The sequence below is a fragment of the Hyla sarda genome, chromosome 3 (genome assembly GCF_029499605.1).
Source record: "Hyla sarda isolate aHylSar1 chromosome 3, aHylSar1.hap1, whole genome shotgun sequence".
In the NCBI taxonomy this organism is placed as follows: Eukaryota; Metazoa; Chordata; class Amphibia; order Anura; family Hylidae; genus Hyla; species Hyla sarda.
The window spans coordinates 359,618,585-359,690,673 of record NC_079191.1 but is presented as its reverse complement, the minus strand read 5'-3'; the positions used below and the strand labels follow the sequence as shown (position 1 = coordinate 359,690,673).

At 43.0% G+C, this 72,089-nt stretch overlaps 1 long non-coding RNA gene across 1 annotated transcript; it reads left to right on the top strand.

Annotated features, from left to right (window-relative positions):
• The first annotated feature begins 51,201 nt into the window (after positions 1 to 51,201).
• LOC130360819 (uncharacterized) lies at positions 51,202 to 60,692 on the top strand. Its single transcript, XR_008890810.1, has 4 exons — positions 51,202 to 51,263; positions 52,987 to 53,057; positions 58,206 to 58,303; positions 60,633 to 60,692. It is a non-coding gene; the product is annotated as an uncharacterized LOC130360819 (long non-coding RNA).
• Positions 60,693 to 72,089: the final 11,397 nt, after the last annotated feature.

Here is a 72,089-nt window from a genome sequence, read left to right as displayed (position 1 = left end):
ACAAACAACATATTATGGCTTATCAAGAACTTAGTACCTGATATCTAGGTTAACAGTATGTAAGAAGTGTATAGGCAACCATTTTTTTCATTTGCCTGTAAGTTGCACGCAACTTTCTAAATAGAGACCAGTCTTGTGGCTGCTACTGTCATCAGCTATCAATTTGGTTTGGCTGCTCTCTTAGATTAGACATACAGAGACTAGCAGACATTCTTTTGTTCGCATGATTTATTTCTTTACGACAACAATCCTATATCCTATTTTCAAAGCATTTCGAACACTGAATGGGAAACACTATTTTAGCAACAAGACAGAGATGTTATTTTCTGTGTTTTGTTAAATATACCTGAAAGACAAAATACTCCACTATGCTAAACCTTAAAACAACAGGTAGAACAACAAAAGGTTGATGGATACAACAAGATCACATTGACTCAGGAGCATACTGGTACTGTATATGAATGTGCATTGTGGGTGTGAAACATTATGACAAGTGAATGACTTTCACAAATGGTTGTGATGACAGATATATTCACTTTCAAAATATAAAATGTAGCAATTGCTCTTTTGAGAGACACATTAATTGCATTTCTGCTTGTGACATTGCTCTTCACTGTCTGGAGCGCCATATGCTATTACTGTGTAATGAATCTGTTGATCAAAGGGATTTTATGAAATCACTCTTTGGTGTTTTGTGTACTGAATGCAAAATGTTACATTTATTTTACAGTTTCCTTTATGTAAAGTGTATTTTCTTTTCATTTTAGCTCCAAATACATTGGTAGATACATTTTATAATACTTTGTTTTTATAGTGATCAGTGATTATTAAAAAACAATAATATCTGTTTCCTAACAGAAAGGTTGGGATGTTTTACTGTACTGTTATACTGTGTAAATTGGTCAAGGTTTCAAACTTGACATAAAGAATATTGCATGTTCAGTTCTTCTTGTTGTCAAAAGGGACACAAGTGCTATTTGGGAACCCTGGAATCGTTTTTCATATGACCATTCCTCTTGATCCTTTTTCCTGCTCTGACCCTCCCCCTTTTTTGTCTCCCTTTCCTTAGTCTTTTGTTAGTGGTGTTCTCTGTTCTGTTTGTTATATGCTTGAGCCTCTTTTCTTATTCTGTCTCAATGACCTGAAGTGTCCCTACATATTAATGCTTTTTTTCGCTACTGGCTATGATGCTGTTTTTCCATGTCAATTTGGATTGGTGTATTTCTTCTTGTTGCCCCTTGTGGGCTTCAGTTTCTGCGGGCACTTTACCAATCCCGATAATGACTTATCTTTATTGCTATGTTACTTCATGTCATTATACCCTGTTATGAATCTCGGATGGACACTTTTTGTATTGTTTTGTTATTTGCCTATATTGTTTTACTACATTGTGAAAATTTCCTTAATAAAAATTACAGTTAAAAAAAAGTGACACAACTGCAATATAGTAAAATTTCAGTGCAGACATAGCCTTAGCTTTAAAAAAGAAATCTAAATAAATAAATGAATAAATAAACAAGTATATATATATATATATATATATATATATATATATATATACACACACATACCGTATATACTCGAGTATAAGCCGACCCGAGTATAAGCCGAGACCCCTAATTTCAACCCAAAATCCCAGGAAAAGTTATTGACTCGAGTATAAGCCTAGGGTGGGAAATACATCATCCCCCCTGTCATCATCCAGACCCGTCATTAACATCCACATCATCATCACCGCCTGTCATCATCCAGACCCTCATCATCATCACCTGTCATCATCCCCTTGTCATCATCCCACACATCCCCCCTTCATCATCCCCTTGTCATCATCCCCACCCCCCTTCATCATCCCCTTTTCATCATCCCCACCCCCCTTCATCATCCCCTTGTCATCATCCCCACCCCCCTTCATCATCCCCTTTTCATCATCCCCACCCCCCTTCATCATCCCCTTGTCATCATCCCCACCCCCCTTCATCATCCCCTTGTCATCATCCCCACCCCCCTTCATCATCCCCTTGTAATCATCCCACACCCCCCCCTTCATCATCCCCTTGTCATCATCCCCACCCCCCTTCATCATCCCACACACCCCCTTCATCATCCTCTTGTCATCATCCCACACCCCCCCCTTCATCATCCTCTTCTCATCATCCGCCCTCAGTGGCCTTCAACCTGCGGACCTCCAGAGGTTTCAAAACTACAACTCCCAGCAAGCCCGGGCAGCCATCGGCTGTCCGGGCTTGCTGGGAGTTGTAGTTTTTAAACCTCCGGAGGTCCGCAGGTTGAAGACCACTGCGGCCTTCGACATCATCCAGCCCCCTCTCACCCCCCTTTAGTTCTGTACAGTACTCACCTCCGCTCGGCGCTGGTCCGTTGCTGCAGGGCTGTCCGGAGAGGAGGTGGTCCGGTGGGATAGTGGTTCCGGGCTGCTATCTTCACCGGGGGCGCCTCTTCTCCGCGCTTCCGGCCCGGAATAGAGGCGTTGCCTTGACAATGACGCAGAAGTACGTTGGCAATGAACGTACCTCTGCGTCGTTGTCAAGGCAACGTGACTATTCTGGGGCCGGGCCCGAAGCGCTTAGAAGAGGCCTCCTCGTTGAAGATAGCAGCCCGGAACCACTATCCCACCGGACCACCTCCTCTCCAGACAGTCCTGCAGCACCAGACCAGCACCGAGCGGAGGTGAGTACTGTACAGAACTAAAGGAGGGTGAGAGGGGGCTGGATGATGTCGAAGGCCACAGTGGTCTTCAACCTGCGGACCTCCAGAGGTTTCAAAACTACAACTCCCAGCAAGCCCGGGCAGCCATCGGCTGTCCGGGCTTGCTGGGAGTTGTAGTTTTGAAACCTCTGGAGGTCCGCAGGTTGAAGACCACTGCGGGTGGAGAGTTCACTCGAGTATAAGCCGAGGGGGGTGTTTTCAGCATGAAAAATCGTGCTGAAAAACTCGGCTTATACTCGAGTATATACGGTATATGTATGTATATATATATTTGAGTTAAAGTTAAATGGGTTATCCCATTTAATATATATATATATATATATATATATATATATATATATATATATATATAAATATATACATATACGGGGTCAGTACTTTCCTCAGGGAGAGGACACCTCTTCAGGTGTAACGGAGATTCAGGTTAGGCCATTTAGCACTCCGCAGGCATTCTGGGTAGGGGAATATGCAAAGCAGCTCATTACACAACCTTTTCAGGTAGTGTTCCCTGGTATCAGCTTAGCTCCTGTTAAGGAATATAAAAAGCTGAACGGGATATATGCCAAGCCAGACTACTCCCCAAAAGGGAAGTTTCGACCCATCTGCAGACAGCTGTTTCGGGGTTTTTGCCCCTCGTCAGTACTATATATATAGCTCCCTTTGTAGCATCATCTGGTCCCCCTCAGCTCTCGCTTCTTCCTACTTCTAAGTTGGAGTGCTCACTGCAATTATGGCCTGCTCAGCCAATCACTGCAGTTAGTGATTGGCTAAGAGGGCCATCACTGCTGTGAGCACTCCATCTCAAAAATAGGAAGTAGCCAAAGCTGCAGGGGACTGAATGATGTCACAGAGGGAGCTCTAGAGGACAGAGGTAGGGGGAGTATGTGTTTTTTTTATTATCATGCCACTCCCAGCAAAATATAATTATTATTTTTTGTTTTAATATTCAAATAACTCCTTTAAGCAAACAAGTAAAACAAGTAAAACCTGCATGAAACAAGTGTTTTCGACCACAGCACGAATCTGCGGCTGACACGATCCCCTCCATGCAGTTCTATGGCAGAGCCGGAGATTGCCGAAAGCAGTGCTCTGGCTCTCCCCTAGAGCTGCATGGAGGGGGCATGTTGGCCATGCTTCGTGCAGTGGTCGACACGTCCCATTCATGCTGGAAACCGGGGCGCTGTTCGGGAGATCGCGGGGGGCCCCAGCGGTCGGACCCCCCATGATCTAACACTTATCCCCTATCCTTAGGATAGGGGATAAGTTGTTAAATTCTGGAGTTATCCTTTACGATGAGGTAAATGCAACCTCAATTGAACATCAACAAATTACACTATGACAGTATCTAAAAAAAAAAAATTATAAGGTAAGTAGCAGCCAGGTGCTCTGATCAAATGGTCTTGAATAACCAATCTTTAGCAAGTGTGATCATCTCTATAAAAGCCTATAAACACAAAAGATTTTTACTGGTCTGGAGCATTTAGACATGTGTTCAAACACTGCCCAAAAAAAAAGAAAGTATCAGCAATGATCTTAGAGAAGCAATCTGGTTAGAGTTATAAGCCATTTTCATGCATCTCTATGGGAGAGCCAGAGATAAATGAGCGCTGTATTTCTGGCTCTCCCATAGAGATGCATGTCAGCCACCACTTCATGCCATGGTCGACACAGCTTCATTCATGGAGAGAGCCCCCATGATCAGACACTGTGGATAGGGAATATCTTTTCCTAAACTGGATAACTCCTTTAAGAAAGTCTAATAAATAGTCAAAATAGGCAATCTTTACAGGAGCTGATGCACCAGCAAATTTACCCCAAGGTCAGACACGGTCTGAAAGATTGCAAAACAAGAACAGGACTCTACAGGCTCGGTTATCATAGAAAAATGTTCATGACAGTACAAATAGAAGACTGAATGAGTATGGCTTGTTTGAAAAGGTTGCCATGAGAAAAACCTCTTCTTTCTAAAAAGTTACGTTTGCAAAGTTTTATCTGAACAATCTACAAGACTTCGAAACAATGTCCTTTAGACGGATGAGACCAAAGTAGAAAAGTTTGGCCATAATATACTGTGTTTGGTGAAAACAATCCCAGCATGAACACCTAATACCAACTGTCCAGCACGATGGTGAAGAGGTGATACTTTGAGCTTGTTTTGCAGCCACAATACTTTTTGTTGTGTAAAAGGCCTATTAGGCTCATGACTGTCAGCTGATCTCACTATACACATTCGCCATGGCTGAACGTTCATGTTTCCTCTCTGGTGGGGTAATGCCTCTCTGGGGAGAGGAGGCCAAATTCACCTACATTCAATTTTTTTTCTTGTCTAAATGTACTGAGCAGTAATTTGACCATTTCAGTTGACACATTGTGTAACAGTGTACAAGAAGTACTTTATCACCCTTCTTAAACAATACATTATATCCCATATCCCACAAGTGGCTTGTCTTCTCTACTGAGTCCCACTGGGTCATGCTAGTCATCACATTTTTATTCATGCACTCCGGATCTGCAGTCATGTGACCACTGATGTGACCCATGAGGGAGAAGGGCTCAGTAAAGAAGACCCCAAGACTCCTTTCACACTGCACTTCATTGACCTATTTGGCAATTTCACAGGAAAGTGCTTGTGATACGTTACATATTCATATAGATTCATTCACTAGGTGGTGGCCAAAAATGGGCTTTGCCCTCTTTATCTGGTATACATCACAGTTGCCTTTTTATTGCTGAATGGAATCCCACATGGAGACTGTGTTATTTCATACAGAAAGGAGTTAAGTTAGAAGAATATACTGTATAACACATTTTTCATTTGTTTTTATAGGAACTATTTCTCATACTACACAAATAATGAGACACTACGTCTGTGTAGATACATGTCAGACAATCTTTATTATCAAACAACTATATTAGCATAGGTCCTTTTAAGGTGTCCATATATACCTTAGACTAATGTCATCTGAACTGGCCAACTTACTGTATATTAGTAAGTGCTTTGGTTTTCAAACATACTATGAATTTAGCAGTAAAGTGTTTTATCTGCCGAGAGAATTCCTTTAATGTCTTACAGTAATACTTGATATTGACAAGTTCTTAATAATAGTCAATATCAATAAAAGTTAAAGGTATTTCACTTTTTTTAATTTTTCTAACATGAACATAAATTCAGTATTTTTTTTTATTGTTACACAATAGAGACAAATCATTCTTCTAGAAAGTCAAGCCAAAATCATAAAATCCTGTTTGATCATTTTTAAATCCTGTCTCGAGTGCTATGTCTCCTGAGAGTTAATTGTCCGTAATATGAAAGCTTAACATACACCTTCATACTTACTTTGTACTTGGTCTGGGCTTATCTACTTTACAGCCACATAAGCCTTTGCTCTATAGGATGTACAGCATTCAAAGGCTGACAATATTTATCTTGTAGATAATTATCAGAATTATTTCATGTCTCTGGTATCCAGATAATTAATCAATAATAAGACATGAGATTAGATGGATCCGGGTGATAGCAAAATACCTTACTGATAAGTCAGAAATTGGGAAAAGTATAGGTGGTCCAGATCTGTGGTGGTTGCAAAAATGAGACACAAATGAGAAATGTAAGATAGAAAGATAGATACTGTAGATAGATAGACAGTGGCCTTATTTACAGGTTGCCCATGTGTATATACATAGTGGGAGATTTATCAAGCTGTCCGACAGTAAGACTTTCTTTGTTGCCCATAGCAACCAATCACAACTCAGTTTTCATTTACCAGAGCTTGTTAACCCCAGTTTGATTTAGTTTTTGGCCTTTGGCGAATATTCATTTTTGCGTTTTTGTCTTTTCCTCCTCTTTTAAGGGACAGAACCCTTCTATTTTTCCATCCACAGAGCCATATGAGTTTTTTTGTGCGACCAATTGTACTATGCAATTGCATTTACCATAAAATGTACAATAAAACAAATAAAAATAATATTTTTTTTTGGGGGGGGGGGGACTACTTTGGGCAGGGGTTTCTTTTACACAGAGCACTTTACATTAAAACTGATGTTATCTTTATTCTGTGGGTCAATGTGATTACAACGATAGCCATGTTTATATAGTTTTTGCATTATTGTACTATTTGAAAAAAAAAATCCGTCAGTAGTTCAGGCAATTCCACATGTGGTGATACCAAATACATTTCTTTTTAATTTTTTTATTTGAAAAATGGAAAACAGTGATGATTTACATTTTTATTTAGGTGGAGGCTTTTTTAATTTATGCTTTTTAAGTATCTCTAGATGACTCTTTAGATTTCTTATACTGCACAATGCTATGCAATTGCACAGTATAGGATTGCTCAGTTAGATTGTGCTCTGCAATTGCATATGATTGCTCAGTTAGATTGGTGCTCTGCTTCAGGCAGACTCTATAAGCAAAATGGTCTGTAGTCAGTAGGGATGACTTCTATAGGCCTCCAACTTCCATGGAAACCATTCAGCACCCTGCAGTCACATGCCAATTGGAGGCTGGCAAGCATCGCACTTGTCAAAAACCTCTTAAATGATGCAATCATGACATAAGAGGTTAATTACCGACATAAACATGACTGCTGATTTGGTCATTGACTCTGAACGTTGGCTGCTGCACTCACTTCATAGATTCACTGCACTGCATAAACATACATGTAAAGCATGGTGTCATGCCGTACATGTGCGTCCAATATCACCAAGGGGTTAAAATATTAAAGATAAGCTCTGATTGGTTGCTATGGGAAACAAAGAGTCTTACTGAAAGACAGATTCATAAATCTCCCCCATAGTGTTTCCTAATAGGAACAGGAAGTATATATTTGCTGATTATCAGATTCCTTAATATATGATATCATGAGTTTAACTTGTCTACTGTATTTATTATGTTGGGCAAGGATGTGCACAGCCCTGAGCTTTCCCACAGCCTATATCTCTGCCTACTTGATGATCTGCCGTGAGCAACCGGCCCTCAACTGGACTATGGTCTCTGTACTGAACAAAAACAAGGGGGTAGCATTGTCAGAACAATAAAATAAAACTCAGCACAGTCATCGGGGAACAGATTGGAACACAATAGATTAACCAAAACAAAAAACAGGAAAAAAAACACAGGCTGTAACAAAACTGATGAATAGAAAAATAGAAAATCAAGCTGGGTCAAAATTAAGATAGCAGCAAGGTACAGAATCAATTGCCAGAGAATAGTTAGGTCACTAGTAAAAGAAGTCAACACAGATAAACAAGAGATCACAAGCATAAAGTCAGAGACAAGGTAGAAACCAATAATGCAGGCAAGAAGCACATGCCAGACTGAATTTAAATAGCTCACAGCGGGAACAGCAAGGCTGATTACAATTGGCTTGTCATGCACTCCTTGTGTTAGATCTAAGCGTTGTCACAGCAGAAAGCGAAGCTGAAGCTGAGAACAGGAAGGGTCTGATCTGCTGCTAGACTCAGAAACAGACACACTCCTTACAGTATCACATTGTTTTACACTGCTACAAGTGTACAGACACAGAGAAGCTAAGATTTGTAAGTGTTAAAGTTCTCTGTAATGCCACCACTGGTGGAAAAAAGTAATGCATGTTGTTTGGGTCACATAACCTTCCTTCAGACTATTAGAAGCCAGTATAAGAGTGTAGGGGACAAATCTCCCAAGTCTAACCCTTTATCCTGGAAATAGAAATAATCTACATTTGTTAATGCCTTGCTTAGACTCTCTCAGCTTTGCTCCTAATGAGGAGGCCTCAAATTAGAGCTTTTTTTTACATAGACCAACAGGCTGCAGGATATGAGGACTGCAGCAGCATTTGCCTCTGCAGCTGCCCGTGCCCTAATCCTGCCAACTCTGGCTTGATTGATACGCTGAGTGTCAAGCTTTACATGAAGTTCCTGACAGTCTGGGAGCCAATTCAGTCTTACTGGGTGGGAGGAGGGTGCAAGCAGTGCCAATTAAAGTTTTTTTTTTTTATGGAAGTGCAGCATCTGAAAAAGCATACAAATACAGTGTCAGAACAGTGTGCATAACAGCTACTTGGTACTTTGGGCAATTTATAGGCCCAAAGAGAGGTTCCCTTTAACCGTAAATTGAACTGCAATAATGCAAACACGATTCTTAAAACGTAATATGATGAATGTTAGTGCCACATAGATCACCTGTGATCAACAGAATAGATAGCCACCACCATGTATCTTTTTTACAAAATTAACAATGTTCCTGGATACCTCTTACACCATGGATGTTACCAAGGACAACCAAAGTGAACTCAAGGACACTTTTTATTTTCTTCTGACAACCCTACCATATATATTGTAAAAGGCGCTTGTTAACATAAACCAAAAAAGCTTTACAATTAAAAAATAGGAAAATCAGGATATGCTCTTAGTTTCACAGGTGTGCACAGGTGCTCTGTTATACAATGTAGATCCCAGATCTCTTTGTGAGTTTCCGCCTCTTTCCTTTGTGAAAGACTGGAAAAGAAGTTAAGGTCTAGAGCAGGGGTCTCAAACTTGCGGCCTGTATAACAAAATTTTGCGGCCAGCACCAGGGATCTGGAATTTGTATCGCCAGACGCCTGGGACATGCAGTTCCGGGCACGTCGAGCAAGCAGGGCTAAATGCCGGAACACTTCACACACTTTGGCAAACACTGCTACATGGGACCTGGTGCACATATGACGGGGCAAACAGTCTTGCCCAGTCACCAAACTGCTACTTATATCTGCCTGCGGGTACTTCCTGGCGGAGGTGCGCGTGGTGAGTGACATAATCGCAAGCGCCGCGGAGGGACACCAACGTACCTAATGTGGGGAAACTATACTGCGCTACCTAATGTGGGGGAACTGCTGCGCTACCTAATGCGGAAAAACTACTGCGTTATCTAATGTGGGGAAACTGCGGCGCTATCTAATGTGGGGAAACTGCTGCGCTCTCTAATGTGGGGAAACTGTGCTGCGCTACCTAATGCGGCCAATCTGTGCTAAGGCTACTTAATGTGGGGAAACTGTGCTATGGCTACCTAATGTGGGGAAAGTATGCTACCTAATGTGGGGAAACCGCACCCTTCCTAATGTGGTGAAACTGCTGCCTACCTCATGCTCCCCCCCCCCCCAGTAGTAGCACCCCCATCATCCGTCAGCTCATGCAATTACCACAGGGGGGTAGGGGGAATGGGGGGGGGGGTTGCTGGTGGATGATGAGGGGTGCATGATGGGGGCATTATATGTGAGGGGCGCATGCGGCCTAGTCTCACCCAGCCGCTAGTTCCAGTGGCCCCCGGATAATTTGAGTTTGAGACCCCTGGTCTAGAGCATGGATTTAGAAACATCTGTGTGCACATTGTAATACAACCTGAAAGAGTCACCCTCTGAATTATAGCCCCCCTATAATTTCAATGGCCTTATTATTATGTTATACTGCCATTTTAGACTTTTGCATGCACTGAATACTGTCTGTCAGCTGTCTGGCATTGTAAAATGTTACTTTAATCCTACAAATAAGGATATAAATAACTACTCTTTTTCTTTAGCGTGAATGAAGCATTAAGTCATTGCTGGAAATGATATATCCAAAGCTGCAATTATAAATACTATAATGGAATAATAACAAAACAAATCACAATATCCAGAAAGGATGTTTATTTATTAATCATTGTATAGAAATGAATCAAAATATTCACTCAAAATTACAAATGAAGAGGGAATATAGTATGAAAGGAGCAGACGCTAAATCATAAAAACTACAAAGAAGATAAACCCGATTTATCACATGGTACAATTGAAATATATTTGTGTAAAAGCCATCATCCCTCATTAAAATGAATTACGCACATCTTTAATATAACATGGATATGTCTTCTATAAAGATGAACTTGTCAGATGTTGTCGTCCTCGTCGGCTGAGTGATGTCCAGAAATATTCCATTATTTATTATTTCTGTGTCAATAAACTGCATTATTAGAATTTTTTTCATCTGATTTCATTTGCAGATGTAAGCAACCTGTCAGACCTGCAAAATGAAATTCATTTTTTTCCCTTCTGCATTTCTGTTTCTAAGTGCATTAATAAATATGGCATTTAAGTAAGACGGTAAAATAAACATGTTGCATAAATGACAGAAAAGGCACAATGAGGATGAATCATGATAACCTGTGGAGATGGGTCTCACAGCATATTAATGTACGGCAGCATGTAGATATGACACTATCTTCATTAGACATCTGAAAATACAGAGATGGTTATGTGTGGAAATAGAATAATGTAGCAGCAGCCAGACAGGGAGTTATCTTCTGTTATTTTCTACCTGTGCATGCAATAGTTTTTCCCACGGAACTTCCACGTAGCCGGATGGGGGTGTTGACGGTATGGTATTTGGTTAAACAAACTAATGAACATGATGACTGCTATAACATATAGTGGTGGAGCTCCTAAAGAAAAAGACTTAGAATTGTCTTCTTTTTTTTTTTTTTTTTTGCAAATATTATTTAACCCCTGGAGGGCTCATCCAAATTTAACCTTTATAAATTGAAGGATTTTTCTATGTTTTTTTTCCCGGTGGTTATTACTCTTTTATATTTAGGCTGAACTAAACCATGGATTTTTTAAAACAATTTGTCATTCTATTTGGTGCCACCTTTTATAGTACATGTGCATGAAGTGTTTCATTTACATTTTTATAATGTTATAACATTCAAATTTTTCTATTCCTTCCTTTTTTTTTTTTTACAATAATTTAATAGCAAATGGGGATTTTATGAGTAACTTTATACACACACACATATACAGGGTGGTCCATTTATATGAATACACCTTAATATAATGGGAATGGTTGGTGATCGTAACTTCCTGTTTGTGGCACATTAGTATATGTGAGGGGGAAACTTTTCAAGATGGGTGGTGACCATGGCGGCCATTTTGAAGTCGGCCATTTTGAATCCAACTTTTGTTTTTTCAATAGGAAGAGGGTCATGTGACACATCAACTTTATTGGGAATTTCACAAGAAAAACAATGATGTGCTTGGTTTTAACGTAACTTTATTCTTTCATGAGTTATTTACAAGTTTCTGACCACTTATAAAATGTGTTCAATGTGCTGCCCATTGTGTTGGATTGTCAATGCAACCCTCTTCTGCTACTCTTCCCACACTGATAGCAACACCGCAGGAGAAATGCTAGCACAGGCTTCCAGTATCCATATACACTGCTATATACTACTATTTACACCGCAGGAGAAATGCTAGCACAGGCTTCCAGTATCCGTAGTTTCAGGTGCTGCAGAATGGGCAAAACAAAAACTGGAAAAGGACCCTCAGTTTACGCAGAAGATTTTGTTCAGTGATGAGGAAACTTTTATGTGAATGGCGAAGTTAACAAACGAAACCACCGCTATTGTTCTGACACTAACCCCATTGGAGAGATCCCTCCAAGACTGTTGGAACACAAAAATTGATGGTATGGTGTGGTATATGGGGTACAAAGATAGTCGGGCCATTCTTCATCAATGGAAACCTCAAGGCCACTGGATATGCGAAATTGCTACATGATGATGTGTTTCCCTCTTTATGCACTGAAGCTGGCACGTTCCCTGAGTATTTCCAGCAAGATGGTGCACCACCACATTATGGGTGTCAGGTCCGAGCATTCCTAGATGAACAGTTTCCTGGAAAGTGGATTGGTCGTCATGGGCAAGTTGAATGGCCCCCAAGGTCTCCCGATCTGATCCCCTTAGACTTTTATCTTCGGGGTCATCTGAAGGCAATTGTCTATGCTGTGAAGATAAGAGATGTGCAGCACCTGAAACTACGGATACTGGAAGCCTGTGCTAGCATTTCTCCTGTGGTGTTGCTATTAGTGTGTCAAGAGTGGGAGAAGAGGGTTGCATTGACAATCCAACACAATGGGCAGCACATTGAACACACTTTATAAGTGGTAAGAAACTTGTAAATAACTAAGGAAAGAATAAAGTTACGTTAAAACCAAGCACATCATTGTTTTTCTTGTGAAATTCCCAATAAGTTTGATGTGTCACATGACCCTCTTCCTATTGAAAAAACAAAAGTTGGATTCAAAATGTCCGACTTCAAAATGGCCGCCATGGTAACCACCCATCTTGAAAAGTTTCCCCCCTCACATATACTAATGTGCCACAAACAGGAAGTTACGATCACCAACCATTCCCATTTTATTAAGGTGTATCCATATAAATGGCCCACCCTGTATATCTGTACATAGCAACAACAACAAAAAAAGAAGGGAAAAAAAAGAAAAATAGCCTGCACAACTACCTAATAGATGGGTGCACGTTTTTGTGGCAAAAACAAAGAATGCAAAAAGAAGGTTGCAACAGCACTCCCTGTCAATAAATGCTGGGCATATAGCCTCTGGCAGGGTGACATGTAGGATACACTATCAATTTAAAAAGCCTCCTGTAAACAGGAAGGGATGTATGGCTAATGAGGGTGCCACTCCCCCTGGACTTTGGGGTTTCATTAACAGTATATTTTAATAGTTCGGACATTAGTTTGGACACACACATTTAACCTTTTATTATCTAAGTGGTTCATTAATAAGGGGGTTAACAGTATTTGACCTTTTTTATACACTTTACTAGTCTGGGAACTTTTATGAGGAATCCTTAGATTCCTCATACAGATCAGTTGAGCACATCTGCACTGATCCATGACATCTGCACTCTATTGTTACAAACTGTCATAGGCAAGCTCTATCAACCAGAGACGATCTGCAGACATGAAAGGCCAGGCAAGCCCTCTGGCTGCTGTGGTAATGCCTCTCCTGCCCACAATAGTAACATAGTTCATAAGGTTGAAAAAAGACCAGAGTCCATCAAGTTCAACCTATAACCCTAATGAGTCCCTACTGAGTTGATCCAGAGGAAGGCAAAAAACCCTAATACTTAAGGTAAAAATTCCTTCTCGACTCCAAATATGGCATCAGAATAAATCCCTGGATCAACCTTCTGTCCCTATAAATCTAGTATACATAACCAGCGATGTTATTACTCTCCAAAAATCCATCCAGCCCCTTTTGAATTCTTTTACAGAGTTCACCATGACCACCTCCTCATGCAGAGAGTTCCATAGTCTCACTGCTCTTACAGTAAAGAACCCCCATTTGTGCGGTGTAGAAACCTTCTTTCCTCTAAATGTAGAGGATGCCCCCTTGTTATAGATACAGTCCTGGGTATAAATAGATAATGGGAGAGATCTCTGTACTGTCCCCTGATATATGTATACATAGTTATTAGGTCTCCCCTAAGCCTTCTTTATTTCTAAACTAAATAACCCCAATTCTGAGAATCTTTCTGGGTACTGTAGTCCTCCCAGTTTAGTATCATCTGCAAAGATTGCTACTTTACTATTCAATCCCTCTACAAGGTCATTAATAAATATATTAAATAGGACAGGGCCCAAGACTGACCCCTGTGGTACCCCACTAGTAACAGTCACCCAATCAGAATAAGTACCATTAATAACCACCCTGTTTCCTATCACTGAGACAGTTACTTACCCACTTGCACACATTCTCCCCCAGCCCGATCCTTCTCATTTTATGCACCAACCTTTTATGTGGCACCGTATCAAATATTTTGGAAGCTCACCTCTGGAGTTCGCCTCCTCATAAAAGCTGATCAGGTTAGTTTGACAGGACTGATCCCTCATAAAGCCATGCTGATATGGGGTCATACATTTATTTTTATCAAGATACTCCAAAATAGCATCCCTTAGGAAACCCTCAAACAATTTACATACAACGGAGGTTAAACTGACAGTCCTATGATTCCCAGGGTCACCTTTTGACCCCTTTTTATATTGTCACGAGCAGGAGATTTAAACCACTGCACTACCAATTACGCTGTTAACATTGCTTTAGACACTACTGTCAACTTTGATATAAGAGGGTTAAGAGCGTTTGATCAATGGGGTTCGAGATATTGGAATCAGTCAGGTTATGTAGGTGGCTTTAGGGGAAGTGATTGGTCTGTTGCTTTTGAATGTCCTACCCAGGTAGGAGAAACACTGAGGGGGATGTTTATTTTATTTTAAAGTACTTTATAATGACCTTATTGGGGGATGCCATATGTGATAAAGTTACCATATGTACCATAGCACCATCCAATTTTCATTCTTTCACCATTAAGGTTCTTCTATTATTCCCTGAAGAAGCGAAAATAAGGTTTACAGAAACACGTTGGAACATATCTAAATAGCAACATCTGTATTCTTTTAGTTCAAAGGGATAGAAATTACACTTTTAGGTAATTCCAAAATTAAGGTTGTGAATTGTACTCACCCATCAAGGGTCAGCAACTTCACCAGGAAGTCTTTTTCAAGCTGAGAGTGACATTGTGGATCTTGAGCCCTGTGATCTCAGCAAGCTGTGTCACCCTGGTTGTTACGTTGACATATATGACATTGGCAGCTGAGTAGAGGAACAATAGGTGGTGCTTATCCCCACAGTGTGTGAGCCACCTTCAGGGGTATGTGGTGGCACAGTGATTAAAAACAATATGGGGTATGTTGGCACATTCTGTGCCTGGCACTGAAAAAGAAGACAATGTAGCTATGTTTTTTGATGCAATGCTTTTATGGTAGCACTAAGGCATGTAATAATGATAACAGCTGCATCCCTATTGTTTGGCAAACTCAGCCTGGGAAGGGGGTGCAGGCTGCCAAAAAGATTTCACTGTGCCACTAGATCTATTCAGCCAGCATGCTGGCTGATGCCACGCGCAGACAGAGAAGCAGGCAGAACCCATCTTGAATTCTTATTGGAGCTGAAGGAAGCCTGCCATTTGGTTTGTAAGGCTACCATTACTTGAGCTGTGGCTACAGACAGAGGGCTGGCATTTGATTTTCCAGACTTAAGCCCATGTTAGTGTGTGCCCTGAGGGCAAAAGGTGTGGTCACAGTGCAAGTAACGGAAGCCTGGCAAAACATACATCAGGTTTCCTTGGAGGAGGGAGGGGCTACTAGCTATGCCTTTGGAGGGAGGAGTCTCCTAAGTCCAACCATCCCTCTCCCCAGGGGGCTTGAACCAGTATAAGCTAGTTACTCAAGCCCTAGCCAGAGAAGTGTAAGCATCTAGTCAGATTGGTTCCTGCTAGGCCCATTAAGGAGAAGAGAGTTTAGGCCTAGTTCAGTTTCTCTTTCTAGCTAATCCTGCTTTGAAGCAAGTTAACCAAGTCCAGGCCCTGCCAAAGAATCTGCCAGCAGCAATAAAGTTAGCCAGTATCCGAAATCCAAAGCACCCACCCATCCAGCAAAACCCTTGATTGTTTACATTAGGAGAAGGTTTGTCACAGTGTGTCATCCCAGTAGTAAGAGGATTACATGAGGAGGGGGGTTGTTACAGTGTGTCACCCCAGTAGTAAGAAGATTACATGAGTAGGGGGCCCTAGCCAAATTGTTTCCTGCTAGGCCCAGTTAGGAGAAGAGAGTTTAAACCTAGTTCAGTTTCTCCTTCTAGCTAATTCTGCTGTGAAGCAAGTTAACCAAGTCCAGGCCCTGTCAAAGAATCTACATAATGTTCTAGTTGCTAAAGTCTTGCCTCTGGGTTGGTCACAATTATCACGGCACTGTATGACGTTTCAGGAGACTTTCCCATGCAATGTCTCCAGTCCACACTGAAAGATCATTCATCTCTACATGAGAATTTCTGCTCCAAATATCAGAGTCATTTAGCCAGAAGATGATAGCTGTGCAAGGACTTCTCTGCCAACACTGACTTCTTTGTGGGCTGAAGCTAGCCATAGTTATTGTTGCGTGGCTTACACATCACAACCGTCTTTGATTTATGTCCTGTGATTGGGAATTGCCAGGGGTATTGTTTGGGTCCTAAAACATCTGGGGCACGGGCGTTCTGTGTTGCATTTTGACCTTCAGACCCTCAGTCAGGCCGTGACTAGCAGCAGTACCATAAATAAAAACACAAATTGTATCTGTATTATGCTAACAGGAGCACAGCCCTATTCTATTTTATATAATCCAGTATTTTACAAGGCAAAAAAATACCACAAAAAAGATGGGGGGAAAAGTGCAGTAATTTACTGTCATATAATATCTGCAGGTCTTGCATGCAGCGCTGGATGCATATCCAGCAGTGCATGAACGACCTGCAGATATTGGGTGAATTTATCTGTGCCATAAAATTACAGCACATTTGAATCTACTGTGAGGCTTCCTCCACATGTTATCTTTTTTTCTTAAAACAAGGGGGGGGGGGGGGGTTATTTTGTACTTTTTCCTTTTGCCCAATTCCCATGATGTTTTGGGGCTCCGTCACCAATATATATTTGGAAACCATTAAAGGGGTATTCCGGTGGAAAACCTTTTTTTTTTTTTTTTAAATCAAGTGGTGCCAGAAAGTTAAACAGATTTTTAAATTACGTCTATTAAAAATTCCTAATCCTTCCCGTACTTATTAGCTGCTGAATACTACAGAGGAAATTTTTTTCTTTTTGGAACACCGAGCTCTCTGCTGACATCAAGAGCACAGTGCTCTCTGCTGACATCTTTGTCCATTTTATGAACTGTAGGAGTAGGAGAAAATCCCCATAGCAAACATATGCTGCTCTGGACAGTTCCTTAAATTAACAGAGATGTCAGAAGAGAGCACTGTGCTTGTGTCACCAGAGAGCTCTGTGTTTCAAAAAGAAAATAATTACCACTGTAGTATTCAGCAGCTAGTAAGTACTGGAAGGATAAAGATGTTTTAATAGAAGTCATTTACAAATCTGTTTAACTTTCTGGCACCAGTTGATTAAAAAAAAAAAAAGGACCAGAGCGTTTTTTGCACATCTGACCACTTTCACTTTAACCCCTTAAGGACACATGACGTACTGGAACGTCATGTGTCCACTCCCGATCTATAACGCGGGGCCACGGCGTGGCCCCGCGTCATAGCGGTTCGGGCCCGGCCTCTAACAACGGCCGGGACCCGTGGCTAATAGCGCGCGGCATTGATCGCTGTGCCGCGCGCTATTAACCCTTTAGACGCGGCGTTCAAAGTTGAACGCCGCGTCTAAAGTGAAACCGAAAGCATGCCGGCTAGCTCAGTGGGCTGTTCGGGATAGCCGCGGTGAAATCGCGGCATCCCGAACAGCTGACAGGACAGCGGGAGGGCCCCTACCTGCCTCCTCGCTGTCCGATCGCCGAATGACTGCTCAGTGCCTGAGATCCAGGCATGAGCAGTCATGCGGCAGAATCATCGATCACTGGTTTCTTATGAGAAACCAGTGATCAATGTAAAAGATCAGTGTGTGCAGTGTTATAGGTCCCTATGGGACCTATAACACTGCAAAAAAAAAGTGCAAAAAAAAAGTGAATAAACATCATTTAACCCCTTCCCTATTAAAAGTTTGAATCACCCCCCTTTTCCCATAAAAGAAAAAACACAGTGTAAATAAAAATAAAAATAAACATAAATGGTATCGCCGCGTGCGGAAATGTCCGAATTATAAAAATATATCGTTAATTAAACCGCACGGTCAATGGCGTGCGCGCAAAAAAATTCCAAAGTCCAAAATAGTGCATTTTTGGTCACTTTCTATATCATGAAAAAATGAATAAAAAGCGATCAATAAGTCCTATCAATGCAAAAATGATACCGTTAAAAACTTCAGATCACAGCGCAAAAAATGAGCCCTCATACCGCCCCATACACGGAAAAATAAAAAAGTTATAGGGGTCAGAAGATGACAATTTTAAACGTATAAATTTTTCTGCATGAAGTTATGATTTTTTCCAGAAGTGCGACAAATTCAAACCTGTACAAGTAGGGTATCATTTTAATCATATGGACCTACAGAATAAAGGTAAGGTGTCATTTTTACCGAAAAATGTACTACGTAGAAACGGAAGCCCCCAAAAGTTACAAAATGGCGTTTTTTTTTTTCAATTTTGTCTCACAATGATTTTTTTTCCCGTTTCACCGTAGATTTTTGGGCACAATGACTGACGTCATTACAAAGTAGAATTGGTGGTGCAAAAAATAAGCCATCATATGGATTTTTAGGTGCAAAATTGAAAGAGTTATGATTTTTTAAAGGCAAGGAGCAAAAAACGAAAATGCAAAAACGGAAAAACCCCCGGTCCTTAAGGGGTTAAGCATTAACCTCTTAAGGACATAGGACGTTCTCTAACGTCCCCACTACCTGGGCTTTAATGCCCAAGGACGTTAGAGAACGTCCTGTTGTATTTCCGGTCTCTGCCGCTCGCCGGGCAGAGATCGGAACTGGATGCCTGCTGAAATCCTTCAGCAGGCATCCAGGGCAAACGCCGAGGGGGGCCATGTAGGAAATCGCCCTTGCGATCTGCGGCGATACCGGGCTGATCGGGTCTCTTGGACCCGACCACCCGGTAATTTCGCATGATCCCGGCTGTCACAGACAGCCAGGACCATGCTAACGTATAGGAGTGAGGTGGCAAGCCTGCCACCTCCTCCGATCCCCTGCGATCCGTCGGTTAGTTAACCGACCAATCGCAGGAGGGGGGCGGTTACTTCCTCCCGTCCTGCCCGGCCCCTGGAAGTCCGGAGAGGACGGGAGGAAGACCGGAGGATGCGGCGGGGGACGGGGAGTGCTGGGGACCGGCCCCGGTACTTACCTCGTCCCTGAAGACCCGGATCCCGGCGAGGAAGATGGCGGCGGCGGCGACAGGTGAGTAGATCTTCAGCCGCGGTCGGGCCCTTTACAGCAATGCACGTCGCCGTAAAGCGACATGCATTGCTGTAATGGGACCGTGTATACTACAACTCCCAGCATGCCCAGACAGCCCTTGGCGTCTGGGCATGCTGGGAGTTGCAGTTTTGCAACATCTGGAGGTCCACAGTTTGGAGACCACTGCGCCCTTCCAGATGTTGCAAAACTACACATCCTCAGCATGCCCTTACTGTCCAGGCATGCTGGGAGTTGTAGTTCTGTAACATCTGGCCCTTCAGATGTTGCAGAACTACAACTCCCAGCATGCCTGGACAGTTTTGGCATACTGGGAGTTCTAGTTTTGCAACATGTGGAAGGGCACAGATTGGGAACCACTGTATTAGTGGTCTGCAAACTGTAGTCCTCCAGATGTTGCAAAACTACAACTCCCAGCATGCTGGGAGTTGTAGTTCGGCAACATCTGGCTCTAAAGATGTTGCCGAACTACTACTCCCAACATTCCTGAGAATGCTGGGAGTTGTGGTTTTGCAACAACTGGAGGCACACTGGTTGGGAAACATTGTCTGTTTCCTAACTCAGTGTTTCCCAACCGTGTGCCTCCAGCTGTTGCAAAACTATAACTACCAGCATGCACTGATAAACTGTGCATGCTGGGAGTTGTAGTTTTGTAACAGCTGGAGGTCCCCCCCCCTGTGAATGTACAGGGTACATTCACATGGGCAGGGGGCTTACAGTGAGTATCAGGCTGCAAGTTTGCGATGCAGCTAATTTTGCGCGGCAGCTCAAACTCGCAGCGGGAACTCGCTGTAATCCCCCGCCCGTGTGACTGTACCCTAAAAACACTACACTACACTACCACAAAATAAAATAAAAAGTAAAAAAACACTACATATACACATACCCCTACACAGCCCCCCTCCCCTCCCAATAAAAATGAAAAACGTCCGGTACGCCACTGTTTCCAAAATGGAGCCTCCAGCTGTTGCAAAACAACAACTCCCAGTATTGCTGGACAGCCGTTGACTGTCCAAGCATGCTGGGAGTTTTGCAACAGCTGGAGGCACCCTGTTTGGGAATCACTGGCGTAGAATACCCCTATGTCCACCCCTATGCAAGTCCCTAATTCAGGCCTCAAATGCGAATGGCGCTCTCACTTTGGAGCCCTGTCGTATTTCAAGGCAACAGTTTAGGGTCACATATGGGGTATCGCCGTACTCGGGAGAAATTGTGTTACAAATTTTGGGGGGGATTTTTCTCCTTTAACCCCTTATGAAAAGGTGAAGTTGGGGTCTACAACAGCGTGTTATTGTAAAAAAATAAATTTTTTACACTAACACGCTGGTGTTGCCCTTTACTTTTCATTTTGACAAGAGGTAAAAGGGAAAAACGCCCCCCAAAATTTGTAATGCAATTTCTCCCGAGTACGGAGATAACCCATAAGTGGGCGCAAACTTCTCTGGGGGCGCACAACAAGGCCCAGAAGGGAGAGTGTACCATGTACATTTGAGGTGATTTGCACAGGGGTGGCTGATTGTTACAGCGGTTTTGACAAACGCAAAAAAAAAAAAACACATGTGACCCCATTTCGGAAACTACACCCCTCACGGAATATAATGAGGGGTGAAGTGAGAATTTACACCCCACAGGTGTCTGACAGATCTTTGGAAGAGTGGGCTGTGCAAATTAAAAATTTTGTACAGCCCACTGTTCCAAAGTTCTGACAGACACCAGTGGGGGGTAAATGCTCACTGTACACCTTGTTACGTTCCTCAAGGGGTCTAGTTTCCAAAATGGTATGCCATGTGGGGGTTATATTGCTGTCCTGGCACCATAGGGGCTTCCTAAATGCGACATGCCCCCCGAGCAAAATTTGCTCTCCAAAAGCCAAATATGACTCCTTCTCTTCTGAGCATTGTAGTTCGCCCGTAGTGCACTTCAGGTCCACTTATGGGGTACCTTCATACTCAGAAGAGATGGGGTTACAAATTTTGGGGGGTATTTTCTGCTATTAACCCTTGCAAAAATGTGAAATTTGGGGGGAAACACACATTTTAGTGAAAAAAAATATATATTTTTTTACATATGCAAAAGTCGTGAAACCCCTGTGGGGTATTAAGGCTCACTTTATTCCTTGTTACGTTCCTCAAGGGGTCTAGTTTCCAAAATGGTATGCCACGTGAGGGTTTTTTGCTGTTGTGGCACCATAGGGGCTTCCTAAATGCGACATGCCCCCCGACCAAAATTTGCTCTCCAAAAGCCAAATATGACTCCTTCTCTTCTGAGCATTGTAGTTCACCCGTAGTGCACTTCAGGTCCACTTATGGGGTACCTCCATACTCAGAAGAGATGGGGTTACAAATTTTGGGGGGTATTTTCTGCTATTAACCCTTGCAAAAATGTGAAATTTGGGGGGAAACACACATAGTGAAAAAAAATATATATTTTTTTTTACATATGCAAAAGTCGTGAAACACCTGTGCGGTATTAAGGTTCACTTTACCCCTTGTTACGTTTCCCAAGGGGTCTAGTTTCCAAAATGGTATGCCATGTGGGAATTTTTTGCTGTTCTGGTACCATAGGGGCTTCCTAAATGCAACATGCCCCCCAAAAACCATTTCAGAAAAACGTACTCTCCAAAATTCCCTTGTCGCTCCTTCGCTTCTGAGCCCTCTACTGCGCCCGCCGAACACTTTACATAGACATATGAGGTTTGTGCTTACTCGAGAGAAATTGGGCTACAAATATAAGTATAAATTTTCTCTTTTTACCCCTTGTAAAAATTCAAAAATTGGGTCTACAAGAACATGCGAGTGTAAAAAATGAAGTTGGTGAATTTTCTCCTTCACTTTGCTGCTATTCCTGTGAAACACCTAAAGGGTTAAAACGCTGACTGAATGTCATTTTGAATACTTTGGGGGGTGCAGTTTTTATAATGGGGTCATTTGTGGGGTATTTCTAATATGAAGACCCTTCAAATCCACTTCAAACCTCAACTGGTCCCTGAAAAATAGTGAGTTTGAAAATTTTGTGAAAAATTGGAAAATTGCTGCTGAACTTTGAAGCCCTCTGGTGTCTTCCAAAAGTAAAAACTCATAAATTTTATGATGCAAACATAAAGTAGACATATTGTATTTGTGAATAAAATTTTTTTTTATTTGGAATATCCATTTTCCTTACAAGCAGAGAGCTTCAAAGTTCGAAAAATGCAAAATTTTCAATTTTTTCAGCAAATTTTGAAATTTTTCACTATGAAACGATGCAAGTATCGACAAAATTTTATCAATAACATAAAGTAGAATATGTCATGAAAAAACAATCTCGGAATCAGAATGATAGGTCAAAGCATTCCAGAGTTATTAATGTTTAAAGTGACAGTGGTCAGATGTTCAAAAAACGCTCCGGTCCTAAGGTGTAAAATGGCCTGGTCCTTAAGGGGTTAATAACTCTGGGATACTTTTACCTATCATTCTGATTCCGAGATTATTTTTTTGTGACATATTCTACTTTATGTTATTGGTAAAATTTTGTTGATACTTGCATCATTTCTTGGTGAAAAATTCCAAAATGTGATGAAAAAATTGAAAATTTTGCATTTTTCTAACTTTGAAGCTCTCTGCTTGTAAGGAAAATAAACATTCTAAATAAATAATATTTTGATTCACATATACAATATGTCTACTTTATGTTTGCATCATAAAGTTGACATGTTTTTACTTTTGGAAAACATCAGAGGGCTTAAAAGTTCAGCAGCAATTTTCCAATTTTTCACCATATTTTCAAAATCGGAATTTTTCATGGACCAGTTCAGGTTTGAAGTGGATTTGAAGGGTCTTCATATTAGAAATACCCCACAAATGACCCCATTATAAAAAAAGGTACCCATCAAATTATTCAAAATGACATTCAGAAAGTGTGTTAACCCTTTAGGTGTTTCACAGGAATAGCAGCAAAGTGAAGGAGAAAATTCAAAATCTTAATTTTTTTACACTCGCATGTTCTTGTAGACTCAGTTTTTGAATTTTTACAAGAGATAAAAGAGGTTTAAGCCTAGTGACGCCCCTGGGAATTGCAACCCGCAACTGTATGTGATTTTGATGCTGTGCAAAGCTTCTTTATTCGGGGTGCATAAAATTTCACCAGCGGGGCCATGTCAGGTTAGACAAGTAGCATGGTAATAGCCATTTTGCGCCTACCAAACGGCTCTTCATAACCTGGTGAAATTTTATGCACCCCGAATAAAGAAGCTTTGCACAGCATCAAAATCGTGAGTGGCTTCTGTTACTCTATCACATAGGATTGAAACTGCATTTCCATTACAGAGAAAGAGCACTACCGTTTATGTGCACACACCTGTGTTCCATTGCCCTGACAGTCTGGACTGTGATGTTATATGAAGTCTATACTATTCTGTTAGTGCCGATCACTTTTTCTACTTGGTTTTCACAACCCACAACTGTGGTTACATTTTTTCCATGTATATTCACTACTGTCAGCCAAGCTGTGTAGACCTTCCTCAGTAGAAAAAATTCTGATTAGACGGCATTTGTTTCCAATAGCAACGCTAAAAAGCAACAGCATCTTCAGAGACTTTCCCTGCTGTGTTATTACTTATAAAGCAACTATAAGGGAACTGTGACAACATTTTAACCTGTTAAGGACCCAGGGCGTACCTGTACGTCCTGAGTCCGCTCCCGTTCTATAACGCGGGGCCACGGCAATAGCGGGTCAGGACCTGTGGCTAATAGCGCACGGCATTGATATTGCTATTAACCCTTTAGACGCGGCGTTCAAAGTTGAACGCCGCATCTAAAGTGAAACTAAATCACTGCCGGTTAGCTCAGGGGGCTGTTCGGGATCTTATGAGAAACCACTGATCAATGTAAAAGATCAGTGTGTGCAGTGTTATATGTCGCTATGGGAGCTATAACATTGCAAAAAAAAAGTGGAAAAAAAAGTGAAGAAAGATCATTTAACACCTCCCCTAATAAAAGTTTGAATCACCCCCCTTTTCCCATTTAAAAAAAAACCAGTGTAAATAAAAATAAACATATGTGGTATTGCCGCGTGAGGAAATGTCCGACTTATAATATAAATAAAAAATCTATCATTAATTAAACCGCACGGTCAATGGCGTACGTGCAAAAAAATTCCAAAATAGTGCATTTTTGGTCACTTTTTATATAATGAAAAAATGAATAAAAGGCGATCAATAAGTCCTATCAATGCAATGGTACTTCTATAAAATTCAGATCACTGAGCGCAAAAATTAGCCCTTATACACGTAAAAATAAAAAAGTTATAGGGGTCAGAAGATGACAATTTTAAACGTATAAATTTTCCTGCATGTAGTTATAATTTTTTCCAGATGTATGACAAAATCACCTATATATGTAGGGTATCATTTTAATCATATGACCTACAGAATAAAGATAAGGTGTAATTTTTTTTCCGAAAAATGTACTGTGTAGAAACGGAAGCCCCCAAAATTAAAAAAATGCAGGTTTTTTTTTCAATTTTCTCTCACAATGAATTTTTTTTCCGTTTCGCAGCAGATTTTTGGGTAAAATGACTGATGTGATTACAAAGTAGAATTGGTGGCGCAAAAAATAAGCCATCATATGGATTTTTAGGTGCAAAATTGAAAGAGTTATGATTTTTTAAAGGTAAGGAGGAAACAACGAAAATGCTAAAATGGAAAAACCCCGGGTCCATAAGTGGTTAAGCATCTATCTGAATGACTGTGCTGTAAATGAGTATATATTGTTTGTGCACAATGATCTTTCAGTAAAGTTAACTCCCCCATTTGACCCCTATTTGTTGAAAAGGTCCACAGGAGAACACACGGCGTTAGCTAGCCACAAAGCCATCCTTGACCATACTAAAGACTTTTCCCGAGGGACTGCTACCCTCAGCTGCCCTTGACTGCTCTGCCCCTCCATCTTGTGGGCACCATACATATGACTGTAAGGTAGTCATCTCTACTGGGCCCATTGTTAAGCAAGCTTCAATGTTAAGAAACAAAAGTGTCAGAAGTGTAAAAGGACTCAGGCTGGCTTAAAAGGAAAAAAGATACTGCCCTTTCCCCTACCAGTAAACATCAGGTAGATAAGATCCAGAAAAACAGGACTTTACCAGGCGCTTCTCCTCAAAGGAATGACAGTCCAGATCACACTTGATGGATTCATGAACAGTCAAATAAAATTGTTCCTGAATCCATCAAGTATGATCTGGACTGTCATTCCTTTGAGGAAAAGCACCTGGTAAAGTCCTGTTTTTCTGGATCTTATCCACCTGATGTTTATCGATTACTGAAGTGACCGAGAGCCACTTAAGAAGGATGCCGCGGCCAGCTGACCTCCACTTCCACCGTGATTCTACATGCTGTTCATGGTGTTGTGCCCGCAGCACAACAATCTCTGGTAAGCAGACTACATACCCATTGGGGGCACTTGCTTACCTAAAACCTCTACACTAGGAGCGCAACTTTGTTTTCTTTTTTCTATTTACAATTTTTCCTCTACCAGTGGTTTTGAAAGTGCCTGGTCCCAACTGATTGACATTTTGTTTCCTGGATCCATTTTGACGTACAGGTAATGTACCCTCAAACAATCACTGGTCCCATTGGGGTCCGATCTGAACAATTGGTTAGTTAAGTGGCCATTTCCTATGTGTTGAGACACTGGGGCAGCAAGAGTAATCTGGATGGCAAGTATGCTTGATTAAGCCCTTTTAAAATTATTTCTAGTGCAAGACATTTTATTTCACTGTTCCCTTTATCTTTGTCATTAATTTGTGCTACAGTAGTTATTCTCTGCAATTGACCTAGACAAGCTAGCCTTAGCTCATGTGCACCATTGAGTCTTGGGTGCCCAAAAAGCCAACTCACCACACGTTGTCCCAAAAAGACAACTGGCGAGTTGGCTTTTCGGGCACCCAAGACTCAATGGTGCACATGAGCTAAGGCTAGCTTGTCTAGGTGAATTCCAGAGAAGAACTACTGTAGCACAAATGACTGACAATGTTAAAGGGAACGGTAAAATAAAATGTCCCGCACAAGAAATAATTTTAAAAGGGCTTTAAGGGGTACCCCGGTGGAAAAAAATTTAACTGGTGCCAAAAAGTTAAACAGATTTGTAAATTACTTCTATTACACTTCTGACACTTTTGTTTCATAACATTGTTATGCTGTCCCAAAATACTGTACTTCTTACAGTTTACATTATCAAAGTATTGGACAGTTTTAGTAAATCTGTCATATTAATTGCATATAATTTACAATAAAGATGGAGCAATGTATCATCAGCAGAACTCCATGTAATTGGTCAACTGGTGAGTTAAGTATTTAGCTGTGGTGAAAGTGAATGTCGTCTGGCTAGATGCTTGTTTCTTCTTGTTGAAAGTAGACAAGGGCTTGTTTGCTTTGGCTAACTGATGGAGTGTTGATAAATTAGAATGTAAAACACTGTACATCAATCTCATTGCTATAGCAATGCCAAGATGAGTAAGGTCAATAGTGCTTGCATCAGTACAAGAAGCCAAATATAGTCCAAATAAAGAAGCAAACATCCAAGGATAACAAATCTACAGTATTTTGTGCATAATATGTGCCTTCTGCAGTAAATAGTTACAGTATAAAAAGTTAGTCAGAACACATGAAAATGGTTTAGACCAACAATAATGACTGTAGATCAATGTTAAAGGCCAGGTAAGCCAAAAGCTAATTCTTTAGCCAAGCATTTCTGTGTTCTGAATGGAGAGATGGAAACTACCAGACTCCTCCTCAGGCAGCTTCTCATTTAGAAAACAAAACAATTGGGCAGGTACAATTCAACATGAAAGATAAAACATGTTGATTCTGTGTGAAAGCTCCTCTGTGAAACTCAGGGTTTATGTTAATGACCACATTGCACAAAGTAGTGTTCAACAAATCTGCAGTAAAAACATTCTCATCGCTTCCCAAATTGCGATTAGTGGACATGATCTCCACAGAGACGTGGTCAATGCCACATTTATTAAAGAAACTAAAGTTAAATGTTGCAAGTTTTGTCAAAGAGTTCAAAAGCTGGCATCATGAAGAGATGTGCAAATGACTTCAACAATCTCATTTATTCTCATAATTAAGTGTGAATGGTATGCTATACCTCATAATACACATCTCCATGGCTGAAGAACCTCTGTTTAAAGAGTGAGGCCACTGGTGTGTGTATTTTGAGGTTGTGCAGCAGCTGATGGATGTATTTTCAGGATCTGCAGCAGCTGAATTGTGTATTACGATGTGCTAAGGTGTGTGTTAAAAGGTGTGTTAAAAATTTGTGTAGAAGCTGAGTTGTGTTTGAAGACGTACTGCCGTAGGTAAGGTATGTGCTATGAAGTTTAATAGTGTGTATTATGAATAAGATTCTGCAGCAACTAAGGTGTCCGTTATGAGTTTTGGCTACCTACCTACTTACATACTTACCAAACTACCTACCTAACAACAAAATTGCCTACCTATCAAGCCACCTACCTTCCTACATACCTACTAAACTACCTATCTATCAACCAAACGATTTACCAATTAGAATACCTACCTGACAAACTTCCTACCTATCTACTAAATGTAATACCTACCTACCAAATGTCCAACCTACCTACCTACCAAATTTACTACCTGACAAACTTTCTACCTACCTACCAAATGTACTACCTGCCAGACTTACTACCTACCTACCAATATTCCTACAAGGGAGTCCTACCTACCTACCTGGCACAATCTTCCTAAAGACAGATTCTGTCTACCTATTTAGAAAAATCCTCCTACATGGGAGTTCTGCCTACCTGGGAAAAACTTCCTACAAGGGGGTCTGACCTGACTACTGTGGACAAACTTTTTACAAGGGGGTCCTATCTGCCTACCTGGGACAAACTTCCTACAGTACAGAGGGTCTTACCTACCTTGGACAAGTTTCCTACAAGGGGCCCTACCTACAAGGGGCAATCTACCTACAGGACAGTCCTATATACCAGGGGGGGGGGAGTCATACGAACATGGGGAAAACTATATATGGGAGGGGCAAACTACCTACAGGAGACACATTCAAACAGGGGAAATCTCTCTACTGTTGATGGCAGCTTACTAAGTGAAACAACATGTTGTACTACCTAATCTACCCAATAGGAGTGGGGGGACCTAACTACTCCTCCCCAAATTATCTACACTTCCCCACCAACCCACTTATTTCCCCACTTTACTATGTGTGGAACCAAATGGTAGAATTATTACTGTTTATTAATACCGTTTGGGACCTCTAGGTGGGGAAAAAGGGAGAGGGATGCCAGAAAGTGGCAGTGTGGTGAAGGTGGGATGAGGGCAGATGGAATTACCGTAGGGGCAGATGGCATTAACCCATTGTGATGAAGAGAAGAGTATCCAGCTCCCAAAGAAAAAAATTGGAAAATTAAAAGTCCAAAATGAATTGATCCATGTTAAAAGCGTTTAAAGAAAAAACACCCAGTGAGGATAAAACCCTGCGCCTATGCATTTCGGATCAATGGATCAAATATTAGCTGACCTTATATACTTTCTATGTAATAACACTTGGCTTAGGGAAAACCCCAGTCTCCACCTGGAAGCTGGCGTCTGTCATCACTTCCTGGGAGGGGTTCCAAACACCCAAGAAAAGATTAACCCATTCTTGCAGGAAATATAGATTGCATTGAGATTTGTTGTAGAGTTCTGCATAGGAACTATAAACTTCAAACAAAATTTGAGAGCAAAATCAGAAAGCTTAAATTTTCCAATTTTTCATGAAATTTATAAAATTGGAATTTTTCAAGGACCAGTTCAGATTTAAAGTGGATTTGAGGGGCCTTCATATTAGAAATACCCCATAAATAACCCCATTATAAAAACTGCACCCCTCAAAGTATTAAAAATGACTTTCAGGAAGTTTGTTAGCCGTTTAGGTGTTTCACAGGAATAGCAGAAATGTGAAGGAGAAAATTCTAAATATTAATTTTTTACTCACATGTTCTTGTAGACACAGTTTTTGATTTTTTACAGGGAGTAAAAGGAGAAAAGCTCCAATGGGATTTTGGAGAGTGAATTTTGCTGAAATGGTTTTTGGGGGGCATGTCACATTTAGGAAGCCCCTACGGGCCCATAACAGAAAAAAAAACACATGGCATACTATCTTGGAAACTATAGGTATAAGAAAAAGACCGGCACGAGGCACCTTGTGCATAACCCCAGTAATCCAAGGTAGAGATGAGCGAACTTACAGTAAATTCGATTCGTCACAAACTTCTCAGCGGTTGCTGACTTTTCCTGCATAAATTAGTTCAGCTTTCAGGTGCTCCGGTGGGCTGGAAAAGGTGGATACAGTCCTAGGAAAGAGTCTCCTAGGACTGTATCCACCTTTTCCAGCCCACAGGAGCACCTGAAAGCTGAACTAATTTATGCAGGAAAAGTCATCCAAGGGTATTGGAATTAGATGGGCAAGATAAGATGCCTGTAGGTAATGGGTGCTCACTTGGAGCATGTCAAAAACTTGTGTATCAACCCTGAATGTGGGTTTGCAAATATGTGGAAACAGCTGCTGAGCCTAGGGTGCAGGAGAGGACAAGCCCAACCTGGAAGAGACGAGTAGAAGTGGATGCAGAAAATACCCTTTAGTTCGATGGCGCTGCCAATTTCTGGAGTGGAAGAGAGGAGTCAGAGCAGGTAGTTCTTGTAAAACAAAACTGGACCGATTTATAAAATTACAGCAAACATACAGGATAACGCGTTGCAGAGGTCACCGTCCCCTTCTTCCGATCATGAATAACAACATGGCATAAGTGCATGGTATAAATATAGTCAAAAAAGCTACCAAAAGAATCCAAGGAGGGGTCAGTGTGTCACATAACCAAAGGACATTGCAGAAAAACTATTGCATAAACATCAATAGGAACAGTATATGGTAATATAATTTACATATTGCATAAAATGTACAGAAATTCAAAATACAATCAAGGAAAAATTGAAACGAAAGTGGCTAATGGTATAGTATATCTCGGTTACAGTTGTAATATGTTTACAGAAGTGGCCTTTATCGTATCACCTCCGGGTTAGAAGAGGATCCACGAGTAAGGCTGTTGCTTAGGACTAGAGATGAGCGAACTTACAGTAAATTCGATTTGTCACGAACTTGTCGGCTCAGCAGTTGATGATTTTTTCCTGCATAAATTAGTTCAGCTTTCAGGTGCTCCCGTGGGCTGGAAAAGGTGGAGACAGTCCTAGGAGACTCTTTCCTAGGACTGTATCCACCGTTTCCAGCCCACCAGAGCACCTGAAGGCTGAACTCATTTACGCAGGATAAGTCATCAACTGCCGAGCCGAAAAGTTTGTGACGAATTGAATTTACTGTAAGTTCGCTCATCTCTACTTAGGACGCATTGCTAAGGCTGTGGTAAAACATGCCCATGTGATGCCCCATGTGACTGTGTGATGGGGTCACGTGTGAAAACAAACCTGAGGCCAATCAGAGACGTCAGGGGGAGTGTCAAAATGGGAGAGTCCGTGGTGCGCACAGACTTCACTGTGTCAGCACTTTGCGGAGGGGGAAGTGGAAGGAAACTGTGCTGTGCAATAAAGAAGGAGCTATAATGGATAATAAAGAAGGGTATGAGGAGAATGGATGTGTATGTGCAGGGAAGGGAGGATGCAAAGGATGAGTGCAGGGCTAGGACCGGGGGACAAGGGAAAGATATGAGGGATGATGGAGAGAGAATAAGGAGAGAGAAGCAGAGTGCAGGACTGGTAAAAGGAGACAAGGTGTGGGGAAAATATAGTAGAGGATAAGGGGAGATGGGGATAGGGTTGGAAAGATAAGGAGGATGTAGAGGAATAAAAGTATATGGGCTAGGAGAGGTATAGGCGGGACTAAGAGTGAGAGAAGGCTAAAAGTGAGAACGGAAGCGAGGGGAGAGGAAGGAAAGAAAGGGAGTGGTCAGGAGAGATAAGAGGATGATTGGTAACAGATGAGCATGTGAGGGGTATGTGTGTATAAGGAATGGTCAAATAGCAAAATATAAGGCAGGACAATGGGTATAAATATTGAGTATAAATAACAATGTGCCAGTGTTACTAACTCATGAAGGTAACAAACATCTGGTGAATAAAATAGTCAATGCATTCCTCAAGGTTACTGAAAGGTAGTATCGGGTATGGCGTAGTTCCCTATGTGAAAAAACTCAGTGGAACATAGTGTGCATACATGAAATTATGTGCAATGCAATAACGCCAAACACATGCAATCGTGTCAAACAGTCTTAGTGGCTAGAATTTCTTTAACTTAGTGGACATCAGAGGAGCCTGAAATGGGTGTGGGAGCAGTATTCCTATGAGAGTAATGGTTGACTACCAGAGGCTTGAGAAGTGACACATGAAAAGAGTTAGTAATGCATAGAGAAGAAGGTAAACTGAGTTTATATGAGACTGGATTGATTTTCTGTAAAACCTCGAACGGACCCAGGAAACGAGGACCCAACTTTTAACTGGGAATCTTGAAGTGAATGTACCTGGAAAATAACCCAACCTTATCACCGGGAGAGAAAGATGGAGGAGATCTTCTCTACTTATCTGCCTGGGTTTTTATGCGGGAAAAGGCTAGAGATAAAGAGTGCCAAATGGAAGAGAAGTCACAGACAAGTTCATCAACAGCTGGTAGTCCGAAGGGAACTGAAACTGGAAGAGGAGAACGGAGATGATGTCCATAAACAATAAAAAATGGAGAAGACCTCATGGACTCAGGATCCTTATGATTATAGGAGAAAATGCCCCCCAAAATTTGTAACCCCATTTCGTCTGAGTATGGAAATACCCCATGTGTGGATGTAAAGTGTTCTCTGGGCGCAATACAATGCTCAAAAGAGAAGGAGCCACAAAAAAATAAATAAAAAAAAAACACATGGCATGCTATTTTGGAAACTACACGCCTTAAGGAACTTACCAAGCAGTACAATAAGTCTTAACACCCCACAGGTGTTTGATAATGTTCATTAAAGTGGTATGTGAAAAGGAAAAATTTTATTTTTTTATACTAATATGCTGGGGTTACCCCAAACCCCAAAACAGGAGAAAATGTCCCCCACAATTTGTAAATACATTTCTTTGCAGTAAGGACATACCTCATATTTGGATGTAAACTGCTCTGCGGATGCACACCAGGTCTCAGAAGAGCAGGAGCGCCAATTTTTTCATTTATTTGCTCAAGGGGTAATATGAGAAAATGCCCCCCAAATTTTGCAACCCCATTGCTTCTGAGTATGGAAATACCCAATATGTGGACGTAAAATACTGTGCAGGCACATAACAGGGCTCAAGAGTCACAGAGCTATGTTTGCATTTGAGGCCTATGGCATATTAGTAGATGACGGTTACATACATTCAGAGGAAAATAGAAGAAAGGAACACCCACATGTGACCCTATTACAGACAGGACACCCCCTGGGGAAAGTGTATAGGGGGGACTGGACATTTGGAACAGACGGGTGTTCCCGAAATTTATGTTCCAGGAATGGATGAAGTGTACTATGGGGAAAAAGAAAATTGCAATTTGACTACAAATGTGCCAATTATGTTCCCAGAATATAGCCAAAAGTAAAAAAAATATTCCCGCCCCAAACCCTATGCTCTGAACCATCATTCTGGAAAATTGACGTGTGTGCCCGTCCCTAACCTGTTGCCTCAAATGCTCACCCTGCTTAGGTGCAGAGAGAGCGCTGCACATTTGAGGCAACACAAAAAAAACCCTGATGATAGTGACACATTTTTGGAAAAAATACCCTCAGAGGTCCTATCAGGTTTTTTTTTATTTGGGGGGGGGGGGGGGGGGCAATTTAGTGGTTTATGTGGTTAAACTTTGGAATGTACCCTGGACTTGGTACCTGGGGGTCAAGTTATGGGAAATTAAAAGGAAAAAGGAAAATGTAGTACTTCATGGAAGTGTGGTACTCCCTGAAGCAATCCTTAACACAGAGGCCCGGATGATCGGGCCAAGTGTCACACTGAGTGGTGGTGTCCTTCCATATTGCCCTCTTTAGACACACTGCATTGTCCCTGGGATCGTCCCTTCTTTCCAGTATGGGGGACCTCACCTGGAAAATGCTTGCCTGGGACGATCCTGGCACCTATATTTCCAGTTCCTTGGGAACTCCGGCCTGCTCTTTCCTGGTCCCCAAAGATCAGGGCCCTTAGAACTTCTTTTTGGAACTGGAGGAATGTCCTTGTGTTGCCAGCGTACTGGGACAGTACAAAAGAGTTGTACATGGCAACCTGTACCATGTAGACCGCAATTTATTTGTAACATGCCCGGGTTTTCTGCATGGCATTGTATGGCTTGAGGACTTCATCAGAGAAATCAACTTCCCCCCATATACCGATTGTAGTCCAGAAAAAATCGGGCTTGAGGACCGTTGTTTCTGGTACGTCGCACAGGGACAGGTGAGCTGCCGTTACCATGAATTGTGGTCAGCATAAGGACATCCCTCTTATCCTTATACCTGACCAGCAACAGGTTTTCATGGGTAAGGGCACGGGACTCACCTTTGGGCATAGGTGTCTGGATAAAATTTAGAGGGAGGCCTCTCTGGTTCTTCCGCACGCTCCCACAAGCGGACGTGGATCTGGCCGCGAGGGATGTGAACAGAGGCATACGGGTATAAAAGTTGTCCACGTACACGTGGTAACCCTTATCCAACAGTGGGTGCACAAGGTCCCACATGAGTTTCCCACTAACACCCAGAATGGGGGGACATTCTGGGGGTTCAATACTGGAATGCCGTCCCTCGTATACTTTCAACCCTGTACACTGAGGTACTCTTACAAAGTTTGTAGAGTTTCACACCATACCTTGCCCACTTTGTGGAAATGTACTGGTGGAAGATGAGTCTCCCTTTAAAACTGTTAAGAGACTCATCTACAGAGAGCTCCCTTAGAGGTATGTAGGCCTCCCAATTATCAGCGTAATGCAGGCATTTCCATATGGCCTCAAACCATCCCCGTGCCATGGCCATACTGTAGCATGGGGTCCGGTAGAGGACGTCCCCTCTCCAGTATTGCCTGACACTGGGTTTTCTGACTAGGCCCATATGCAGCACAAGGCTTCAAAACGTCCTTATTTAGGCTGCATCGACGGCATGCCATCCATTGGGCCTAGCCAAGAACAAATCTGGGTGGTGGGCAATGAACTGTTGGGCGTACAAGTTCGTCTGCTCCCCCATTAGATTCACAAAGTCATCACTGAAATAATACCTAAAAAAGTCTATTTCAGTGTATCCATTGTGTCCAAAAAAGCCATTTTGTTACTTTTGGGGGCTTCCGTTTCAACACAGTAAATTTTTCGGTAAAAATGACACCTTTCCTTTATTCTGTAGGTCCATACGATTAAAATGATATCCTACTTATATAGGTTTGATTTTGTCGTACTTCTGGAAAAAATCATAACTACATGCAGGAAAATGTATACGTTTAAAATTGTCATATTCTGACCCCTATAACTTTTTCATTTTTCCGCGTATGGGGTGGTATGAGGGCTAATCTTTTGCTCCGTATTGATCAGACTTTTTGATCGCTTTTTATTCATTTTTTCGGGGATCCCGCTGCTGGGGACCCCCGCCATCTCTCCTGCAACATCCCCGTTTTTCAGCTGCACAGAGCGAGGATCCCTCTGTGGCTGGTGACGGGCAGTGCGGGGGATGGAGTATCGTGACATCATGGCTCCACCCCCTCATGATGTCACGTCCCCTCAATGCAAGTCTATGGGAGGGGGCGGGGTGCAATGTCACAAGGGGGTGGAGCCATGATGTCGCAATACTCCATCCCCCGCACCACCCATCATCAGCCACAGAGCGATCCTCGCTCTGTACAACTGAAAACCGGAGGTTCTGCAGGAGGGATGACAGGGGTCGCCAGCGGCGGGATCCCCGCAATCTAACATCTTATTTCCTATCCTTTTGACAGGGGATAAGATGTTTAGCGCCGGAGATTTTTAAATAGAAATAATTTACAAATCTGTTTAACTTTCTGGCACCAGTTGATTTAAAAAAAAAAATTTCCACCGGAGTACCCCTTTAATGAAAATCCCTATTATTTCTTGCGCAGCAGTGCTGCCATTGTGTCATGTGCCGAAATATCAGAGGTTTACTGTGTTACTCTCTCTCTCTTCTATTGACTCTTCTATTGGGTCGTAACAGCTCATGTTGCATGCATTCTATTTTCAGCTCTTTACACAGGAAATCCAGCTTGTATTTTTGTATATAAGAGACAACATTATTTATTTTGTTAATTTCCCTTTCCAGTTACCACATATGGTTTTCATAAACCTTGCATTCTCGTGCCACCTACTGCTCACAAGCTGGATTTTCTAAACCCATAATCTACATCTGTAGTGAATGTCTCCAGAATGTGATATCCAACCTATTTGTGTTTGCACTTATCTATAAAAGTGAGGACTATGAAGCAAGAAAAAAAACGAATACTAATCTAATGAAATCTAACTACATTTTTGACTAATTAATAGATCTGTCCAGAAAGGTCCAGCCATTGTTAAGAAACAGAGAATGGTTTTCAGAACATCGATGTTATCTGACAGGCAAGGAGGGGGCGCTGTATGCCATTGAGTAAGCATGTGTACTGTGTGGCAATTGCATTCAATATAAATGACCAATGAAGGTGCCAACTTTCAAGGGGACTGAGGAGTAACCTTGTCTTATGCACAATGTTTTTTGTATCTTTGAAAATGACATGGCTGGATATTTTCTGGATAAACCTCGTATAATTTACTTTGGTAAACAAGTTTCTCTACCTTTCAGGACAAGTACAAGGTGTGGCAGATGGTATACATAACCAATGGTGTAACAATTAAATTTGCAGAGTTTGCAATTGCAACAGGACCATTAGATTAGGGAACCACAGTTCCAAATTTGCCACGATTGTCTCTAATTTTCATAAATTGTGGCAAATAATTTCCCCAGACAAATAGTACCATATATACAGAAAGAAGAGTATATAGGGAATATTCAATTATAAAAATGTGTATTATGACAAGCAGTACTCCATGTCAGGCCAAGCACTGACAATCTGTGCCTATGCTAAAGAAATGCATCTCTACATTAATCTATCTACATAACCAAAGTTTTTAAGAATTTGTAAGCTATGAGTGGGCGGTGTAAAAAACATGATCATCTAGAATGTTTTTTCGCATACTGTTGTAGTCACCATAGACACAAATAACTTGATATGCAATTAAACTCTTTATTTAGTGGGAAAACATACAATAGAGTGTTATATGATAGAAAGGAACGTGTGGAACTTACCAATGTCTTTTTTGTAAAATCTTCTTTATTCAACAAGCAGTACACATATTAGAATGCAGGGGAGCTAGAACGCCGGCGACATCCAGGAGGTAACAGCCGCTTGGTAAGTCACGCATACTTCATCAGACCGTTCGTCCTGTCTACGTTAGGGCTTAAAGGGGTACTCCGGTGCTTAAACATCTTATCCCCTATCCAAAGGATAGGGGATAAGATGCCTGTTCGCAGGAGTCCCGCCGCTGGGGACCCCCGTGATCTTGCACGCGGCACCCCGTTTGTAATCAGTCCCCGGAGCATGTTCACTCCGGGACTGACTACCGGCGACTACAGGGCGGGCGGCGTGTGATGTCACGCCCCCGCCCCATGTGATGTCACGCTCCGCCCCTCAATGCAAGCCTACGGGAGGGGGTGTGATAGCTGTCACGCCCCCTCCCGTAGGCTTGCATTGAGGGGCGGTGCGTGACATCACACGGGGCGGGGGCGTGATGTCACACGCCGCCCGTCCTGTAGTCGCCAGTAATCAGTCCCGGAGCGAACACGCTCCGGGGACTGATTACAAACGGGGTGCCGCGTGCAAGATCCCGGGGGCCCCCAGCGGCGGGACTCCCGCGATCAGTCATCTTATCCTTTGGAAAGGGGATAAGATGTCTAAGCACCGGAGAACCCCTTTAACAGTATACCTGTGAAGGCCACATTATCAGGTGGGAGTTTACTAAAATAGTTTTTAAAAGCTAGTTAAAACATAAGACATATCGCACAGTAACTGAAATTCTATATATTATGATGTTAGGGAATAAGCTTACAAAATTATACTTAAGTTGATCCTGTCCTTCCGGCATTAGTGCGCATGATCCAGGTCTTTGCTGGTATTCCTTCAATGCCAAAAATGTTCAGGGAATGAGGATCGCCTTCATGTTCTTCCAGCATATGCTGGATCACATGGGGGGAGCCTTTACCTGTGTTTAAGGAATAATTGTGTTCTTGAAGTGTATGTGAACTGGGAGCATAGTATCATCTATATAGAAGCACCTGCAACTACAGGATAACCCGAAAACTACCAAATGAGTACGGCAGCATATGAAATCTTTTACTGCCGCTTGTACACCTCCTATTTTTATATTTTTTCGGCTACGAAATATCAACATGAATTACAATTGCCGCACTTATGATTACCTTTGTGAGTCGGACCAATAAGTCAGTCCTGTTTTTCTCTTTAGATGTGAACTTACTACAAGTGTATCACTCAAGTTTTTTACTTTTTATTTATTTCAGCTATAGACAGGTTCTTCTGGATAAGGTAGTAATTTCTAGGGATAGTCTGCCTAATAGCATTAGCCATAGGGCAAAATTTAAATGTTGGTTTTCCTTAGCATTGGTTTCTTCTTTTTTTTTTACAGTTTATTTTTTCTGTTTGTTTGCTTGTTTGTTTTTTAACAGAAAGTTCCTATCTTATTTCTTGGTTCAAGCTTTTTGTAGGATATTGGCTGGATGTCCTCTATCTAACAGCCTATTAAAAAGTTCCCTAGCCTGTAGGTTGAAACTATCCGGTGTACTGTTAACTCTACATAGGCGTAAGAATTGCCCGTAGGGTACTGCTGCCGTAACAAGATAGGGGTGATAACTATCGAAATGAAGCAATGAGTTGCCTGCAGTCGGCTTTCTATAACCCATCGTACTTAACTAATTACCTTTTCATTTTATAAGTACATCTAGAAATTCAAGTTCTGACGTGCTAGTTTTGGATGTAAAGCGCAAATTCCTATAGTTGTTTTGGACGCGCTAGTTTTGGATGTAAAGTGCCAATGCATATACAATATAATGTGATGTCATCATATGTGGTGGCATATAATTTCGCTGGAAAATTCAGACATTGGTGGGCTGATACTGGAGGCAAGGAAACTGATGGTATTGCTCTATAAATTATATAGCTATAACAGGATTTTATCTTTCTACAAGAAAAGTCTATGCACTGTTGTCTTTTGTGTTCATTTCTGGTTTACCTGTAAGGAAGTGATTCATCCTGGTGGTCAAGTGCATATAGCCCCCTAGATTACAGTACGTATATAGACTATAGCACCCTCACTTTCTTTGTGATTGTATCTTCATTCTAGGGGTGTCCCATCAATGTTTAACATAATAAAGAATATATAAAAACTAAAGTAAGCAGTTCAATGTAAAAGTTACATAAAAGCACATGACAATGGCAATGAGTAGTAATAATATGTACTTCATACTCACCTTCTACAGCCTACAGTTTCCCCCTTGCTATCAATGTTCAGAATGTTAACACGTGGGAATTTCCTCAATTCTTGATGCAATGCTTGCTGAACAAACTTGCGGAATTCCCTTGGAAATGTGGTGGAATTTCAGTGTTCTCAAAAATTGATTTAATGGAATTTTGCCGCAAAATATAAGACTGGTCCTATATTTTTGCAGAATGTGGAAAGAGGAATTTCCACAGTGGAATGCCCCCTTCAGAACTTCAGCTGTCTGAATAGGACTGCGGAATCCCATTTAAATAAAAGGGGCAGTAAATTTTGGCGGAATTTCCAGAGAAATTATTTTGCAGAATTCCGCACAATAAGTCTACCGTGTGAACATAGCCTGATGGTTCCCATACACTATTGTTTAGCCAACATCTCTCTCTCACAGATGCTCGTCTTGATCGAGTGTTCATGTATGCTAAATGAAGGGGTGGGGGGTTAAGCTCCTAGAAAATGTTCTGGTTGTTGGCTGATCTCCCAAAGAATTTTAATGTGCCCAATCTTTTTCTCTCAGACTTCATCTGTTGGGGAAAAGTTAGGAGGCCCTCATGCACATTAGCCAGGTTGCCATCCCCAGAAATTGCTGGGTTAGGCCAACTTCTCTCTAAAATGTATGAAGGCCTTACAAAGTCCCCTACAAATATGTCTACAGTAGAATAATACTAGACATGGTGGAGGGGTGTAAAAGAAGAAGATTCTGCATCATCTTTCTCAGCATCTATGTTGGCTGTGGTACAAAAAGGATATGGTACAATAAGGAGAGGACAATCATGTTATAGTGTGATTGCCTCAATCTGAACCAAAGACCCATAAATCGGGTGCATCAGGGTGGAGAGAGCTGATCTCAGAGTCTCAGGGAACACAGTATGCAGTGTGCGGCTGAGAGTGCACAGGTGTTATACAAGGGCAAGCTGGGAGCTGTGGTTCAGAGTGTTAGGAACCAGACTGGAATGCGGGTAGTGGACCCTCTGTGTTAGTGAGGCGATGACGTGGGCCGTACCAGGGGACCGGTTCTAAGAAGTTACTGGTTTTCACCAGAGCCCGCCGCAAGGCGGGATGGACTTGCTGCGGCGGTAACTCCCAGGTCGTATCCCCTGATAGCGACTCAACCTCACTAACAGCTGAGATAGGCATAGTACACAAGGACAAGGCGAAGGCAAGGTCGGACGTAGCAAGAGGTCAAGGCAGGCGGCAAAGGTTCGTAGTCAGGGGCAACAGCAAAGGGTCTGGATACACAGGCTAGGGATACACAAAACGCTTTCTCAGGGCACTAGGGCAACAAGATCTGGCAAGGACAGGAAGGGGAAGTGGGTTTTTATGTGTTTTGTACTGATTGGGCCAGGCACCAATTAGTGGTGCACTGGCCCTTTAAATTTCATAGAGCCGACGCGCGTGCGCCCTAGAGAGCGGGGCCGCGCGCGCGCGCCGGGAGGGAAGTGAAGGAGGATGTGGTTGGTAAGAGACCTGGGACGCGATCCGTGAGCGGGCAAGTCCCGTCCCGCGGATCGCGTCCCCTCCAGTGAGAGTGGAGCAGCGCTCGCGGTCAGAGGCGCTTACCGGAGCGCTGCAAGCAGAGAGACGCCGCGAGAGCTCCGGAGATGCAGCGGGACCCTGAGCGTTACACAGAGGACCCACTTCACAGATGTCAGGGTCGCGCTCAGAAATGTCCGTGTGATAGCCAGTAATCGCTCTGGACTGCAAATGATGATAGTGGTCTCATACGTCTCTTAGGGGGGGGGTCGCCGGACGCGTTTCAGCACCCACTAGGTGCTTTCTTCAGCGGCTTAAATATATTTAAGCCGCTGAAGAAAGCACCTAGTGGGTGCTGAAACGCGTCCGGCGACCCCCCCTAAGAGACGTATGAGACCACTATCATCATTTGCAGTCCAGAGCGATTACTGGCTATCACACGGACATTTCTGAGCGCGCGGTCAGAGACAGAGAGCGCGCGCTCTCTACACGAGGACGCCACCTGGATTACCTGCCTTGCAAGCGCAGCAGCCCCTGTATCTATCACCCACCATCTGCTAACATCGCACGAATAGGAGTCGGCAGAGACTCCAGCGGTGCGCTCTCAGGCCAGAGAGCGGGGACAGACGGCTGCCTGACATCGCTGAGGACAAGCAAGGAACGGTAAAGTTACCTCCCGAGAATCGCATCAGGACCGGTGAGCTAAACCTTTCCCAAACACTATGCGCATAGTTTGAATTTACCGCTGTGGAATACCGCATTCTAGGATTGCTCTATATAATATACAGAGCGACATCTGAGTCTGGAGCCACAGACACCTGAATATTATTCAACTGCCACTTTACTGTCTTGAAGGGACATTCATAAGTGTGATAGACTGTGTTATATATATTTTTTCAGGACTGCACTGGCACTTTGATGGACATTGTCTATATACAAATATTATCCAGAGTGCCGATTTGAAATAGCTGCTACCCTTTTCAGTGGTCCCATACATCTATAGATGTATATATATAATTTTATTTTATGAATATACATATGAATTTCATGATTTTATATTTTTTATGAATCTTCTGATTTCGTGGATTTACAAGGGCCCTGTGATCCCGGACTATCAGTTGATAGTAATTAATTAATTAATTAATTAATATTTCATATATTTTAACCAACAAGTGTGTTCCTTATCCAAAGACCTTGAGCCTCAAAAATTCTTTTTGTCTAGTCCTCCCTTTTCAGACACCTTGGGTACAGGTGTTAGTTTGAGTTGCCCGGGTCATTCTAGTGAAACTTTCCGCAGGAGCCTCTCCGTCCTTTTTTCTAGATTTGTAAATTACTACTATAAAAAAAATCTTTATCCTTCCAGTACTTTTTAGCAGCTGTATGCTACAGAGGTAATTCTTTGCTTTTGGAATTTCTTTTTTGTCTTGTCCACAGTGCTCTCAGCTGACACCTCTGTCCATATCAGGAACTGTCCAGAGCAGGAGAAAATCCTCATAGCAAACCTATACTACTCTAGACAGTTCCTGACACGGACAGAGGGGGTCATCAGAGAGCACTGTGGACAAGACTTAAAAGAAATTCAAAAAGCAAAAAATTTCATCTGTAGCATACAGCTGCTAATAAGTACTGGAAGGATAAAGATCTTTTAATAGAAGTAATTTACAAATAAAAAAAAATCTGTAGACAAAGGAAATCCATAGCATTTCCGAAACACATCGATGATCAGCTTTGTGGACCAGGGAGCATCCATAGTGACATCACTATTGATCGCCCATGACCCCGAGCGACTTTCAGAGTGGATGCAGTCTGGTCGAGGCGCTATCGTCCGGAGCGCTCTCCCACTGCCGTCCATACCCAGAGGATCACAGAACTACCCAGGAAAAAAAACACCGGAGCAGCTCACCAATGCCGAGGGAGTAGAAGGTACCCCCTATTCACAGGAACATGTCCGCGCGTACCCAGCTTATGCCACTTACACGTAACATACCACGTATTACTGTTACTTGCAGCGCTGGAGTACCCCAGATATGGCCCACTGTACTGACAGTCTAACACCTCACAGCGTATATCCACACAACGATCCAATACTGTGTATTCCTAATCGTCAGGTACTACTAGTGTCTTAACAGAACCATACATCTTGAATGCTTGAGTAATTCAGTACCTTCTTTTACTTAATATCCACTATTTGATTCTTTTCCCAGTTTTCCACTCACCGCGGCAACAGCCTGTCCAAGCATTCATTCATAACTCACATCAAATTTATCAGGTAGGTTCTCTGCATTCCGTGGTTTTTATATCAGGTTCATTCTATTTCCACTTATTTATTGCTATCTTGTCCACTCAGCGCGTACTCCCATTGTATTTTTAATTTACAAATCTGTTTAACTATCTGACACCAGTTAATAAAAAAAAAAAAAAGGTTTTCCACCGGAGCACCCCTTTAAGTGGTCCTTCGTTTCTCGTTTCACACCGGAGTACATTACCCGGTTTATGTTCTCTTGGGGTGCTCTTAATGTTATGCCGGTGTTGGTCAAGCCGAGACACTAAAAGAAAGACAAAACAAGCAACAATACAGAGGTAGAATGCAATCGGTAACTTTATTTTCTTCCTCAACAAAACATTATACTTGGAGATACCTTTATAGTAGTATTATACACATGGTGCCTTTCCAGGCTATGTTCACAATGTCCGCACGGAAAATCTCAGATCGGACGTTCCCCTGACAACAGATTGCAGGCATAACAAGTGCGTAGTCTGCAGAAAAAATAGACGTCAATTCCTTTTGAGGACCCCAGAATTTGAATTTCCGCGCCAGATGTTTCTGGTGCGGAAATTCTGCTACGTGAACAGCGCAGCAGATTCCCATTGAAATCAATGGGACTCCGCTGCTGCAGAATCCCCGGGCGGAATTCCATCGTGTGAACATAGCCATTCTGTTTCTGAAATCCTGCTGTTAACCTGTTTTTTAATGCTTGCCATTCATTGCTATTTAGCGATTAGGGTGTATTTAGATTTACTTATAAGAAATTTGCTAACTTCTTTTTTTTTTTTTTTTGCTGTCAAGATGCTAAGACGATACCGCAAATAAAACGCAACATGTGAATATAGCCTCAAGAAAAATATAGATTATATTTGAATTGGTTGTAAATGGGTTGGCTTCTTATACAGTGAAATCAAGGGAAGGCAAGGGAATAATTCAGTGGAGCATTTCTGTTATTATTATTTTTTGTGTCATTAGTAGAGATGGGCGAACTTACAGTAAATTCGATTTGTCACGAACTTCTCGGCTCGGCAGTTGATGAGTTATCCTGCATAAATTAGTTCAGCTTTCCGGTGCTCCGGTGGGCTGGAAAAGGGCGATACAGTCCTAGGAAAGAGTCTCCTAGGACTGTATCCACCTTTTCCAGCCCACGGGAGCACCTGAAAGCTGAACTAATTTATGCAGGAAATGTCAGCAACCGCCGAGCTGAGAAATTTGTGACGAATCGAATTTACTGTAAGTTCGCTCATCTCTAGTCATTAGTTTACAGTTTTTTCATACAACAGCATCAATGCATCTACAATCTTCCTGATATGGAGCCTTGCCTTGTGTATAAAGTAGTGTTTTCCAAACAGCGTGCCTCCAGCTGTGGCAAAACTACAATTCCCAGCATGCCCGAACAGCCTTTGGCTGTCCGGGCATGCTGGGAGTTGTAGTTTTGCCACAGCTGGAGGTTCACTATTTGGATAATACTTGCATAAAGCCTTAGTAAAAAATAAAATCGAAATAAAAAAGTTGAAGGTACTTTTAATTGCTCAGTAAGGTGCTGCTGTACTGCAGTTAGAACAGTAGGTGGCGCAAATGTATAACTTTTTTTTTTTTAAAGACGTTAATGGGGATCTGCTAGTTGTTATTCAGAAGATGAAGTCCAGTTCTGATCATGGTCAATTGACACAGGTAAGGGGCTCACTACACGAGGGAACATAAGGCATGTTCACATGAAGCCTTTTTATACATTTTTAATATTTATTTTTTGGGTTTTTTTTTGTTTTTTTTGCCCATACCCGTGTGCCAACTAGGCATGTTGAAGATTGGTTTTCAGCATTTGCATGTAAACAAAATAATTACATTTACTGACCATATGCAGGGATTCATATGCAAACACACAGTATGTTATGTATACTTTTCATTATATAATGATTAAAGGGAACCTGTCATCAGTGTCACCTGCACTAACCTGTGGGTACAGGTTGGTGGTACGGGTGACGCTGATGATCTGTGGTCCCATTCGCCTGTTATCTTCCTTATTCGTGCACCAAGCCTGTCGCCAATCTCAACAGTATTCTGTATTAGATTCACACTTTTATTGCAATCATGGATGTATAATGTATACTGCCAAGTTAGTCCGATCTATTCATCTCAGTAAAATCGCAGACTTATGCTCACACTTCAGAAACTCCAATTGCTGAATTCAGCGAGCGGAGATTCCGTCTGGCGGCCCCGCCACCGAAAATACTTCGGTGGTAGGACCGTACGGCACTGCGCCGTCACCATTGATGGCTATGCAGTGCTCGCGGACTTCCACTCAAAGAATGTACATGTTCTTTCTTTGCGCGGAACAATTTCTGTGGCGGAATAGTCCGCCGCTGAAATTCCTCCGTGTTAATGGGTCTCGCGAAAGACTCATTCACACTGATGGTACTGTCCACTGTGCAGAATTCTACTCACGGAATTCCACTTGCAGAGTTCCACGGGAATTCCGCAGTGTGAACATACCCAATTCATAACATTTCCATTTTACATCAAGCATATCAGTATCACTGTAATGATATGGAACACACCAAACATTTAAAATTGTATCAATCTTGAGTTTCTGTTGTCTATAATGCCATTCACATGATCCATTTCTATGTCCAGGTCCAACGCATTTCCTGTTATCTTGCATTCATCAGGGACTGTGTTGTCTTGGTTGCCAACAGGGACATCGCAGTTAAATCGTTATGTATGGCTACTGATGGCAGGAACAAACTGTAACCATTCCCTATACACTTTGAAGAGTGGATATCATTCTATCTTTTCATTATCATTTTTAACAAGAGTAGTAGTAGTTAAAGGAGTAGTGCGGCAAAAAATTACTTATCCGCTATCCAAAGGAAAGGGGATAAGTTATAGATCGCAGGGGGTCTAACTGCTAGGAACCCCCTGCAATCTCCTGAATGGGGCCTCGGCAGTCTGCCGGAAGTGGCCATTCCAACCCCCGCAGAAAGCCAAGGCCGACACACCCCCTGCATGTATCTCTATGGGATACATGGAGGGGGCATGTCGGCTGCCGCTTCGTGCGGGGTTGGCACACCCCCTTCCAGCAGAGTGCCAAGCCCTTTTCAGGAGATCGCGGTGGTCCTTTTGATAGGGCATAAGTTATTTTTCAATACAGAACTCCTTTATGGACTGAAGGGGACATATGGGGTAGAGAGGCATGCAAGGCATCTAATATTTCAGCAAAACAATTTTTCACAATGTTCATCCCTAATATTAACTCGGCAGACCCCTTATCTATCACATTAGTTACGATCACTCTCTGCCCGGTAAGTACATACTTTCCCAGCTGAATAGTTGGCTCCAAGTATCCATGTTTGGACACTGGTTGCCCATTACCCGCAACTACTCGGGAGTTAACATCATCAGGCTCATCCCAATGCTGATAGAAAACACTTTTAGGTATAGTAGACACTTGTGACCCTGTATCTATCAACACCTCCAATGGTACACCTTCTACAACAATTTTTACATAGGGGCAGGAGGTAACATAAAGTGAGAGTCTTGACTTAGGTCATTCGGGGATTTGACCTGATGACTGTTTTCCTGAGGGCTGGTCTTCGACCTCAGGGGAAATCCGTTTAAATCCGAGAACTGCATTTTCAAATGTCCTGACTTGTTACAATAAGTTCAAAAGGGCCTTTGAGTCCCTGAGGGTAGGCTTGGATGTAGGCTTGCGCCAGTTGGGATTGCGGGGGATAGGAGCAGGTGAAAGTTTTCTAGGCAAGGGCGGTTCATGGTCAGAGGGAGCAGGCCGGGTGGCCAGCTCTTTTACAGCCTTGGTCAGTTGTTCAATGTCCTGCCTAACAGTCTGTGAGTCTGAGGCTGCAGCGAATGGCAAAGTAGATGACACTGGGGCGGGGACAGGTGACAATGGTGGTATAGGTCTGCCTACCGCCCCTAGTGGCGGGATGCACAAACTTCCTCTAACTCAGTCCAGGACTCAATTACATGGATAGCCAGTCTCTTGAAAGCGGGGAATGACATGTTGGGCTTTTGGACCCCTAACATTCTCAGCTGGGCTTTGTCCCACTTATTAAGGGCCCCATCAATAACTCTGTCCATTAACACCTTGTTGCCCTGCTCGGGAGTTATACCATCTAATTTTGGGACTGTCTCTAAGGCATTCTGCAAGGCTACGGCATATTCTCTCAAGGTCTCACCTGGCTTTTGTCGCCTTTCATACAGCCGGAGATGTACCTCTGACGGAGAATGTGACTCAAATAACTGGTACAGTCATTCAAAGATCTGCTCTACAGTGGCCTTCTCGGAGGCTGGCCAGGTGCAGACTTCCTCTAATGCTGATCCCTGGAGTTGTCCTGTGAGCAATTGCACCTGTTGGTTAGGAAGGAAAGAGTAAAAGACAAACAAACTCTGGATCCTCTCTTGGAAATCCCTCAAGGTGGAGGGGTCTCCATTGTAGGTAGGGAGGACAGGGTTCCCCATGAATACCGGTGCAGATGCTGGAACACCAAGACTGTTGATGCTGACTGCAGGCAGAGCTGGCAAGATCCTGGCTGCTTGGGCAGGTGATGACCTCATTGCTGAAGATGAAGGGGCGCTGTCGCCTGGTTGATCTGGAGAGCTAGGTTCTGACATCCTGTTGAATTTTGAGTGTGCTGTCACTTGGGGAAATAAGGTGTGTTTTCCTTTAAGATGCTTACTGTAGCGCGGCGGCAGCTTTGACTTGACTGATGGGGGTACTGTAATGGATGCTCCTCTATTTTGCAGGCACCCAGTTGTAATTCATCTTGCGACCAAACTTGCGGGCACTGAAGGATTAATACTGATAGCTACTGGCACCGGAGACTTGTTACTGACAATTGTTGGTGTTTGCATAGACTACGCTGTAGCGGGTGCTTGATAGGTAACAACAGAGATGAGCATAGGAGCTGGAGCTTCCAATATGGCTGTACCCAGGGAACTTCCTGTTTTTGTCTGGTCGGCAAAATCTTCCCATGTGCAACACATGGTGGCTCTTTGGTTCCTCCTCGCAGCACTGAAGAAGCAACACCTCTTGGGACTGATGGGGCAGAGCTGTGACTGCTTGCACGCGCGGGAGACCCCCGGACCAAATTAACTCTTTCAGGTTCCACCTCTATACAGTTAACACAGTTCACAGTAGCGGATAACAGTCTTTTCTTCACCTCCCTCTCTATTTCACAAGCGCCTCGGGTAAAAAACTTTTCACTGGTAAAGTCCCGTACACTTTCTGACGCAAATTTCATTTTCATCGGCATGTGATTTTCACTGACAATACTGGACACAGTTCAGACTGGTGAAAGACTTGTTGCATAAGGCGCACACTCGTATCCTGTTCGTAGGACGCCAAAAGTTGTGGTATGGGGTGTGAGATGCTGGGCAGAGGGAATTACCCTAGGGGCAAATGGCATTAACCCCTTGTATTCGTGACACCAGGGCGTAGTTTTTCCTCAATGCCACCTGAAGGTATACCACTGGATCCTGGGCTAGGCACGGGGGCAATAATGACTCAGACGCCAAGTTGCAGACAACTGTAGCTTTACTGAGGGATAGATGGTACAGTCTATACAGTGTAGCCAGGCCCACGGAGGTGTCCAGGGACTTCAGAGACCTTAAAGGGGTACTCTGCTGCTCAGCGTTTGGAACAAACTGTTCCGAATGCTGGAGCCAGCGCCGGGAGCTTGTGACATCATAGCCCCGTTTCTCATGATGTCACACCCCCTCAATGAAAATCTATTGGAGGGGGTGTGACAGCTGTCACGCCCCCTCCCATAGAATTGCATTTAGGGGGTGGGGCATTAAGTCATGAGGGGTGGGGCTATGACATCACAAGCTCCCGGCATCGGCTCCAGCGTTCAGAGCAGTTTGTTCCAAATGCTGAGCAGCGGAGTTTCCCCTTTAAGGGCTTGCTGGGACTTGCAGTGGTTTTGGACAATTTAGTGAAGGCCACGTTGACTTGACTTGAGGTAGACTATGCTGTGACTTTAGCTTACTTGCAGATTTGTAGACTTGTGGCTGCAGACTTGACTTGAGGCCGCCTATGACTCCAGACACACTCCTAGACTCGACTGTACTGGACCTCAGCTTAGCAGAAAGAGAGCAGAGGCTCCACCCAGGGCTTTTATGGGGGAGACTTTGGTGGGATCCCATTGATCACCCTTAAGTCACCTGGTCACTGATACCTCCTGGGTAACAATCACATGATAACTCACATGACAACTGAAGATCACATGGGAACATTTCTTAAAGATATAACACTTCTTTACACACTTTATAGCATAATAAATGGCAAAACATATGTACATGAGGGGACAGGTGTAAGAGGGCCCAGGGAACACTGCAGGGAGGCTGCCTAACAGGGCAGCAAGGGTATGGGATAACAACTCCTGTACTGGGCAGCCACAGTGTAAAAAAATATTTAAAAAAAAGTGAATACATGTGATATAACCCCTACCCTAATAAAAGTTTGCATCAAAAATATGTAAACAAAAATAAACATAAACACATGTGGTATCTATATGTTAATTAAACTGCATGGTCAATGGCGTATATGTAAAATAGGGGTCAGAAGATGACAATTTTAAACATACTAACTTAGGTGCATGTAGTTACACATTTTTTTTAAGCGATAAAATAAAACCTACATAAATTGGCAATCCTTGTAACCGTATGAACCTACAGAATCAAGATAAGGTGTCATTTTTACAAAAAGTTCACTGTGTTGAAATGGAAGCTGCTAAAAATTACAAAATGGCAGTTTTTTTTTTTTTTTTGGCCCACAAATAATTTTTTTTTGTTTCAACATAGATTTTATGGTAAAATTACTGATGTCATTAGAAAGTAAAATTAGTAGCGCATAAAACAAGCCCTCATATAGGTCTGTTGGTGGAAAACTGAAAGTGTTATGATTTTTAGAAGGCGAGGAGGAAAAAACGAAAGTGCAAAGACGTAAAAACCTTGAGTCCTTAGGGTGTTAAGTTTACCGTATTTTTCGCCGTATAAGATACACTTTTTCTTCCCCAAAACTGGGGGGGGAAAGTAGGTGCGTCTTATACGGCGAATACATACCTATCGGGTCGGTCCCTGCGGCCATCAACGGCCGGGACCCACGGCTAATACAGGGCATCACCGATTGTGGTGATGCCCTGTATTAACCCTTCAGACGCGGCGATCAAAGCTTACCGCCGCGTCTGAAGCGAAAGTGACAGTAACCCGGCTGCTCAGTCGGGCTGTTCGGGACCGCTGCGGTGAAATCTCGGCGTCCCGAACAGCTTACAGGACACCGGGAGGGACCTTACCTGCCTCCTCGGTGTCTGCTCCGTGCCGGGATCCCCTGCATGGCAGCGCTCTCCTTCGACGTCACCACGTCGTCGCGCACGCCGTCCCGTCATCCAATAGGAGCGGCGTGCGTAGTGACGTGATGAAGGCGACATGATGACGGCGACTGAGAGCGTGGATCCTGGGGAAGAAGACGTCCGGAGCGTCGGGGAAACCCCGGGGACGCGGCGACGGCGATGGAGCGACATCCAGGGCAGCGGTGACGAGTCCGGAGCGGTGGGGACACGTGAGTATTACCTCCTATCCAGTGATCTTCAACTTGCAGACCTCCAGATGTTGCAAAACTACAACTCCCGGCATGCCCGGACAGCCAACGGCTGTCCGGGCATGCTGGGAGTTGTAGTTTTGCAACATCTGGAGGTCCGCAGGTTGAAGATCACTGTTGGGTGCAGAATCCTTTTTTTCTAGATTTTGCACCTTTAAAATTGGGTGCGTCTTATAAGCCGGTGCGTCCTATAGGGCGAAAAATACGGTATTTTTGTTTACATTATTTTATTAAAAAAAAGGAAAAAGGGGGGTAATTCAAACTTTTATGAGGGAATAGGCTCATTCACATTTATTGACGTTAAAAATAAATAAATAGTTCTACAACCCCCAGTATACAAAGGAGCAAAGCTCCTGGTAAGGGGTTTGCGCTGCCGGGACTGCTGTAGTTTGAGGGGGAAAAAAAGAAGAATAGTGATGAAAGGGGCAGGTGCAGGAAGAGGCAGAGGCTCAAGCCCCCTTTGAACCTTATGGGGGATATTCTTCAAAACCTGTCCAGAGGGAAAGTTGCTGAGTTGCCCAGAGCAACCAATCAGATCGCTTCTTTCATTTTTCAGAGGCCTTTTCAAAAATGAAAGAAGTGATCTGATTGGTTGCTATAGGCAACTCAGCAACTTTTCCTCTGGACAAGTTTTGATAAATGTCCCCCTATGTGTGCACGTCCCTGTCCCTCACCCAGAACAATTACTCTTCTGCTGAGCTCCTGTCACATGATCATCCTCACAGGTCCTTTAGTCACAATCCCGTCTCTCCTGCTGAGCTCCGCTCCCCACATCCACTGGTCACATGACTGTGACATCGCCACAGGTCCTTTACCGTAGGTCCTGGTCGAGCAGTCACTGCTATTGCGATGTGTGTGGAGATCTCTGCTCCTCAGTGGCCACCCGATCATGCTGATTGAAAGGTTAAAAAAGAAGAAAATCTAAAAAGATTAAAAAAGAAAAACTACTGGCAGCTGCGGAAGCCCCGAATGCCTGACCTGTCAGTCCGTCAGTGCCCAAATGCCTGACCTGTTAGTCCGCCCCTGTTTGGATCAGATGAGCCAAGATGGCGGACAGAGGTCTTCTAGCAGACCAGAGACGTAAATCCGTGATAATACGAGGCATAGTACTGATCAGTATTAGCAATCTAATGATTGCTATAAAATAGTTTCCTATGGGAGCACAAAAAGTGTCAAATGCAAGGTTAAAAAACTCTTAAAAAATTTTTAATAAGCCCTTCCACCAATAAAAATTGAAATCGCCCTTTACCTATTCCACCCTAAAAAATCCACACGTGCGTAAATGTCAGAACTATCAAAATATAATGTTAATGATCCCTTACAGAGAATGTCGTAAACGTTTAAAAAAAATTTAGATCACTTCTTTTTGGTCACATCACATTCCAAAAAAATATTAAAATTGGTTAAAAATTCATATAAAAGCAAAAGCGGTACAAAAAAAAACTACAGATCATGGCGCAAAAGATTAGCCCTCATACAACCATATAACCATGGGTATCATTTTAATCGCATTGACCCACTGAATGAAGAAAACATGTCATGTCATGTTACCATAAAGTATACAGCGTAAAAATTTAAAAGATTGTTTTTTTTTTCAATTTCTTCACACAAATAATGTATTTTTTGTTTTTCCATACATTTTATGGTAAAATTAGTGATGTCTTTACAAAGTACAATTAATAGCGCAAAAATCAAGCCCTCATATGGGTCTGTGGATGGAAAAATAAAGAGTTATTCAAAAATGAAATTGTCTGTGTCTTTAAAGGGGTACTGCGCCCTTAGACATCTTATCCCCTATCCAAAGGATAGGGGATAAGATGCCTGATTGCACGGGTCCCTCTGCTGGGAACCTCCGCGATCTCTCCTGCAGCACCCTGTCATCTTGTGCATGGAGTAACTTCGCTCTGTGCCTGATGACTGGCGATGCAGGGGCCGAATGATCGTGGCGTAATGGCTCCTCCTCTCATGACGTCACGCCCACCATGCCCCCTCCCTTAGACTTGCATTAAGGGGGTGGGGCGTGACGTCGCGATCCTCCGGCTCCTGCATTGCCAGTCATCAGGCACAGAGCAAAGTTACTCCATGCACGAGATGACGGGGTGCTGCAGGAGAGATCGTGGAGGTTCCCAGCGGCGGGCCCCCCGCGATCAGACAACTTATCCCCTATCCTTTGGATAGGGGATAAGATGTCTAGGGGTGAAGTACCCCTTCAAGGGCATAATAAAAATGATAAATCAGTTTCTTTCTGAGAGTTGTTAATGCTATCCATTCCATACAAAATATGTATGAGATATATAATATTGGACATAAATATATGTAAACAATAATACATAAGTACATATAGGAGGCTATTGATTTTTTGTTAGATTGATCATAGCACATGCATATATGTGTGTCTAGAATAGGGATTAGATTGGGAGATCAGTGAATGTATTGGTGAGATATACACTGCACATGTATCATTAACTACATATAACACAGTCTTTTACTTTATTTATGTCAGATTTTAGTATTGATTAGAATGACTTTTCATAAAAAATATACAAGCATACAAACATTTTTAATATTACTTTATTAGTTATTAATATTAGTTTATTTGTTTATTTATTTAAACCGCTATTGATAGGGCTCAGAATACATTACATAGTTTATGGTGATGTGTCGGACTGTCCAGTAGATGGCACCATTTCTCTATTTGTAAGTATTTACCTAAAATCATGGAATCCTTTTCACTGTGTGCTTATGATAAACTGAGCTTGTACAGGGCACTTAGGAAGGAATCTGTATACAAATATTCTTCTTAGTAATTTAGTAAAAATAATGAACTTTTCTGATGAATAGTGTGTTTACCATTGGTACCATTAGTTTGTGAGTTCTCTCAGGGGGGTTCACATATACATATATATGTATATCAGTTGCATTGGGTTCAGTTTTTTTTATTTTATTTTATTAATTTATTTATTTATTTTAATCTAAACCACAATTTTTTTTCCCCATCCTCTTTCCTTTTCTCGGTGCCAGTAGGTGGGGTGGGGGTGGGGGGGGGGGGGTTTAATAATGATTGGGTATACTTCTCAGATGTAAACAAGTATAAGTATGGCTATTTGGCCTTTTGTCTTTTTTCTTTTCTTGATTGGTGACGTTGTTATATCTGAATGGTACAATGTATTTTTGTACATTTTTATTATTAAAATAAAGGAAAATATATATAGAAAAAAAAAAACCACAAGTGCTGAAAAAAAGGCTTTTTCACCTTTTTCTACTGAAAAACCATCAGTGGCCACCAGTTGATAATTAAAAAAATAAAGAATCCTTTTGCCAAACATATTATTCTGGAGATTCTACCATATGTTTTTGGTATACCTCAGCATCCAGTCAAAGAGGGATCCCAACATGTACCACTAGGTAATGGCAGTGTCCCATTCAATTAAATGGCTCAAACATCGGCAACTACTTGACTACATTTCAGCCATTTTCCATATGTATATAATTAGGACTGCAGCAGACCACATAGTAATCATATATACATGCAGGAAACTGTCCGAATGTAATCACTAGTTGACTACATTTGGATCATTGAAGTCAATAGGAACACTGCCATGTGGTGGTATATGTTGGCACCCCTTTGACAATAAAGTGCTTTATTATAGGCCAATGAATACAAACAATGAAGACCCGCAGCACTCCAATATATGGTAAAAACATGAAGCTGTGTTTTATTCCATCATACAGCAAGTACAAATGTGACATTTCAGCTGCACCACGATTGTAAAAGACTGCATGATAAACTTGTATCTGCTGTATGATGGAATAAAACACCTTTTTACCACAAAATAAAATGCTTATATAATGCTTGTTTATCTATCTAGCTCTCCAATGGTCTTTAATCTGTAGCTCTCCAGCTGTTGCAAAATGGAAACTCCCAGCATACCCTGACAGTCTGCAGATCTCTTTTCATGCTGAGAATTGTAGTCTTACAACAGCTGGAGATCTACATATCTGTGGTGATCCAGGGGGTAGAATTCAGGGACCTGTAGTGCTTCTAAGAGGTCAATGGTGCTGCAAGTGGTGTGGCAGCCCCATGTAATCATCCTAAGTGTGTGCAACTTTTGTCAATTGAGGGCAGCACGTTTTGGTACAATGCGTGTTGGCGCATCCCAAAGTAATGTGTGCTGGTGGTTGGGATGCCCCTGATGATGTTTGTAGGTGCAGATAACCAGACAATGGGAATTTAGAAGAAGGTGCGGTGCAATTTTACTTGGAAATCTTTAGATGTTAAACAGCAGTAATAGTTTGTTTCACAACTTTCAGGGTAGGGTCACACGTATTTTGCTGCTTGTTTGCTGCTGCATATTTTTCTACCCACAAAAGTCAATGGGAATCAAAATACGCAGTTGATTTTGCTAACCATTGACTTCAATGGGTAGAAAAAGATGCAGCAGCAAATAAACAATAACATACGACACCTGTGACCCTAACCATAGGCTGTACATTGTTTCAAGGGTTTCTTGTGTGCATAGTAGAGGTGTTTGTTGCAATGTACAGTGACAGGGAGTTGAGGAATATTGAACTCAACAGTTGGGTCTATCCCAGGACATGAATTGGTTCTTATGTAGGTTATAGCCTTGAAGCGTTAGCTAAATTGGGCAAAATACATAGAATCATACATATAGGGGGAGATTTATCAAAACCTGTGTAGAGGAAGAGTGGTGCAGTTTCCCATAACGACCAATCAGAATACCTTTTACATTTTTAAAAAAAACCTGTGAAAAATGAAAGCGATCTGACTTGTTGCTATGGGCAACTGCACCACTCTTCACAGGTTTTGAAATCTCCCCCATTGTATAAAGACAATTTTCTCTGATACAAAAGACACAAGCGTTCATTCGCCAACCAGGACCTCCGGTACCCATTGTGGGACATTACATACCTACGTATCTATTCATCTTCCATATATTTTTCTATAGATCGAAAGGTTACATGAAGGTATGGTGCTGGATAGTATTCACAGCCAGATAGAAGAATGCTTCAAGGCTTTTTTTTTATCCAATGCGTTTGGCAGTCTAACATCGCAATTGATGCACTGGACAATGTAAACTGTCCCATTGAACTACAATACAACTGGATCAGGTTAAAAGGGTATTCTGAGCAAAAACATCTTATCCCCTATCCAAAGGATAGAGGATAAGATGTCTGATCACGGGGGGGGGGGGGGGGCACACTGCTGGGACCCCCCGCGATCTCCTTGCAGCACCCACTGCGTCCAGGACTGAGGACATGATGTCACACCACGCCCCCTCCATTCATGTCTATGGCCATCACGCCCCCTCCCATAGACACGAATGGAGGGGGCATGGCATTACGTCACATCTCCAGTCCCAGAAACCCAGAGGTTTCCGAAACTAGAGACGCAGCCCCGCATAGAATGTGGGTGCTGCTAGGAGATCGCAGGGGGTCCCAGCAGTGGGCCCCCCGCAATCAGACATCTTATCCCCTATCCTTTGGATAGGGGATAAGATGTTTTTGCCCGGAATACCCCTTTAAGCTTCAGTTTCCCTCCAGTGCTTGGCCACTGCACAGGAGGGGCACTACACTGGTTGTCAGCTTTAAACAATCCTTTTCTATTAAAAGAGTCCAGCGATAATAAGCTAATCTCAGGGTCTCCTGCTGCTAGGACCCCCATCAGCTACCTGTAATCTGTGGGATAACCAGGCAGCAAGTGTTGAATTTTCCTGCAGCACCATCAGTGGAAAAATGGCAAGTAGCCCAGTTCATTGCACTTTTTTTTTTTGCACAGGGAACCTGTTACATTGAAATTGTAGTCCAAGCTACAGCTATCATGTTATAGAACAAGAAGAGCTGACTTACATATAGTTTTGTGAAAAAGTTCCAGGATACCTTGTTATTTATTTCTGTACATCTCTGCTGGCTCAGGGCTAAGTAGTCAAGGGGGTGGTGCTAATCAGTGATTGACAGCTCTTTAAATATGCACACTAATGCACAGATAACGGTCAACTACTGTTGTAGTATATCGAAGAGGTTGAAGTGTAGGCTAATTGGCAGTAGTAGTCCCTTAAAGAGGTAAATGGGCACATGGCAGGGTGTTATTTCTAACTCATGGACCCCTGTGAATCCAACTATCTGTTTATTAAATGGCTTGTTCCAGTGTTGTGCAGTGTAGGAATGAGAAATCTACACAACGTATGCAACGTGGAAACAACTGGAAAGAACTTTACTGAAAGTTTTCTGCAAATCAAAGAATAACACAGTCTCTTAAGCACAGAGTGGTATGTCACAGTGAAAAGTTGGTCACTGTCCCTTTAAGAGTTGCTTTACTGGCAGATATACTGACTGGAAAGTCCCTGTTGTGCAGTGGTGTTATCAATGTAAATGCAGTTTCAGACATGTTACAAAAACAGTCCAGTTAGATGCTCTCTACTGTGAAGGGCCTACACAGATTTCCTTACTAAGATACTTGTACTTTACTCACAGGTTTGCAGCATGTTACCTTATGCATAGGAGGGTATGCTAAAGAACTTTTGTGGTGTGTCAAGTCACTTAGCACTAAATCTGACAGGATAGAGAAAAAACTATGCCCTCACAGTATGGACTGGATATTCCCTTTTGGGTGAAATCCTCCAAACTCTGTATTGTGCCATGATCACCCAGTTGTGTCTAAGGTCTGATGGAACTTGTGACTGGAACAGGACTTGCTTGCAGCAGGCTTTGTCTTAAACAGGGTACAGAAGAGGAAAGGCCTGAACCTAACTGAAGAAACACTCTTAACTGGATGGATGTCTACCTAGCAGGATCAGGGCTAGGAGACATACTGCTCTGGCATTAGCCATACTAAGACTCTAACTAAACTGGTTTGGATCCAGCTACTGGGGAGAGGGGGTTGGATTAGGGACTCTTCCAACAGCCTTTATGGAAACTTCTGCATATAAGCCTATCTGCCATGTGACCAGTAAATCACTCATCTGATACATTGTATGCAAACACTTAACCCTTACACTCTCAGAATATTTCAGTGTATTCTGTACGGGCAGTGTAGACACAAGAACAGTTTTGCAGGTGAACTAACAGTACCCAAAACACAGATTTAAGCAGTTAGAAGGTTTCATATAACATTTTTTTCTTAGATTTTGTGAGTGGGAGACAGATACTGGGACACTGCACTATGTAGGAAAGCCCATTTGACTAATTAGCACAGAAAGACCAGAGATTTACTAAAGTAAATGATAAGCTATCCTGGATTTTTTTTTTTCAAAAAACTACATATCAGTCTGCTCAGCTCCTTCTGCTATATGACATGATGCCTACAGATTAGACTGAATGTTAAAGGGGTTATCCAGGAAAAAAAACTTTATATATATATATATATATATATTTATATCAACTGGCTCCAGAAAGTTAAACAGATTTGTAAATTACTTCTATTAAAAAATCTTAATCCTTTCAGTACTTATGAGCTTCTGAAGTTAAGGTTGTTCTTTTCTGTCTAAGTGCTCTCTGATGACACGTGTCTCGGGAACCGCCCAGTTTAGAAAAGGTTTGCTATGGGGATTTGCTTCTAAACTGGGCGGTTCCCGATACACGTGTCATCAGAGAGCACTTAGACAAAAAAGAACTACCTTAACTTCAGAAGCTCATAAGTACTGAAAGGATTAAGATTTTTTTAACAGAAGTAATTTACAAATCTGTTTAACTTTCTGGAGCCAGTTGATATATAAAAAAAAAAAAAGTTTTTTCCTGGAATACCCCTTTAATGTTAGTTGAGATGTTTTCCATTTTTTGCATATAATTGTGAAATGGTTAAAACATTTTATTTTTCTTTATTTCTAGTGATTCTTGCACTTCTTGAGTAAACTTATCTATATTGTGTTGTGTTGAAAAAGTCATCAGAATGGTCCAATGTCCGCCAATACCAATACCACATACAAGTACGTATTCCCTCTATTTCTTCAATTTCATTGTGCCCTAAACAGACTCTAAGGAGCCAGCAAAAATCCTATGGATTGAGTACACAAAGGTTGGTGCACTGTTAAAGCTTAGGGTTTTTTTTTGTTTTGTTTTTTTACTGTAAAAACAGAATCTAAAACATTTACTAAAATATTGTAACTTCATTGAATTTGTCCAAAGGATATTCTGCATGAATGACCTTGACTTTCCAACATGTTTTTTACCAAACTGAGATTTGTCTTTTTTCCGGGTCTTCCTGAGCCCTCAAATATGCAGCTCATGTAAATTTAGACATCAACTAATAGTCAGACCTGTCTTAAAGTTAACGCAGGTTTTTTTTCTCACCCTTCTTGTGACCCTTGGGACAGTTTTTGCCTCCACTGTTGGATTCAGTCAAATGGGACATAAACATATTGGCAATGGGAGTCAAGAAAATACTGAGGCCAGGTTCACATATTTTCAAAGACCCAGCATAGTTGCCATCCAGACAGGTTGCACTGGTTTAAAAATGTTACAATGGAGCATTTTTTGAACATTGTCAAATGAAACCAATCCGCAATATACATAAATCAGACGATGTGTCTAATTTCAGATTTGGAGGTCCCAGGTGAAACATATCCAGCTTGTGCATTTGGCATGGAAATTATGCCATATATGAACCCAGCCAACACTATACCGGGGATAGTCTAGTCATGTCTAATGAAAACTCTTCTTTGCAATCCCTTAACCCCTTAAGGACGCAGGACGTAAATGTACGTCCTGGTGAGGTGGTACTTAACGCAACAGGACGTACATTTACGTCCTGTGCATAACCGCGGGCATCGGAGCGATGCCCGTGTCATGCGCGGCTGATCCCGGCTGCTGATCGCAGCCAGGGACCCGCCAGCAATGGCCGACGCCCGCGATCTCACGGGCGTCCGCCATTAACCCCTCAGGTGCCGGATCAATACAGATCCCGGCATCTGCGGCAGTGCGCGATTTGAATGAATGATCGGATCGCCCACAGCGCTGCTGCGGGGATCCGATCATTCATAACGCCGCACGGAGGTCCCCTCTCCTTCCTCCGTGCGGCTCCCGGCGTCTCCTGCTCTGGTCTGTGATCGAGCAGACCAGAGCAGAAGATAGCCGATAATACTGATCTGTTCTATGTCCTATACATAGAACAGATCAGTATTAGCAATCATGGTATTGCTATGAATAGTCCCCTATGGGGACTATTCAAGTGTAAAAAAAAAAGTAAAAAAATGTAAAAGTAAAAGTAAAAAAAAAGTGAAAAATCCCCTCCCCCAATAAAAAAGTAAAACGTCCGTTTTTTCCTATTTTACCCCCAAAAAGCGTAAATTTTTTTTTTATAGACATATTTGGTATCGCCGCGTGCGTAAATGTCCGAACTATTCAAATAAAATGTTAATGATCCCGTACGGTGAACGACGTGAACGGAAAAAAAAAAAGTCCAAAATTCCTACTTTTTTAATACATTTTATTAAAAAAAAATTATAAAAAATGTATTAAAAGTTTTTTATATGCAAATTTGGTATAAAAAAAAGTACAGATCACGGCGTAAAAAATGAGCCCCCATACCGCCGCTTATATGGAAAAATAAAAAAGTTAGAGGTCATCAAAATAAAGGGATTATAAACGTACTAATTTGGTTAAAAAGTTTGTGATTTTTTTTTTAAGCGCAACAATAATATAAAAGTATGTAATAATGGGTATCATTTTAATCGTATTGACCCTCAGAATAAAGAACACATGTCATTTTTACCATAAATTGTATGGCGTGAAAACGAAACCTTCCAAAATTAGCAAAATTGCGTTTTTCGTTTTAATTTCCCCACAAAAATAGTGTTTTTTGGTTGCGCCATACATTTTATGATATAATGAGTTATGTCATTACAAAGGACAACTGGTCGCGCAAAAAACAAGCCCTCATACTAGTCTGTGGATGAAAATATAAAAGAGTTATGATATTTAGAAGGCGAGGAGGAAAAAAGGAAAACGTAAAAATTTTATTGTCTGAGTCCTTAAGGCCAAAATGGGCTGAGTCCTTAAGGGGTTAAAAGAGCAGTCAACATTTTTAATGTTTAGGCTGAGGATTTCTTTCTTTGTTTTGCCTTTCTGAGTATCAACAGCCTTCATTTTTCTATTTTTCTATTTACATACATGATGGCTTGATTTTTAAGAAAAGAATTGTATTACTTAATAGCATCATTTTGGAGTACACGTATCTTCACATTTATTTTTTTACTGTAAAAACTTTTCACACTGTTTACCAAGCAGTTTAACAAATGTGTTAATTTCATTCTGCAGGTTGTTACATTTACAGGATTGTCAAATGTTGTGGACTTTGATAACTTTTATTTAATAAATGCATTTTTTATTCTTTACTTTTTGTGTCTTTTTTTTTGTATAACATTATAAAACTTAATTACCTTTTAATATTTCACTTGAGGACTTTTTGTTGTAAGTGCAACATTCAGAAAACTATAGACTACATCACAGTACTCGTGTATCCTAAACCATTTGTATCTATGAGTAAAAAACTGATAGGTAGCATCAGGGTATGTTTACCCTATTAATAACTACACATTTTTTTAGCATGAAAACAGCACCTATTTCTGCACCGAAAGCCACATTGTGTTTTGAAACCACTGATTTCAATGGGAGATAGGGAATTGCACAGAAAAGAGGTGACCTATCACTTCTTTTCCACACAGTTACACACTAAGGGTGCGTTCCCACAGGGCGTATACGCAGCGTATTTGACGCTGCGCAAAATGTATGTCAGCAGCGGGAAATACGCTGCGTATCCCTTGCTCACTATACACACAGGGCTTTCCGGCGGCAGCCCTATGTGTGTAGTGAGTTTTGGAGGCGGGGCCGCGCGTCACAGATACGCCGGCACGCGGCCCCGCCTCCAAAACTCACTACACACATAGGGCTGCCGCCGGAAAGCCCTGTGTGTATAGTGAGCAAGGGATACGCAGCGTATTTCCCGCTGCTGACATACATTTTGCGCAGCGTCAAATACGCTGCGTATACGCCCTGTGGGAACGCACCCTAAAGCTTCCATTGAAGTCAATGGAAGCTTCAGGCCTAGGCCTGCACTGCTTGTGGCTCAGAGAAGCACATTTGGGGAGATTTATCAAAACCTGTGCAGAGGAAGAGTGGTGCAGTTGCCCATAGCAACCAATCAGATTGCTTCTTTCATTTTCCACAGGCCTCTAAGAGGCCTGTGGAAAATGAAAGAAGCAATCTGATTGGTTGCTATGGGCAACTGCACCACTCTTCCTCTGCACAGGTTTCGATAAATCTCCCCCATTATGTTTACCCTTAGTTCCTATAATCCTGCTGGACTGTCTTGCAGAATATGGTGTCTGTCCTTAGAGTAATCATTCAAGCCTTGATGAGCAGAATTAGGGAGTGGACATTTGACTGATCATCAGTATTTCCCCCTTCTTGACTTCATACAGCTGATTGTAAAGTATAAAGTCATTTTTTTTTAACATAATGGGGCACCTCTGTGACCAACTGAGTACAACTGTGGAAACTACAGTAGCAGAAAGAAAGGTCAAGCACTGGGGTTGGTTCCCTGTAACTGCATGATAATAGCACTGTGGGGTTAAACTTGAAGATTATGGAAACTTTAAAAAAAAAAATTAATATGCAGTTTATTGTTCAAAAACATAAAACAGCTCATATACAATTGAACAAAGCAAAACCTGCATGTCCAGCAATAGGTAAATACTTTTAGTGGCCCTCACTATACAGGTAGCCTACTACTGGCCACATAAGAAAACAAATTTAAAATGTGTCACCTAACACCACTGGCACTTGTCACAAAGTCTGTTTTTGAGGCTGAGCCTTTCACAGTACAGTTCCCATCTGAGGGTCAGGTTCCTCTTAATCTCACTACCAGACTAGTTTTAACATCCAGTAGCCAGCTAAATTCAGCACCTGTGCTGATCAGGGCTCGTTTAAAAACCTGGCGTGACCCAGGAAGCAGAATATAATGCCCCACTGCCAATCCTGCCCTTTACTACATAGAATCCGAAAAAAGGACTTACCTAAAGTCCCTAGCAAGCTAAGTTTTGCTAGAGAGTTAACTCTGTAATATCTTATGTCTCATCCAGCTGTCCCTGGATAAGAAATGCAACTTTGGGAAATGGAGGAATTTCTATTACTGTCTCACAACTTGTACACAGCCAATATCATTCTCCCCTGCAGACCGCCTTTATCTGCTCGCCTCTCTTTCCCGCCTGTGTAAGCTGTCCTCCAAGGTCACTCTTCCCCTATCCACTATCTAAGTTGGTGTCCAACCCTCTCCCTGCTCTCATCTGTAACACTGAGAAAGTGGAAAGTTTGAGTAGCAGCTGAATGGTAGGAAATGAAAAAAGATCTCTGAAAAGGTAGGTGCCCATAGACTTCAATGAATGAATCCACGTTAACAGACGCAGGTGATCCTATTTGAGAGATAATAGTATTCTTCAAGTATCACTAGAAAACAATTGTTTTGAAACTTTTAATTGATACAAATAATATTGTCCAGGCCATTTGACTATGTCTTTGTAGAATAATCAAGAATTCAGCTATTTTTGTTTTGTTTCACTGCAAGCTGAACACACGCATATCTGGATGACAAAGGATCTTTTCATCTTAACACTTTCTAGAATGAATGGTTCATTATTTGAAAAAAAAATGCTCGAGTACTAATAATTTCAGCTACATCTGTGTTCAGAATGGATTTCTATATTTCATGCTCATCTTTTACCACACGTATGCAATACAAAATATATATTACATACAAATGATTTCATTCTATATTAGCTCCCTGTATTTCCTATTACAGTATGGTTTCCATAACACAGTCATTTCCAGGACACCTTCCCCACATAAAACAAAATGTGTCAGTTGTGTGGTCCTTTTCTTTGCTACACAGTATCAGCCGGCTCACAAAGTCATATATATATATATATATATATATATATATATATATATATATACGTCTAAACCAATATCTGAATTTAAATAATTTAGCTATCGTCCAATGCTTATTCGCCCTACAGCTATCTTTCCCAATCCCCATATACTGTATATACTCGAGTATAAGCCGACCTGAATATAAGCTGAGGCCCCTAATTTCACCCCAAAAATGCAGGAAAAGTTATTGACTCGACTATGAGCCTAGGGTGTGAAATAAATCATCCCCCCATGTCATCATCCAGACCCCCGTCATCATCCAGACCCCCGTCATCATCCAGACCCCCGTCATCATCATCACCGCCTGTCAATCCCTTCATCAGTGGTCTTCAACCTGCGGACCTCCAGATGTTGCTAAACTACAACTCCCAGCATGCCCGGACAGCCATCAGCTGTCCGGGCATGCTGGGAGTTGTAGTTTTGAAACCTCTGGAGGTCCGCTGATTGAAGACCACTGCAGCCTTCGTCATCATCCAGACCCCCCCCCCCCCTTTTGTTTTCTACTCACCTCCCCTCGGTGGGAAGGAAGGGTGAGCTGGTCCGAGCCATCTATGCTGCAGGGACCGTCCGGTGGGGAGAGTTAGTCGTTTCGGGCTGTCCATCTTCACCGGGAGGCCCTCTTCTCCGCGCTCCGGGCCTGCCCAGGACTAGTAACGTTGCCTTGACGACGACGCACAGGGACGTTCATGTGCGTCCCTGTGCGTCGTCATCAAGGCAACGTCACTAGTCTCGGGCAGGCCCGGAGTGCGGAGAAGAGGGCCCCCCCAGTGAAAATGGACAGCCTGGAATGACTAACCCTCCCCACCGGAGAGTCCCTGCAGCATAGATGGCCCGGACCAGCTCACCCTTCCTTCCCACTGAGGGAGGTGAGTAGAAAACTAGCAGGAGTTGTAGTTTTGCAACATCTGGAGGTCCGCAGGTTGAAGACCACTGAGAAGGGATTGACAGGCGGAGAGTTCACTCGAGTATAAGCCGAGGGGGGGCGTTTTCAGCTTATACTCGAGTATATACGGTACACATGCATTCTCAGTTTATCTCCCCTGTAGGGAAAGGATTAGGCATGTTAAAATCCAACAGTCCCAATCTTCACTCTTCTTACATTATGACCCTGATTTATCAATCTGTCTGAGACAGAAACTGGAGTGATTTTTCCAAGCAACCAATCACAGCTTATGTTTTATATCTTAAGGGGCTCTGGTAAAATGAAATCTGAGCCGTGATTGGTTGCTTAGGAAAATCACTCCAGTTTTTGTCTCAGACAGATTGATAAATCAGGACCAATCTGTTGGAATACACATTATATGGTCAGCCAATCTCACTCAAATCGGTGTGTTCAGACAATTTTATTATAATATGTATAGTCATTTTTTTTTTAGGATAGACCATTACTGTGGAAATGTAATGTAATGTTTCTTTGGTAAAATATAATTGTATTTCATTTTTAAGTTGTTATAATAAAAAAGTTTTAAATAAAAAAAAAAAAAAAATCCCATTATCCAACGCATCTCAATGATGGAGTTCCGGGCGGGTATGTAATTATATATGGCAGACGCCACGTACCATGTAGTAGAACAGATGTATTGATTGTTTCAACCAGCGTTCCTGTTACGCCGAGCGCTCCGGGTCCCCGCTCCTCCCCGGAGCGCTCGCTACACTCTCCTCACTGCAGCGCTCCGGTCAGATCCACTGACCCGGGGCGCTGCGATACCGCCTCCAGCCGGGATGCGATTCGCGATGCGGGTAGCGCCCGCTCGCGATGCGCACCCCGGCTCCCGTACCTGACTCGCTCTCCGTCGGTCCTGTCCCGGCGCGCGCAACCCCGCTCCCTAGGGCGCGCGCGCGCCGGGTCTTTGCGATTTAAAGGGCCACTGCGCCGCTGATTGGCGCAGTGGTTCCAATTAGTATGTTCACCTGTGCACTTCCCTATATCACCTCACTTCCCCTGCACTCCCTTGCCGGATCTTGTTGCCATCGTGCCAGTGAAAGCGTTTCCTTGTATGTTCCTAGCCTGTGTTCCAGACCTCCTGCCGTTGCCCCTGACTACGATCCTTGCTGCCTGCCCCGACCTTCTGCTACGTCCGACCTTGCTTCTGTCTACTCCCTTGTACCGCGCCTATCTTCAGCAGCCAGAGAGGTTGAGCCGTTGCTAGTGGATACGACCTGGTCACTACCGCCGCAGCAAGACCATCCCGCTTTGCGGCGGGCTCTGGTGAAAACCAGTAGTGACTTAGAACCGATCCACTAGCACGGTCCACGCCAATCCCTCTCTGGCACAGAGGATCCACTACCTGCCAGCCGGCATCGTGACAGTAGATCCGGCCATGGATCCCGCTGAAGTTCCTCTGCCAGTTGTCGCTGACCTCACCACGGTGGTCGCCCAGCAGTCACAACAGATAGCGCAACAAGGCCAACAGCTGTCTCAACTGACCGTGATGCTACAGCAGCTACTACCACAGCTTCAGCAATCATCTCCTCCGCCAGCTCCTGCACCTCCTCCGCAGCGAGTGGCCGCTTCTGGTCTACGACTATCCTTGCCGGATAAATTTGATGGGGACTCTAAGTTTTGCCGTGGCTTTCTTTCCCAATGTTCCCTGCACTTGGAGATGATGTCGGACCAGTTTCCCACGGAAAGGTCTAAGGTGGCTTTCGTAGTCAGCCTTCTGTCTGGAAAAGCCCTGTCTTGGGCCACACCGCTCTGGGACCGCAATGACCCCGTCACTGCCTCTGTACACTCCTTCTTCTCGGAAATTCGAAGTGTCTTTGAGGAACCTGCCCGAGCCTCTTCTGCTGAGACTGCCCTGTTGAACCTGGTCCAGGGTAATTCTTCCGTTGGCGAGTATGCCGTACAATTCCGTACTCTTGCTTCAGAATTATCCTGGAATAATGAGGCCCTCTGCGCGACCTTTAAAAAAGGCCTATCCAGCAACATTAAAGATGTTCTGGCCGCACGAGAAATCCCTGCTAACCTACATGAACTCATTCACCTAGCCACTCGCATTGACATGCGTTTTTCCGAAAGGCGTCAGGAGCTCCGCCAGGATATGGACTCTGTTCGCACGAGGCGTTTCTTCTCCCCGGCTCCTCTCTCCTCTGGTCCCCTGCAATCTGTTCCTGTGCCTCCCGCCGTGGAGGCTATGCAGGTCGACCGGTCTCGCCTGACACCTCAAGAGAGGACACGACGCCGCATGGAGAATCTCTGCCTGTACTGTGCCAGTACCGAACACTTCCTGAAGGATTGTCCTATCCGTCCTCCCCGCCTGGAAAAACGTACGCTGACTCCGCACAAAGGTGAGACAGTCCTTGATGTCTACTCTGCTTCTCCACGTCTTACTGTGCCTGTGCGGATATCTGCCTCTGCCTTCTCCTTCTCTACTATGGCCTTCCTGGACTCCGGATCTGCAGGAAATTTTATTTTGGCCTCCCTCGTCAACAGGTTCAACATCCCGGTGACCAGTCTCGCCAGACCCCTCTACATCAATTGTGTAAACAATGAAAGATTGGACTGTTCCATACGTTTCCGCACGGAGCCCCTTCTAATGTGCATCGGATCTCATCACGAGAGGATTGAACTTTTGGTCCTCCCCAATTGCACTTCCGAAATTCTCCTTGGACTTCCCTGGCTTCAACTTCATTCCCCAACCCTGGATTGGTCCACTGGGGAGATCAAGAGTTGGGGGCCCTCTTGTTCCAAGGACTGCCTAAGACCGGTTCCCAGTAACCCTTGCCGTGACTCTGTGGTTCCTCCTGTAACCGGCCTCCCTAAGGCCTATATGGACTTTGCGGATGTTTTTTGCAAAAAACAAGCTGAGACTCTACCTCCTCACAGGCCTTATGATTGTCCTATCGACCTCCTCCCGGGCACTACTCCACCCCGGGGCAGAATTTATCCTCTGTCCGCCCCAGAGACTCTTGCCATGTCTGAATACGTCCAGGAAAATTTTAAAAAGGGCTTTATCCGTAAATCCTCCTCTCCTGCCGGAGCCGGATTTTTCTTTGTGTCCAAAAAAGATGGCTCTCTACGTCCTTGCATTGACTACCGCGGTCTTAATAAAATCACGGTTAAGAACCGCTACCCCCTACCCCTCATCTCTGAACTCTTTGATCGCCTCCAAGGTGCCCACATCTTTACCAAACTGGACTTAAGAGGTGCTTATAATCTCATCCGCATCAGAGAGGGGGATGAATGGAAAACGGCATTTAACACTAGAGATGGACACTTTGAGTATCTGGTCATGCCCTTTGGCCTGTGCAACGCCCCTGACGTCTTCCAAGACTTTGTTAATGAAATTTTTCGTGATCTCTTATACTCCTGTGTTGTTGTATATCTGGACGATATCCTGATTTTTTCTGCCAATCTAGAAGAACACCGCCAGCATGTCCGTATGGTTCTTCAGAGACTTCGTGATAATCAACTCTATGCCAAAATAGAGAAATGTCTGTTTGAATGCCAATCTCTTCCTTTCCTAGGATACTTGGTCTCTGGCCAGGGACTACAAATGGATCCAGACAAACTCTCTGCCGTTTTAGATTGGCCACGCCCCTCCGGACTCCGTGCTATCCAACGTTTTTTGTGGTTCGCCAATTATTACAGGCAATTTATTCCACATTTTTCTACCGTTGTGGCTCCTATCGTGGCTTTAACCAAAAAAAATGCCGATCCCAAGTCTTGGCCTCCTCAAGCGGAAGACGCCTTTAAACGGCTCAAGTCTGCCTTTTCTTCGGCTCCTGTGCTCTCCAGACCTGACCCATCTAAACCCTTCCTATTGGAGGTTGATGCCTCCTCAGTGGGAGCTGGAGCTGTCCTTCTACAAAAAAATTCTTCCGGGCATGCTGTTACTTGTGGTTTTTTTTCTAGGACCTTCTCTCCGGCGGAGAGGAACTACTCCATCGGGGATCGAGAGCTTCTAGCCATTAAATTAGCACTTGAGGAATGGAGGCATCTGCTGGAGGGATCAAGATTTCCAGTTATTATTTACACCGACCACAAGAACCTCTCCTACCTCCAGTCTGCCCAACGGCTGAATCCTCGCCAGGCCAGGTGGTCCCTGTTCTTTGCCCGATTTAATTTTGAAATTCACTTTCGGCCTGCCGATAAGAACATTAGGGCCGATGCTCTCTCTCGTTCCTCGGATGCTTCTGAAGTTGAACTCTCTCCGCAACACATCATTCCTCCTGACTGCCTGATTTCCACTTCTCCAGCCTCCATCAGGCAAACTCCTCCAGGAAAGACCTTTGTTTCTCCACGCCAACGCCTCGGAATCCTCAAATGGGGTCACTCCTCCCATCTCGCAGGTCATGCGGGCATCAAGAAATCTGTGCAACTCATCTCTCGCTTCTATTGGTGGCCGACTCTGGAGACGGATGTTGTGGACTTTGTGCAAGCCTGCACTATCTGTGCCCGGGATAAGACTCCTCGCCAGAAGCCCGCTGGTTTTCTTCATCCTCTGCCTGTCCCCGAACAGCCTTGGTCTCTGATTGGTATGGATTTTATTACTGACTTACCCCCATCCCGTGGCAACACTGTTATTTGGGTGGTCGTTGATCGATTCTCCAAAATGGCACATTTCATCCCCCTTCCTGGTCTTCCTTCAGCGCCTCAGTTGGCTAAACAATTTTTTGTACACATTTTTCGTCTTCACGGGTTGCCTACGCAGATCGTCTCGGATAGAGGCGTCCAATTCGTGTCTAAATTCTGGAGGGCTCTCTGTAAACAACTCAAGATTAAATTAAATTTTTCTTCTGCATATCATCCTCAATCCAATGGACAAGTAGAAAGAATTAACCAGGTCTTGGGTGATTATTTACGACATTTTGTTTCCTCCCGCCAGGATGACTGGGCAGATCTTCTACCATGGGCCGAATTCTCGTATAACTTCAGAGTCTCTGAATCTTCCTCCAAATCCCCATTTTTCGTGGTGTACGGCCGTCACCCTCTTCCCCCCCTCCCTACCCCCTTGCCCTCTGGTCTGCCCGCTGTGGATGAAATTTCTCGTGATCTTTCCATCATATGGAGAGAGACCCAAAATTCTCTCTTACAGGCTTCATCACGCATGAAGAAGTTCGCGGATAAGAAAAGAAGAGCTCCTCCCATTTTTTCCCCTGGAGACAAGGTATGGCTCTCCGCTAAATATGTCCGCTTCCGTGTCCCTAGCTACAAGTTGGGACCACGCTATCTTGGTCCTTTCAAAATTTTGTGCCAGATTAATCCTGTCTCTTACAAACTTCTTCTTCCTCCTTCTCTTCGTATTCCTAATGCCTTTCACGTTTCTCTTCTCAAACCACTTATCATCAACCGTTTCTCTCCCAAATCTGTTCCCCCCACTCCTGTTTCCGGCTCCTCGGACATCTTCTCCGTCAAAGAGATTCTGGCATCAAAAAAGGTCAGAGGGAAAACTTTTTTTTTAGTTGATTGGGAGGGTTGTGGTCCAGAAGAGAGATCCTGGGAACCTGAGGACAATATCCTAGACAAAAGTCTGCTCCTCAGGTTCTCAGGCTCTAAGAAGAGGGGGAGACCCAAGGGGGGGGGTACTGTTACGCCGAGCGCTCCGGGTCCCCGCTCCTCCCCGGAGCGCTCGCTACACTCTCCTCACTGCAGCGCTCCGGTCAGATCCACTGACCCGGGGCGCTGCGATACCGCCTCCAGCCGGGATGCGATTCGCGATGCGGGTAGCGCCCGCTCGCGATGCGCACCCCGGCTCCCGTACCTGACTCGCTCTCCGTCGGTCCTGTCCTGGCGCGCGCGGCCCCGCTCCCTAGGGCGCGCGCGCGCCGGGTCTTTGCGATTTAAAGGGCCACTGCGCCGCTGATTGGCGCAGTGGTTCCAATTAGTATGTTCACCTGTGCACTTCCCTATATCACCTCACTTCCCCTGCACTCCCTTGCCGGATCTTGTTGCCATCGTGCCAGTGAAAGCGTTTCCTTGTATGTTCCTAGCCTGTGTTCCAGACCTCCTGCCGTTGCCCCTGACTACGATCCTTGCTGCCTGCCCCGACCTTCTGCTACGTCCGACCTTGCTTCTGTCTACTCCCTTGTACCGCGCCTATCTTCAGCAGCCAGAGAGGTTGAGCCGTTGCTAGTGGATACGACCTGGTCACTACCGCCGCAGCAAGACCATCCCGCTTTGCGGCGGGCTCTGGTGAAAACCAGTAGTGACTTAGAACCGATCCACTAGCACGGTCCACGCCAATCCCTCTCTGGCACAGAGGATCCACTACCTGCCAGCCGGCATCGTGACAGTTCCCATTGGATCAATTAGAGTATAAATAGCCCATGTTACCTCCACATGACACCCTCCTGAGGAAGCGAGTGTGAAAACGCGTTCGGGGTTAAGGTGAGGTGTCTGGGCAGGGTGCATTACTATGGTGTTTTGTTATTCATATATTATGTTAATTATTGCATATTTACCCTTGTAACATTTTATACCTACCAAAGGCCACTTTTATACTGTTACTCAGGTGTATATCCTGAATTGCACCTTGCTGCCATGTGCATAGTTGTACTATCATTATGCTATTAGTGTACCCTCACTGTCTTTTGTCTGTGTTTCCGTTCTACCCCTCCAGATGAATGTATTTTATGTGATTTTATACCATTTTGTCCTAAATAAAGAATTGAAGTGTTGTTACATATAAAAAAAGACAAATTCCTTCCAATTAGTCAAAAAATTAATTTGTCCTGCCAAGAAGTACTTATATATATATTCAGAAAGTCTATCCCACCATTCTCCTTCGTTTGCAAAAATATTCTAGTTTGATTTTCGTTCTCTTTCTACCCCAGATTAATGAATTGAAGATTGAAATAATTTTTTTAAACAGCTTCATCTCGCACCAGATTGGTGCTGACCCAAATGCATACAGAGTATGGCATCAAGACTGATTTAATTAACCCCTTAAGGACGCAGCCCTTTTTCACCTTAAGGACTGAGCCCTTTTTCGCAATTCTGACCCCCGTCACTTTACAAATGAATAACGCGAAAACGCTTTTACCGAATATTCTGATTCTGAGATTGTTTTTTCGTGACATATTCTACTTTATTTTGGGGGGAAATTTTCAGCGTTAATTGCATCCTTTTTTGGTGAAAAATCCCAAAGTATCATGAAAATTTAGAAAATTTTGCATTTTTCTAACTTTGAAGCTCTCTAATTGTAAGGAAAATGGATATTCCAAATAAATTTTATTTTTCTTCACAAACACAATATGTCCACTTTATGTTGGCATCATAAAAGGGACATATTTTTGCTTTTTGAAAAAAATTAGAGGGCTTCAAAGAAGAGCAGCAATTTTCAAAAATGTCATGAAAATTGCTAAATCTGAAGGGACAGATGTTACAGAACTACAACTCCCAGCATGCCTGGGCAGTCGAGACATGCTGAGAGTTGTAGTTTGGCAACATCTGGAGGGCTACTGTTTGGGCACCACTGTAACAGTGGTCTCCAAACTGTGACCCTCCAGATGTTGCAAAACTACAACTCCCAGCATGCCCAGACAGCCTTTGGCTCTCTGGGCATGCTGGGAGTTGCAGTTTGGCCCCCTTAGTGGTTGCCACAGTAAAGATCGATTTACTTTCACTTTCAATTCCCCCCCCCCCCCCCCACTGTCGATTCCCTACCTGATCAGGATCCTGCAGGCTCCAGCGAAGATCCCAGGTCCCCAGGCATCTTCTCCTGCAGGTACGGCCTCCATCTTCTTTCAAGAGCCCCTCGACATCCAGGGGAGGGCAGAATGGGGGGTTGCCATGGCAGCCCCCTGTCCTGAGCTGCCATTGGTCAGAACTCCGTTCTGAGTAAT